At 48.6% G+C, this 70,980-nt stretch overlaps 2 protein-coding genes across 2 annotated transcripts; both read left to right on the top strand.

The window, feature by feature from the left end:
* The first annotated feature begins 1,035 nt into the window (after positions 1–1,035).
* WNT6 (Wnt family member 6) lies at positions 1,036–13,455 on the top strand. Its single transcript, XM_080932812.1, has 4 exons — positions 1,036–1,192; positions 10,792–11,012; positions 11,251–11,585; positions 12,843–13,455. The coding sequence occupies exons 1-4, from the start codon at positions 1,113–1,115 to the stop codon at positions 13,302–13,304; spliced, it is 1,098 nt and encodes a 365-aa protein (XP_080788938.1). The 5' UTR covers positions 1,036–1,112; the 3' UTR covers positions 13,305–13,455.
* Positions 13,456–21,010: 7,555 nt separating this feature from the next.
* WNT10A (Wnt family member 10A) lies at positions 21,011–32,303 on the top strand (the record flags this gene model as incomplete). Its single annotated transcript, XM_080932959.1, has 4 exons — positions 21,011–21,123; positions 22,110–22,372; positions 29,335–29,714; positions 31,806–32,303. 4 exons carry the CDS (start codon positions 21,011–21,013, stop codon positions 32,301–32,303), a joined length of 1,254 nt encoding a protein of 417 aa, XP_080789085.1.
* Between the last annotated feature and the right edge of the window lie 38,677 nt (positions 32,304–70,980).

Consider the following 70,980-nt stretch of genomic DNA (forward strand, 5'->3'; position numbering starts at 1 on the left):
TCCCACCCCTTCTGCCCTGGCCAAGTTGGGGGAGGAACTTGAGCCTCCAGGGACCCACGGACAAGTGAGACCCGGCCACAGCCAGCGCTGACCCCTCTTCTCTTAAAAGTCAGCAACCTCGGCACTCCGCCACCTTTATGAGTAGCGAATGCTGGAGCGCAGGCCCTGGAGAGGTTCCACTTGCTGTCCAATCTCTCCCACACTCCGCCTTCAACACCGGCTGGCCGCGGCCCGGCCCGCAAGGCTAGGGAGCGAGAACCCAGGCCTCGGACTCGTTTCCTTGCTGGGACAGAGGCTGAAGAAGGGGCAAAAGACGCGGGAGTTTGGCTATCCTCAAGGAAGTAACGCCTCCAAAGTGTGTTGGGCCCGCGGTCGGGTTGGACAGTCTTCTACCGAGCATCCTGCGCCCCCGGCCGACTTCCTCCCTGGCCCCCATCTGTATATCCCTGCGTACTGTTCCCTCCCCCCAAACTCCCTCATTCCTGGGAAGTTTTCTCTCTTTACAGTCAACAAACCTGTCAAACGTCTCCCCGCTAGTCCCCCTTTCCCAGTTCCTCTCCCCCCCTTCTCTACCATTCATCCCGCCCCTCTGTGCCCCAGGTTCGGGGATGGCAGGGGACAACCCCGCAAAGGCTAGGAGAGGGGCAGGCGGGCGGGACCCGCACCCAGGAGCGCGCGAGGGCCCCGCCCCAGCACCGGTCTCCCGCCCTCTGCTGCGCTCTGCGCCCGCCGCCCCGGGGCGCACGGCTCCCTCCCAAGAGTCCCGCCGCCTGACTGTCGCAACTGCCATCCCCGTGGCCCCCCTGTCCCCCTCCCCCGCCCACGCTCCGGCCCCGCTCCCCTCCCACCCCCGCCCCCGGCTCTGATTTCTTCTCTCTAGCGAGCTCCGCAGGAGACACAGGCGCTGGCTGCTGGGTCCGCTCTCCGCCTCCGCCGCGCCCTCTTCGCCCGGGATGGGCCCCCCCGCCGCCACCGCCGCCGGAGCTCTAGTCTCTCGGCCGCCGCCTCGGTCGCCGCGTTTGCCCTGAAGCCCGGTGCCCGCGCGCCCCGACTCACCCCGCAGCCTCACTCCCCACCTCCCGCCCCCGCCGGACTGCGGTAGAGCTCTCAGGATGCTGCCGCCGGTGTCCTCCTGCCTCGGACTGCTGCTGCTGCTGCTCTTGTGCCCCGCGCACGTCGGAGGACTGTGGTGGTGAGTGCTGAGTGAGACTGTGTCCCGCGCAGCTCCGAACACCAGAGGGTGGGGACCCAGAGCCAGTCTTGGGACTCGGCCGGTGATTCTGCTGCCTTCAGGCTCTACCCGCTCCAGGATCCCAGCTACCGGGCAGTTGCACCCGGACCCTCGCAGACAGTTCCTTTCGGGTCTCTGCTCCAGCACTTCTGACGTTCTGTACACCTGGATACTCTATTGTGTTTTCTTCCCGAGTAGTCTTCCTTCCCCCAAGGAAAGGTGTCCAATTCGCATCACCAAGGAATTGGCAGATAGGTAGGGAAGAGCTGTCGGACATGCTGGGATCCATAGAGATTGGGTGAGGGCGGGAGAAAGAGCAAGAAGGGCCCTGGAGCTAGACTTGGGGAAGAGACAGGAATAAACTGTAAGACGGAGAGAGTCAAGCAGCTGCCTCTTGCCCACCCCTCGCTGCCTACCTCCTCACCATTGCTGGCTCCTTCAGCATAGGCAGCAGTACAGGAAAAGGAAATGTAAATGGGGAAACTGAGTCAGGACTCTGACGCTCTTCACTGCTTTCCCCCTAACAAGTAAGAAAGACAGGGAGGAGATCCGGGAAGCCTGGCCTTCCAGACGTGGGAAGCAAGGATTTTTTTTTTTTTTTTTTTTTTTTTTTATGTGTAGCGGAGAAGGTGTAGGAACCCTGAGAGCGACCTGATGAAGCCAGTAGGAGCCCGGAGGGATGGGGTACACTCTCAAACCCGAATTCAGAAATACCTAGACTTCGAAAGTTCCCAAAGCTTTGAGCCTTGAAGGGTAGGACAGGGGAGAGGAAGCCGCAGTGGGGGGTTGGGGGCGCAAGGACAACTCAGATCCAAATCTTTAAGACTTTTTTCCTCTTAGTTTCTTAGAGCCACAAACACACGCCCGGAATAGTTCAGTGTTCAGAGAGGAGGGATTTGGGCAAGAGTGCTGAGAGATTAGCCAACCCTAAGAAAGGAAGGCCTTGTAGATTTGCATATGGCCCGGTCATTGGCTGGATTTCTACCCTCTCGGCCCTCTCACCCGTCTTCGCGGCTTTGTACCCAGGGGTGGGGCAGGCCCATCCCTCTCTTGAACAGGAGATTGAGTAGTTGCCCACACAGGAAGCTGCTGGCCGCTCTCCTTCCGCGATGCGGGAAAGACATCCTCGTGGGTGTCAATGAGAGAGAGGGTTAAAACAAGACCCAGGTTCGGTTTAGGAAACATGTGCCTTTAGTTCTTGGTTTAGCTGCAATGCAGTGCTTAGCAATTTTGACTGACCGTATCTCAGTATCTAATCCTAGCTTTAATCTGTGGTCTTATTATTATTATTATTATTATTGGGTGAATAATTTCCCCACCTTGCCCTACAAACTCTCAGTTTTTAAAGAATAATCTCCTTATCTGGCAAGCTTGCCGGGACGACTTGTGAGAAGATCTATAAAATGACCTGACATTAGGAGCCCTCTTCCCAATCCAGCTTCTTTTCTTTTGGGTCTCCTCCGGATGAAAAGTGGGGTTACCTTAAATTCAAAATAAAGAACCTCCCAAAAGTAATGCTTGGCCAAGTGCTCGCCCTCTCTTTCCCTCTCTCTGTCTCTCTGTCTCTGTCTCTCTCCCCCCCATCTACACACCTTTCTTAATTTTGCCCCTTTTCAGTATATAGGACAATGTTGCTCCTTCCATCTCGTTCTCCCTTCCCCATTCGTCTAAATTGTTCTTTCTTACAATTAAAATACTGCTTCTCCCAGGAAGCTGTCATTCCTTGTGCTCCCACTGTGCTCTGAGCACTGGGCGACTGTGCAGTTACTCCATTTAACTGACGATTGTCTTCTCTGGAATGTTCTTGCCCTGTTGCTGGAAGGCAAAGCCTTTGTCTGGAGAGTCTTGGAAGCCCACGATAGTATAGGTGCTGGACACAGGTTTATGGAGTCTTGCTTTGTGGGTTTGTTATCTGTGAAGATTCCTTTGTTCAGGAAGGACTGCTGGGTGGGAGCCCAGCCAATAGGAGAGGGGCCTGGGCCCTCTGGAGACTGACCCTGAGGCTTCGAATCAGGGAGTGGGGGAGGAGGTGAGGAGGGCAGGTGTGGGAGAACACAGGGGCCTTCATGGGCACAGCTGCAGTGAAGAGTGAGAGGCCAGGGTGATAAGGTGGCCAGCGAATGCTTCTCTCAGACGTGTCTTAGAGTGAACCTGCTCCTCCCACCTGCCTTGGCCCCTCTGGGTCTATTTCTGACACTTGATTCCTTTGGTCTGAGCCCAGGCTGACTTTTACATGCATCAAACATAAGCCTCCCAGCTTGGGCTTGTGGGTAGATCTTGTTGGATGGTTAGCTTGGGGTTCTTGACATTTTCTACCCTATCCTCCTCCTCAATAGAGCTGGGTTCTTCAGGGCTGCTGTCTAGGCCCTGCTTTGCTGCCTGCCTCCTTCCCCTTCTTTCTCAGAGGATGATGGCCAGGCTAGAAACTCCATGGGTGGCCAGAAAAGCAGTGTGACCCAATGGCAGTCATTTCTACAATCTGGCCTTGGTCAGGAGAGGGGTTAAAAGGACTCCAGGGTCTCTCTCTGAGTGATTTGACTGTTCAGGTCAGTAGAGAAGAGGATCCTGGAGGAGTGTGACTTAGGGACCAGGCTGCTGGTTCCAAAGAAGTTTTTCTTTCACCTTTCTTTTCCACTCCACCTCCTTCCAGCGCGATGCAAGATTTCTATTTTTAATTTTTCTTGTTTAGTTTTGAGACAGGGTCTTGCTATGTAGCAAATGCCTTCTAAACTCTGCCGCCAGCCTCCGTGTGTCTCTCCAGTGTAACCATATCTTTGTGAATCACAGAATCCCAGATTCCAGGACACTGGCCAGGCCCTCTTGAGGTCATTGTGTCCAGCCCCTGCCTCCAGGCTGCCTAACCTAGGTTCTGTTCTCCCCATGTGATTGATCCCTGTCCAGAGAAAAGAGACTCTAGCTCCCAGATCACTGGATCCTCCCCCCTTCTGCTCCCTGCTCTCCTCTCCACAAAGCTTGGTCCATCTCTGTTTATACCTTTAATCAGTGGATGCAGAAAATAGCACACTCTCCTAGAAAAGCCAAACGGATCATCTCCCTTCTTCTCTCTTCCTTTTCCTCTCGCTGTTTTAGATTTTCTGTGAAATAAACTATCCCCCTCCTTCATCCCCCATCCACTAGGAAGAAGCCACCCAGTCTACCTCTAGCCATTCCACTTTGTTTCCCTCCTTATGGAAAAGAAACCAGAGCTAAAGGTTAAGGACAGCCTAACTGCTGACCTCACAGGGAGACAGGGAAAGGACCAGACCTCTCCCTGACACTCAGGTTTCCTAGTTACCCTCTGCCATACCTTTGTGCGTTCATGTTGTCCTGGTCATTAGGCCATCCTGTCTTGATCTGGGGCCTCTGACCCTTCCTGGTCAATGCTGATGCTGGCTCTCATCAAGCTCCAGAGTAGGGATGGCTTGGGGGTGGGGTAGCTATCCAATCCCTTCCCAGGCCTCAGCCTTGGCAGCTTCCCCTTCAGAGAGACAATGAGGCTGTGAGCAGAAAAGGGCAGGGGCAAAGGAGGCTGGCTTGATCCCGGCCAGAGCATGCCCTGGGCCCACCAGAGTCCTGGCACTGTGACATTTCCTGGGGGGTTGAGGCTCCCTCCTGCCCCATTCTCATCTGAAGCCAGGAGTTGGTGTCTGGAGGTCAGAGGGAGGTCCCATCACCAGGGCCCTGCAAGGGGGATTCCAGAATGTGTACTTTGATGGGGAAGTGCAGCTGTGGAGGGAATGGGGCAGGGCAGCAGCCAGCCCTGGCCAGCCAGCGGGAGGCCTGGAGGGAACCAGATGCCCCGCTTCCCGTGGGCTGGTGAGAGCGCCCCCTAGCCCAGTATTTCTTTCCTGGTCAGCTGGGAGCTTGTGAGAACCTTGGCCAGGGGAAGGCATCTTTGGCTGGTTCGGAGTTTAATCTAGAATTTGATCTAGAAAGGACTGAGACATAACCTAGTCTGTTATGGTCACTGGTGAGTATAGAAGGTTCAGGAACAGGAGGTGACTTGCCCAGTGCTAAGTGCATGTTGGGAGACAGTGGGGCTGTGAGTCCTGCTTCCTTTTCAGTGTGCAGTGAGAATGGGAATCCAAATGAGGACCAGGGCCTGCATAGCTCCATTGCTCTCCATCCCCCCCCCCACCATGGGTGTTCTCCATTTTGCATGCAAGAGCAGAAAGTATGACAGCTGCCCACCAGGCATCCAGTGGACAGCATTGACCCCTCAGAGCTTTGGCCAGAGAGAAGACCTTTTGCCCAGTGAAATCTGTCTGTGAAGAGAAAGCCCTGCCTCTTGACAAAAAAGTGATGGAGACAGGACTGAGAGGGAGGACACAGGAACCAAATTTCTTCCGTGTGGGGAAGGGGAATGGGGGCCACATGTGGGCAGTGGTGAGGCAGGGGTTAATGGAGCTGGGGCATCACTGGCTTTGATGTGGTAGTTGGGATGGGGGTAGGGACTGGGGGAGGGGAGCAGTAATTACCGAGTTAGGAGTTAGACAGAGCAGGACAGGACAGGCGGGCGGGCACAGGCCCGCAGCCGTCAGGCAACATTTTTCTGCCCCCTTTCCACTATCCACCTCCCCCACCCCCACCCACAGCCCCAGGGCTCAGAGCTCCCTCTGCTGGCTCCTAGGAGGTGGGGTCAATTAAAGTATCTTGGGGGCAGGGATAGAGAGGCAGGCAGGCTTGCTGTGAGACTTTCCAAGGAGATGGTGGGTATGTGGACCCTTTGGCCTCAGTGAGCTAGCTGAATAAGGTGAGAGTCCTAGAGGGTGCTCTGGTCCCTCAGTAGGCTGAATTGAGGAGACCTAGATAGATCCTGACTGGACAGGAAAGACGGTGTTGGAGAAAGAACATTCTTGAGACTCCACACATACCACCTGTTTGCTCTGCACCAGCAGGCCTAAGAACACAAGCACTTACTAGCATCCTCTTTCTGTCCAGGCCTTTGTGCCTGAAGGGAGGGTTTTCCGATTTCCATCTCCCTGTTGAAGAACTGGAGTTTAACTTTTATCATCTACCTAACAAATATTAAGTGTGTTTCACGTGCCAGGGCCTCACTACACATCACACAAGCAAATGGCAGACCCCAGATCCATCCCAAGCATGCATCCCTAAAACCCTGAGGGTGCTCCACTGATGATGTGGTGCTCACTTGTGAGATGCCTGTCTTCAGTGAGACATCTACCTAACTGAGGGGACAAGACAGGGGACAAGACAAGCAATCCTGGCAGCAGGACGCAGGACGCACTCAAATGTGACAGCCAAAGGATACTGCTGGGGCCGGGGCTCCTGGGGACACCGTGAGGACACGTGGAGAGATTCCATCTAAGAAGGTCTTGATGACTTACAGTTGCAGAGGACGTGGCCTTGAGTCTAGAAATGTCGAGGTGTGGCCTGGGATGGAGTCAAAGCCCTGACAGCAGAGATGAGCTGTGTGGAACACACTGTGAGAGGCCGCTTGAGGTCTTTCTATGACTCAGGCAGCCATTTTCTTCCAGCCCTGCTTTGGGCTTTCTCATTTGATTTTAACAGTACTGGAGATTGAGCCCAGGCAAGGACCCTATGACCGAACTTCTTATTTTGAGATAGAGTCTTATTAAGTTTCTCAGACAATCTTTGAGCTCACAATCCTCCTACCTCAAACTTCTTGAGCAGTTGCAGATGTGCGCCACCAACTCGGCTCCTGTTGGCACATGTTTGTGGTTGAGACTGGGTCTTACTTTATAGACCTGGCCGGCCTAAAACTTGCGATCGAGACCACAACCTGTATGCAACTATGCTGGGCTCTGCTTAGGCTTTAAAATTACCTAATTTGTTTTGCTGTGAGGACGCTTCCCAGCAAGTGGCCAGTGGCCATCAGCTTCATTCAGGGGGCTCACCTGTGTGACATGAGATGGCTTTGGTGAATGAGTTAGTCTTTTACATTTTCTTCTACTCTCAGAATCCAACCTGAACCAGAATATTGGAGTCTTTGGGGCTCAGGTCTGTAGATATTGTCACTAGGAACGGTCTAGCCTCCGATGTCAACTTAATGGTCCATCAATCATGGTTCTTGAGAGAAAACTCTCAGTGAAAGCCCAGAAAGTTAGAATGGCCTGGTAGGCTTGATCCTTCTTGTCTGTATATTGAGTTCTTTTAGGGCCAGCCATGTTTTCTGTGCCCAGCAGTGCGCTAAGATTGTATTCCAGAGCCTACATAGTATACCTATTCCCTACCACTACATATTCCAGGCTTTAAAAATACAAATTATATGAACCGCCTTAAAAGCGTACGTCTTCTCTGGATTGACCCCAGGTCATACTAATCCAGACTCCCCCAAAGCAGAGATCATTATATAAGGAAACAAAAGGGCAGGAAGCAAAGTAGAAGAGAAGGCATGGGAGAGGAGGGTGGGGGTGGGGCTGTTCTAGAAGGGAAGTCAGTTCTTGCCACTTGGAGGGCGATACTTCTTTCATCAGTTCATCTCTCTCTCTCTCTCTCTCTCTCTCTCTCTCTCTCTCTCTCTCTCTCTCTCTCTCTCCCTGAAGCCCACAGAAGAAACTGACTAGTTTGGAATGGTTCAGCCCACCCAGAACTGACAAAAACCAGGGTCAGAGATAGGGCTGAGTAGTTTGCTCAAGGCCCCTGTCATGTCTTTTCTGGAGTTTTATTTTTCTATGTATTTAGGATGGGAGTGAGGACAGGAGGGCAGGGAACAAACTGGTCCCTTGGGATTCTAGTGTTATCACTGCCCATCCCTCCTCCTGACCAGCTGGTAAATAGGACTATTTCCCAGGAAGTCAGCCAGCCCCTTAACCCTGTGAAGGGCCAGCCCCACCTCCTGGGGGCCCTGCCCAGCATATCCCCATGATTCCTTTCCTATCTAACCCCTGGGAAGTAGACAAGGTCAAGAGGGTTCTGCAGTTCTCCCTTGCAAGCCCCAAACTCTTTCCTGCTTTGCAAAGGGAGGTGGGGGTGGGGCAGAGTGACCTTGGGAAGATAAGTCCAGTAAACCTTGGGAAAGTAGGGAGTGTGCAGAGGGCAAGGATGGGATGGGGGTGGGGCTGGGGAACTTAGCAGTAGGAGATGGGGAAGGCAATTTTCAGAACCCCACACAGACTGGAGGAGTTAAAGCTTGTAGGTGGTAGAAGGGGAATGAATGGCTGCAGAGGTCTGCTTGGCTCCTCTCATCTTAGGTGGAGAAAAAAGGTTTGAGAATATGACACTAGGAGTCAGGAAATGATACCAAGTCAATGGGACCCGGACTCAAAGGGAGGCCTTGTGACTTGTTTATTCAGAAACATAAGTTAAATAACCATTGTTATTACATACATATCTGTATCGATTCATAGAATTCATGACATGCAAATTTTTAGAATAAACACTGCATGGATATGAATTAGGTACCAAGAAAGTTTCCAGGGAAGATGAGGGAGGAGGAGGAAGAAGAGGAGAAGAAGCAAGAAGAGGAGGAGAAAAAGGAGGAAGAAGAGGAGGAATAGGAAGAAGAGGAAGAAGAAGGAGGAAGAGAAGGAGGAGAAGGAAGAAGAAGAAGAAGAAGAAGAAGAAGAAGAAGAAGAAGAAGAAGAAGAAGAAGAGAGTATTTCAACAATGAAGGAGCTCAACATTACGACATTATCCACCTGCACAACTACGCTGGAAGCCACTCTAATCCAAATCCTTTTATAAATAAGGTGGCTAAGTGAACAGATTTATCAGTGAAGATGTGCACAGAAGGATAAGTCTGAATTCTTTCTGCAGGGCAGTTTTCAGTCTAGGCTCTAATAAAGTGGGGACACCACACAGAATGGAAAAGAACCAGTGTCTCGGTTGGGAGTAGGCTAGATAGGGAGGTGGATGAACAGATAGAGATGGATTAGTTCCAAGGTCACTGGGATATTGGACGCCAGTTTGGGCTGTCCTAGCATTGGCTCACTGCTCATTACTCCATCAGTCCCTTCTCTGGGGCTGAGAGAAGGTTGGGGCTAGTGTTGGGCAGGTCCCAAACTCAATACAAGGGAACCTCTGCTGTACAGTTCTGCTGAGAAGGGAAGCTTGATCTCTGAACTATTTAAGTGGGGATAACAGCAACTTAATCCCCCATCCCTTGTGTGTGTGTGTGTGTGTGTGTGTGTGTGTGTGTGTGTGTAGGAGAGGGGGGGGAGAGAGAGAGAGAGAGAGATCTGTAAAAACAAAACACCGAGGCTTCCATATCTTTCTGCAAACACCTCTCTGAACACACCATCTTCAGTGTTGAGTGTTTTACCTTAAGACCTAAATTCCTCTTGCTGCTATTTAAGACCATTGCATCTCAGGACATGCCTGGGCAGCCTGTACTTGTGGAGTAAATGGGGACAGTGGGGCGGATATGGGAGGAAGGAAAACTGAAAAGTAGGCCACCCTGACCTTTCACACTCTTTTGCCAACATTTTCCTCTACATATTATACCCCACTGCTTCCTGTGTGCTTCTGTCTGTCTTTCTCTCCTCTCTGCAGACCAGGTCTGAACAGTCTAATTAACCTCCCTGCCTCTCCCCACACAACCCTGGAGCCCTCAGCTATGTTCACATAGGAGCCATCTGATTCCGGTGGTTCCCCCCCCCCCCCAGGTGTGAATTCCTGGCTGACAATCTATGGAAAGCGAGTGGCAGCTCTCTCTTCAGGTGGAATGAAAGAGGGCAGGATAGAGAGAGGCTGCTGACAGGGTGCAGAACTTTCTCCTCAGGTCTCTACTCACCAAACCAAACATCACCCTCCCCCTTCCATCCCCCAGTTGGTTATGTCACCTCAGCACACAGGGCTTGGCTTGGTGCCATCTCTCTCTCTCTCTGGGAAAGCTACCCTGGAGCAAGAGAAGGGTCAGCACCACCTATTTGCCAACAGTGCTGAGGAGGTGAGTTCCCAGCGCCTTCCAGCTGTCCAGTTCAGGGAAACAGGGGCAGCAGGGTAGAAGAACCCACCTCATCCACCTAAGCTAAACTTTCTCAGTTTATAGAGAAGGTTCAACTAAGAGGGGCATGGCCTTTTTGAGGAGCTGTGTTCCCTAGACATTCTCATGACTGTTTTGTCCTTTAGATAGCCACTGCTTTTGTACTGTGACTGTCCCGGTTGCATCCTTCCTTGATACTGTCTACTTTCCTTTAGAATATTTTCTTTATGAAATGTGCTGTGTGTGTGTGTGTGTGTGTGTGTGTGTGTGTGTGTGTGTGAGACAGCTTTTTTGATCTTTCCTCTGCTAATTTCTTCCTTGTCTCCTTTTCTGGCTAGGCTTGTTGAATATTAACCTTGGCCTCTCTCCCGCCAGCTGCCTTCTCCTCGAGTGAGGTTCCTATAAAGGTGTATTAATTAAGATGTGCACGTAAGGATAAGTCTGGATTCTTGTCAAAATGCAATTTTCAGTCTAGACTTTAGTAAAGAGGGGACACAGGCATGGACTGGAAAGAGAACCAGAGGGACAATACCGGTCTCAGTTGGGAGCAGGGAGACACTTCTGGAGCACTAATGGGCTCTGCACCCCACCCCCACCTTTTGTGTTTTGTGTTTTGGGAGGTACATTTCTGACCTCAAGTTCTGCTTCCCAGGGCCGTGGGCAGCCCCCTGGTCATGGATCCTACCAGCATCTGCAGGAAGGCCAGGCGGCTGGCGGGAAGGCAGGCTGAGCTGTGCCAGGCGGAGCCGGAAGTAGTGGCAGAGCTTGCCCGGGGCGCAAGACTGGGGGTTCGAGAATGTCAGTTCCAGTTCCGTTTCCGACGCTGGAACTGCTCCAGTCACAGCAAGGCCTTTGGGCGCGTCCTGCAGCAGGGTTAGTGCTGGAGAGGCCCCAGAGGGAGGTGCTTTCTTCTTGCTAGGGGAGCAGTTTTGGGGAGGCTGTTTGAACTCCATCTCCTGATTTGCCCCTAGGCACCCTACCCACCTTGCCTCTCCACATCTGCCTGTAGTCTGTCTCCCAGGTGGTCCAGGACAGGCTTGGGAGTGTGTGTCCCAGTTCCCACCCATGGTACTGGACACTCAGTCTTCCGCGCTCCCTTCTCCCTCTGCAGACATTCGAGAGACAGCTTTCGTGTTTGCGATTACTGCAGCCGGTGCCAGCCACGCGGTCACTCAGGCCTGTTCCATGGGAGAGCTCCTACAGTGTGGTTGCCAGGCACCTCGAGGACGGGCACCGCCTAGGCCCTCCGGCCTTCTGGGCACTCCTGGACCTCCAGGGCCAACCGGCTCTCCAGATGCCAGCGCTGCGTGGGAGTGGGGAGGCTGCGGAGATGATGTGGACTTCGGGGATGAGAAGTCACGACTCTTTATGGATGCCCAGCACAAGCGAGGACGCGGAGATATCCGAGCATTGGTGCAACTTCATAACAACGAGGCGGGCAGGCTGGTGCGTATGGGCAGAAGAAGCAGGCGGCATGCAGGAGTGTGGAAGTGTGGGTGTGCAAGAGAGTGTGACTGTGGGTGGCAGCATACTTTTGGTAGCACAAGTAAAGGTGTGAATGTAGGAGTCTGCCGATGTGTGTGGGAGTGAGCAAGACGGCCAGCTTGGGAAGGCTGAGGTGGGCACGTAGATACACGTGGCATGTGAGATGCCCAGTGGGGGCTTGGGGGCCTGACCTAGAGCTGAAAGGAACAGTGAACAGTGTGAGCAATGGACAGTCCTAGAATAGGACCGAGGGCCAATAGAGACCCAAGGTGGGGTGGGCATCTCTTTGATACATGACAAGTTGGGTAACCCTTGGGGCTGGTAGAGGTACTGAGACAGGGGCTAGGGATGGAATTAAGAATGGAGACTATGGGAAGGTCTGGTTGGAGCACACCCTAGGAGAACTGACTTGGAAAGTCAGTATGCAAGTCAGCGGGAAGTCAGTAGTATCGAGGGCAGCCAAGATCCGGCCTCAGTCCAGCAAGCAAAAAAGACTCAGGGATTCTGTTCTCAGCAGTGCAGTCAGGTGGACCCTCCTACACCCTACGTCTCAGTTCTAGAGTAGTTAAGGAACAGCCCTCCATACATTCTGTGTCCTGTAGGGTTCACCCTGAGGCATCAAGGCAGACAGGGAGGAGGGGGCCGGGAGAGGAATGTCCGGACAGGCCCACATACCTGTAGAGAGGATTGGGGAGGGGTGACAGAGACAGACGCCCCGGGCTGCTGGCTGCGTCTGCTCAGCTCAGCCTGGGGCCGCCAGGGGCAGGAATGAGGAGGCTGGGTTGGCAGGAGGGCTAGGCCGCGACAGCTGCCACTTCTCCCGCACTCCAGGGAGAATGGAGAATCTCACCACTGCGTCCATTCTATTCCCTCCCTCTCCCTGGCTTCGGACCCTGGAATCTCTGCTCTGTCTACTGCTCCCACTTTCCACTCTCTTACTCCTCCTTGTCATTCTTCCTTCTTTTTGAGCGGTTCTTTTCTTGATTTTCTTTCTAAACTTGTGCTTACCTGCCCTCCCTCATTCCCTATCTGTCTCCCTCCCTCCCTTCCTCCTTCCCTTTCTTCCTACTTCCTTCCTTCCTTCCTTCCTTCCTTCCTTCCTTCCTTCCTTCCTTCCTTCCTTCCTTCTTTGCTCGTCCCCCTCCTGCTTCCTTGGCTTTCTGTGGGTTCCCTGCCGCTCTCCGCCCCGCGCATCGCCCCGCCCCTCTGCTCCCGCAGGCGGTGCGGAGTCACACGCGCACCGAGTGTAAGTGCCACGGACTTTCGGGTTCCTGCGCTCTGCGCACCTGCTGGCAGAAGCTGCCTCCGTTCCGCGAGGTGGGCGCACGGCTGCTGGAGCGCTTCCACGGCGCCTCGCGCGTCATGGGCACCAACGACGGCAAAGCTCTGTTGCCTGCGGTCCGCACGCTCAAGCCACCCGGTCGAGCCGACCTCCTCTACGCAGCCGATTCACCCGACTTCTGCTCCCCTAACCGGCGCACTGGTTCGCCAGGCACGCGCGGCCGCGCCTGCAACAGCAGTGCCCCAGATCTTAGCGGCTGCGACCTGTTGTGCTGCGGTCGCGGACACCGCCAGGAGAGCGTACAGCTCGAGGAGAACTGCCTGTGCCGCTTCCACTGGTGCTGCGTGGTGCAGTGTCACCGCTGCCGCGTGCGCAAGGAGCTCAGTTTGTGCCTCTGACCCACCGCCTGCCTCGAGAACTGTTTGCAGCCACCTCTAGGCAATCTGCAGGATTACTAGATTCCAGCAGGGGGCGCTGTCTGGGTCCAGCTGCTTCCTAGGAAAAGTACCTATCTAGGCTTTGGGAAATTACAGGGGCCAGCCCAGGAAATTACACCAGCCCACCCCTCTAGCATTTCCCAGAAAGGCCTTCTGCTAGTTTCTGCAGGAGGCTAAGCAGGTTCCCCCTTCCCTTGGCCTCCAAGATGGGAATTAAAAAGCCAGATTCTGGCCTCTGGAAATGGTACTCCTCAGAATTACTGGGGTGGATAGGTGAGTTTAGGATTAATAAAGACATTTAAATCCATGGTTTGAGAGGAGATTGTCCTAGAAGGTCAGGACATGGAAGAAAGGAGATTCTGATAGAGTTAGCAATTCAGTCTGAATCTATCATTCCACCCATCACCAAGGCAGGAAGGAGTGAGGGAAGGCTTGTGGGAAGACAGAGAAGGGGTGAGGAAGGGCTCTCAGAAACCTTGCATCTCTCCTTTTGCCCTTTTTGTTCTTTCTTGACTTGAGAACTTGTGGTTCCATTTTAAAGGGTCACAAAGAGCCCGGAAGTTCCTAGTAGTGTGCTTAGTGGCCAGGCCTTTGTGTTTTTAGGGCATTGTCTGTTTCTGTGACTTCTGAACAAACTAAGGGTCAAAGATTAAAAGCTCATCATAAACTGTAAACTACAACGAAACTACTTGAGAGGAACCTCCTGCTTTTGTTACCATCAAAACTAGCCACCTATCAGTTCTCTTTCTGCAAGAAAGACAGGAATATCACTGGGACTGGCTGGCTAGCCAGCCTAGACAGTTTGATGATGTCACAGGAGTGAAAGACTATCTCAAAAGGGGAAGGGGGTATGCAGATGATTCCGTAGATAGTGTACTGCCCCTAAGCCCCATGGTCTGAACTTGGTCCCCAAAACACAACACAATAGAGGAAGAAACAGACTCTTGATTATATGTGTATGTGTGTATGTGTGTGATATATACATATTCATATGGATAAATAAGTAAGTAAATGTATAATAACTTCAAAGGACAGTATCTAAGTTTGTTTTCTGGCCCCCATATGTACACACACACACACACACACACACACACCATGTAGACTGCTTAATATAGTGTTTTTAGTCACACTCAGAGGAAACAAGTTTGCCCCAGGGTCTTGTTTGGTGTCCACACATTTTTAAAAACCTAGTTCCCCCAGGAAGATGATTGTGAGAAGTTAAAAACCACGTGCGTAGTTCTGGGTTCTCTAGAGCTGAAGTTATGCCCACATCTCCAACCCAAGAGAATAGGGTATACAGCCCAACTGTGGAATAGTCCCCCAGTGCAGATGTTGTATTTGGGGGATGACTCTTCCCCTCCAGCTAAGCAGGAAAAGATAGAAGCTTTTGGTTCAGATAATTGTGTTTGAAACTGGTGTAGTAAAGGCCAGTGCAGCCTGTTTCTCCACCTGTGGGTTTTCAATCTATTCCAATTAGCCGTTACTATTGTAGCTATAGCAACAACCTCAAATTAACTATTCAGTACTATCCTCTGGACAGCTATGCACCAGAACTCATCTCAGTGATTTTGTTCATAGGGGATAGTATGTGCATCTGTGACCTACATTTCAGGTCACTGTTTGTCTACCATCCTCTTCTCTCCCTTTTTACATTTTAGGGAGGGATGTTATGGAGCTGGAGAAATTGCTCAGTGGTTAAGGGCAACTGCGCTCTTCCAGAGGATCCAGTGATACTATGTAACTACTATGTAACAGCAGAATGTCTGGAGTAATTCTGTTAGAAGATGAGCTGGCCTGGGGGGTTCTTAAGGTCTTGTTTCCATGCCTAAGGACTCAGTACTTCTCCAAGATCTCTTCTCCCTGTGGTTGTCATGAGCTTTCTCCCAGCATGGTGGCCTGAAGGCAGAAAAGACTTCAAGAAAAGAGTGTCAAGCCTCCAGGCAGGTTTCTGAAAGTCCAGCCATAGGAAGTTACATAGTGTCACTGTCACTCCCCCTTGGCTGGAACAGATCAGAGTCAGCCAACATTTACAGAGGGGAAGCAGACCGCCTAGCAGCTAGGGAAATGGCAAAGAATTTGTGGCCATCTTGAACCACTCCACACCTTTGGAGAAATGTTTGGAAGATTTCTTTTTCTTGAGATATGAAAAACACTTAGCATGACATTTGACACATAAATTGTGCCAATTTTATGTTTCATGAAGGGCAGTTACTGTGAGAGGAGATAGAGAGCTATTGCTTCACAGGGGTTGGGTAGCTCGGACTGCAAACCGAAGATATTTAACTTACAGACTAGGCTAAAGGGAAGTACAGAATTTAGTCGAATTTGGCCACAGCTGAGTTGAATACAGACTTAACTGGTATCATTACAAGTCTTTTTCTCTCTCCTCCACCTGTCCTGTCCCTCTTCTCGTTCCTTAGTTCCTACACCCTACATCTGTGACCTACAATTCAGGCCACTGTCTACCAGCCTTTTCTCTCCCCTTGTAAATTTTTTCTATATGACAGCTTTGTGCCTATATGCTTAGGACTAAGAAAGGAGGGGTGTTATGGGGCTGGAGAAATTGCTCAATAGTTAAGGGCACTGTTGCTCTTCCAGAGGATCCAGGTTCAATTCCCAGTATCCATGTGGTGAGTCACAACCATCCTTAACTCCAGCTCCAGAGGATCAGGAACCATCTTTTGGCTCTTCAGGCACCAGATTTATGCGAGGTGCTCAAACATTCATCCAGGCAAAATAAGCATGCACATAAAAAATAAATCTACTTTTAAAAGCCTTCTCAGTTGTAGTCCCAAGAAAGATAGTGACATCCCTGAAACAGTAATCCCACCCAAGAAGACATGCTACGATGACAGATTAGCCTAAGACCACAGAGAATGGGGATACAGACTTCTTCAAATAGAATTGAGGAAGGGACCCTCAGGACAGACACTAATGGCCGCTTCTAGTATATTCATCTACTCTGATGGCATCCGTTTAACCACTGGATTATCATGATAGGCATGGGATGTCAGGCTGGGAAGAAGGAAGGGGCTTCTGGTGGTTTCCTTTCTGTCTCTCCTGGCTCTCTTCCATTAAATGTCTGAGCTTCAGGGTACGTATTCTCATGAAGAATCTGAACACACAACCTCCTGACTGAAGTCGACTCTAACATTTCAAGAGAGATTAGAAATGGCCTTAAGGGGCACACAGAGGAGAGGAAAGTTCCGAAGGGTGGAGTTTATAGTCACAAATCTGTCTTCCCCAGAGCTTGGGGGGGGTGCTGTTGTCCTTCCTGTCTCCTCCCTTCCCTTTCCCTCCCCAACCCACTGCAGACCCTAAGCCTAGTGAAAACTGTGCAAGGCACCCAGGAACTAACAAGGCCTGATCAGCCCAGCGCTTTTTCAATCTCTTGTGCTTCTCAAATAGACCACCAGAGGGCGTTCAGGGTCCAACTTCTCTATTGAAAGCCGCTGGAAAAGCAGGGTGTCTGGGGAATTCAAGAGCAGGAAGCCCCAGTGGGGGGACTGAAGGGGAAGTCTAGAGACCCACCGACTGCTTGGGTCAAGCCGCTAGGGTTTCAGGCTGTCTGGGACCTCTAGACTGACCAGATATAGGGCTGGGACTCTATTCTATGCGTTTTTTTTGTCTCTACGACTGCCTGGTCCTTGAAGGGTGTTCTGAGATGAGATGACGTTGAATCCTCTCTGAAGCCAGAAAAGCAGGGGCCAAGGCAAATGATAGGAACAGACATCACTCTAACATCACTTCAAAAAGGAAGGTGACATATAGTATAAGAAAAAAAAAGGCCTTGAGCAAGTCGGCTATAACTAAACTGTTTGCCTCATTCGGTGAGAGTACACTGTTGACTACAGTCTGAGAGGAGGGGTGGAAGGGTGTTAGAAAGAGGGTTTCTCTATCTAGCCCCGGCTGTTCCAGAACTAGTTCTGTAGTCCAAGCTGACCTCAAACTCAGAGATCTGCCTGCCTCTGCTTCCCTGGTACAGCGATTAAAGGTGTGTGCCACCACGCCTGGCTTGCCAGCCGTCTTTAAATTGCTAGTCCCACAATAGCAACCCACCTTCTACTACCAACTGTGGGAACTCCCTAACTTGAGGGGTGATGATCCTGAACAGGAGGCATGGCTGGAGGTCATGAGTCTGTTCCTCTTTAAGCAGGGAGATGGCTCTGTGCCCTTGCACTGCTGACCGAGAACAGAATGAGAGACATAAGGGCCCACTGACCCCCCCCCCAGCTTACCCAGCTGCTCAGCCCCAGGCACAAGCAAGGTCCCCTGCTGGCTGAGGGGTGGGGACATGTGGAACTTGGGCAAAGGGGAAAGAGCACAGAGGCACCCCAGATGTGTGTGTGTCTCTCTCTCTCTCTCTCTCTCTGTGTGTGTGTGTGCATTTGTGTGTGAGTTCCTGTGTGAGTGTGTGTGTGTGTGTGTGTGTGTGAGAGAGAGAGAGAGAGAGAGAGAGAGAGAGAGAGCATCAGGAAAAGGCATCACCAGGCAGATGGGTTAAAAGGCTGAGTGGAAGGCCCAGGATGAGTCTGAGGCCAAGGACTCCCAACTCAACTCTCTTTACCTTTGAATCCTTCACCTTAGGAATCTGGGGATGTGGAAGCAGTCAGCTAGTTCTTCTTACCTTGCTGAGGCAGGGACAACAGAAAGGAGGGTCCCTTATCCATCTAGAGCATCTCCCTTCTTTTCTTCACCAACTTCCTCTCCAGCTGAGCACCAAGACAGAGCAGGACTACACTGGGCCAGGCTGAAGCTCCGAGGGTCCCACCTGTTCTCACCCTGTGCCTCCCCCAGCCCTCCCTCCTGGAGACCTCCCCCAGAGCTGCCACAGCTGGAACCATTCTCCAGCTGCCTTTCATCCTCTTAGCTTCCCACCCCCACCCCCAGTGGCCCCTGTAATTGTGGTCTCTGGCAGGCTGCTGCGGGGGCTGGGGCTGGGCTGAAGGCCAGGACCCAGGGCAGGTCTGAGGTAGAGACTGCAGGCTGCTGGTGCTGGTAGAGGCTTGGCCATGCGATGGGTTATTCAGGTTAGGGCCCCAGATGCACACTTGTCTTTAGGATCCATCTACACATAGGCCAAGATCTGCCACTTACACACTTGGAGCATTGTTAGGCCTCAGGATCTTGGGCCAGACCCAGGATGGGTTGCATAGGCTATAGCCATTTGATATTTGCCTTCTAGACTTTCCAAAGGGAGGGAAAAAACTTTCTCCCCTACACTTTTGTGTTTCATGAATAGTGTGGGTCTTATAACAGAGAGCCTTCCCCAAGAAGGAGGACAAAAGGAGAATCAAACAGCTGCCTCTGTCAAGTCATCAGCAAAGGTAGTGTCCCCTAAACATTTGGGAGATAGCTGGAAGTGCAGACCCCTGATTCAGTGCCTTGGGGCCTAGAGTCGGTGTCCCCACGACAGCCCACCCCAGCATAATATGCTACCAGACACATATGCTGCTTCAATTATGGACAACCTCAAAGTGAACACTGGATGTGGGCAAGGATATCTGCACCTTGTGTAAGGCTTCCATGCTTGAGTTGGGAGGGGGTCTATTTCTAATCTATTCTGGGCCTCAGTTTCCCCAAGAACTGATCAGAACTTGGTTCTCCAGCCAGCAGATGCATATCCTGGGCTTGTGCTTCCTTCCCTTGTGGCCCTACTGTAATGTCTAGTGGTCCCTGTTTCTGCGACACCACCACAGTGGGGGAGTTAGGACTTAGGAGGGGGTTGGCTAGGGTCAAATGAGGCTCTGATGACACAGGCTGCTTCCTGCCCCTGGCTATTTTCCTGCTATCCAGCCAGACTGCTCCCTTATTGTCCCACCCTAACCCCCAGCAGCCCCAAGCTCTTAATTCCTGACAGCTGCCTTCTATGGCTGCCGGCATAGATGGGGGAAGGAGGGAGAGTGTGTCATTAGCCTGCAGTCCTTCAGGCCTCTGCACCACCTGACAGTCTGGGGGCAAAAAAAAAAAAAAAAAAAAAAAAAAAACACCTCCCCTCCAATTCTCCAAGGATGGTCAATTCCTGGAATGGGCCTCTTTTGTCTCTGAGCCCATAGGCTATGGCAGTTCTGTTCTTAAGCCAGAAGGGGGGGCTTTCTTCAGATAGAGGGGGCCACGGGACACAAAGTCTGTCCGTGATATGTCTAATAGGAGACCTGTGCTCATTTCACAGAGGATGATGCTGAGGACACAGCAGGAGTCACACTCACTGTCAAGACCCAGGCTAGAACCAGAACCAGAAGGCGGAGCCTCTGATTCTCAGGCCCTTTCTCTGGTCACAGATACATGCTCTACATTGAGCAAGGGACTAGTATTCAACCAGGAGTGTGAGAAGAAAGGAAGGGTCCCTAGAAGACCAGACAGTCCATGTAAGACCAGTACCAGTGTCAGGTCATGCATGTCCCAAAGCATTTCTGGGCAACAGGAAGCTCCTTTCAGTGTAGGGGACACAGCTGGTGTGGCAAGGGTCAGGACAATGCTTATAGACCTTATGTAAGTCATTACCCTCTCTGGGTCTGTGTTTTTTTTGGGAAGTAAAAGGGGCATGGTGAATAAAATGTCCGGACTTCAAACCTCATTAGAATGTTCTCTAGTCCAGCTCAAGTCACCCCACAGGCACCTAGGTCGCAAAAAGCATTTACTAGAGTCCCGACCCTTTTGCTTTTGGTAGACCACTAACTGGATGAGGTTGGCTCCAGAAAGGAACAGAAGCTGACTCTCAGAGCACCTGTGGAAGGTCACCTTGCTAAGCAGGGGAGAAGCCAGAGGCTGCCAAACCTCTTCTGGGACCTCCATGCACACCTGTCTCTCTAGGCAAGCTGGGGGAAGTCCCTCCTGAAGCAGAAAAGGCAAAACGGAGGGGCAGGCCTCTCCCCTCCATCCCCACAGGTATGTGCTGGGGTGGGTTGGGACACTCCCCTGCAGCTGTCTCAGCTTCAGCACACACAACTCGGGGGTTAACACACAGACCAGAGCCCTACATCTCCCAAAGCCTGGTGCCAATAGCCAAGACGCCAGTACCTCTCCTTCCTTCACCCTCTGCACCCGTTTCCCCTCCCCCTCAACACACACGGCGCGCTAGTCAAAAGCGGACTCAGTGGCCTCGGGGACGGGAGCATGCCACCCTGTCGTGACGTCACTTGGGGTAGAATCCTTAGACACTTCATGGGGGGGGGGGAAGCAGAGCTCCAGGAGCCAGGACAGTCACTCTCCAGGCAGTGGGGCTGGGCTAGACAGTACCGCCCTCACCGCGCCCGCCTCGCACACCCTCGGAAGTGCAGGCTCGCAGCGCGGCGCTTGGGGGGTGCTCCCCAGAACCTCGGCCTCCAGTCCCCAGCCCGCTGTACCTCCTTACCCTCTAGAGGCCCCCCTTTACCCTCTAGAGGCACCAGGAGTTGTCGCTAGGGGCCCTTGGGAAATTCCCTGGACCCCTGTGCCAGGAGGTGCCCGGTTTGCCCGCTCCCCATCCACCCCCCCGAGGGCGGTGCCCGGGGGCGCTGCCCCATGGAGCGGGGAGGCGGGCGCCGTCTGCTGCGGGAGCTGTGACCTGAGTAGGAGCTGTGTGTCGCAGCCGCCCCACCCCTGCCGATCATGCGCCGGCGACCCTGGTTCGCCAGTCCCACTGGGCTGTGAGCCCCCCACTCCTGGCCTGTCACGGCCCGCGCGCCATGGGCAGCGCCCACCCTCGCCCCTGGCTGCGGCTCCCACCAGGGCCCCAGCCGCGGCCTGAGCTCTGGGCGCTCCTGTTCTTCCTACTGCTGCTGGCTGCCGCTGTGCCCAGGTGAGCCCTCACCTCATGCTCCGCCCTCTTGGAGAGCTAGGACCCCCCAGGCCCGCTCCGGTGCTCTTGCTAGGGAAGGGACCCTAGAATGAGAGGGGAGAAAGTCACAGAAAAGTACTGGTGTCCAATCAAAGATAGTGAGCTACCTCCAAGGAAGAGGTTGGATTGGTGACAGGATGTGGGAAGCGCAGGGAGGTAGGGAAGTGCCCAAGTGAATGATGGCAGTTAGGTCGGGAGCTGGGAATTCAGGAATAAGTGCCGGTTAGGAGTTTTTCCCACCTTAGTGCAATGCACCCCTATTCCAAGAATACTGCCTTGTTCCACCTTGCAGATCACCCCTGATGGGAGTGAGAACAGAGGGTTGGAAGGGGGTTTCCACATCTCAGGTGGGGTCAAAGTGAGAGACTGCCACTAAAGGTGTGTGTGTGTGTGTGTGTGTGTGTGTGTGTGTGTGTAAGCTGGGCTGGGTAATCAGCAGTTTGCATAAACACATGTATGCCTATGAGAGTCTATGGGTCAATGTATGTTAGAGCAAGCATGTGTGTGAATGTGCCTGTGGGGGGGTTGTGAGTGTGTGTGTGTGAGTGTGCACACATGTGTATTTATAACTGTCCGAAGAAGTGTGTAAGTGGTAAGTGCTCTGGGTCTCTGCTCCCACCATTATGTGTGCAGGAGCAGGTCTGAAGAAATGACAGTTACTGAAACATAGCTTTGGAGTAGACTCCCGGGGATGGGGCTCCGTTTGAGACATCTATGCCTTGGGATGGACTTCTCAAATCCTGAGCCCATACATTTACCTCCGTGGGTGTGCAGCTGGGTGGGTTGGATTGGAGTGGATGGGGAGAGGCATATTTTCCTGGGCCCGACTGTAAAAACCAGGGGTTGGGGGAGAGTGATTATGGCCTGTGGGGCACAATGTGTATTATTAAACAGGCCCTCACAGTCTCCCACAAAATGCTTATCCACCCCACCCCATTTGCCTGCAGGTCAGCACCCAACGACATCCTGGGCCTCCGCCTACCCCCAGAGCCTGTGCTCAACGCCAACACAGTGTGCCTGACATTGCCCGGCCTGAGCCGGCGGCAGATGGAGGTGTGTGTGCGTCACCCTGACGTGGCCGCCTCTGCCATCCAGGGTATCCAGATCGCCATCCATGAGTGCCAGCATCAGTTCCGGGACCAGCGCTGGAACTGTTCCAGCCTGGAGACTCGGAACAAAGTCCCCTACGAGAGTCCCATCTTCAGCAGAGGTAGCTGCTCCTCATTCCAAACTCCTGCCCTTCCAGCATAGGACCTGGACCCCTCTCGAACTTGCTAGCTATCCCTGATGAACTCTCAGGATAGTATCTCTATGGCCCCTGTATCTGCCGGCCATGTTGCTTTCTGGTCTCAGAAAAGTAACCAGAGTGGGCAGAAACATGGCCAGAAGCACCTCTAATTGAGGGGGACAGGTTCCAGGCTGTACCTCATGCTTCAGACTCAGAAAATATCCTTATGGTCTTCCTCAACTTATCTTTTATTTAGAAAGTGGCTTTAAAGTTGGAGAGCCAGCGAGGGGAGGAGTGTAGAGAAAGGGGGGGGGGTGAGACCTTCCTGTCAGGCAAGGCAAGTAGGGAGGCCTGGGCAGGTGGGAGAGCATGAACTCCTGCAGAAGCTCTGTGTGCTGTGGCAGGGTCCTCCTCACCGAACCCCCCCACCCCTTCTGAATCAGAGTACTGGGTGTGTTTCTGCTTGTGAGCAGGGGGCTCCTGCCCCGGCGAGCCCAACAGCCTCCCTCATTAAGCCCCCCCCCCCCAACCTCCAGTGCTCTGAGGAGTTTTGTCCTCTTTCTCCAATTTGATGGCCCTCCTGGACAGTCCTTAGAATGGCCAAGTGGGTGACAGGTAGTTTTGTCCTTTGCTCTAACTCCCACTCACTTCCTAGCTGAGGCCTTAAATCAGGTCTCTGGGGGCAAGATGGGTATCAGTTCCTTCTCTCAGCTGCTCGTCGGGACAGCGTGGGGACCTGGTAGCCCTGGCTCCTTAAGGGCAGAGAAATTCTAGTTAGAGGTGGAGGAGGGGCAGAGCCTTAGCTTCTCGGACTTCTGCGGGGAGCCAGCCTTTAATGTATCCAAACTTCAGAAAGAACCTAATCAAGTTCTCTTTCCCTTTCAGTAAGACCCGTGCTTGAACCCCTTGGGCCCCCAAGTCAGGGGCCACCTTAGCCTCCCCCTGCTCAACTCCAGGCCGCTGCTGCCCCGCCCCTGCGCGCTCCCTCCTGCCTCCCCCGCGCGCCTCGGGCGCTGTTTCTACCCGGCCGAGCCCAGCCCGACGCGTGTGGCGGCTTGCAGCCGCGAACTAATCCCCGCGGGCTTCGGCAGACTGCTCTGCGCCGCTCTCTGAGAACACTCCCCTTCCTTCTTACCCCGCGCTAGCGTCCCTCCCGCCCCGCACAGTGATATCATTCTCTTCTTGCCAGCTGGGGGCTACGGCAAACGATCCCCTATCCACAGGCCTGCTCCACTCCGTCTGCAGGACATCACCCACCCCCACCACCCACCCCTTACCACCCGCGCTGTCTGACACCCAGTGGCAGACAGGCCTCAGCATCTTCCAGGCTCCGGCTGGGCTAGGCCGGTGCTCACCACTTCCAAACCACCCTCTGCCACCCTCGGGTTGCTAGGTCACCTACGCTCCCCACAGCTACATTTCTTCCCGGGGCTTCAGCTTCAGCTTCTGCGCATGGAAGGGCTCCAGCAGGCTTTGAGGGTCTTTCCCTTGCCACAGCCAGAGAGACGAGCCAGAGCTAACTCTTCAGTCCCCTCCTTGACCTCAGAGTGCCTCCCCCCCTCACTAATCCTGCTAATCTCTCTAGCACGAATCCAGCCATCCTGATGGGGACCCCAATCAGGCCACTGCTACTTGGTGAAGATGCTAGGGTCTTTGAAGGTTAGGGGCAAGTTTGGAGGGATGGAGCCGCGCGGGTTTGGCGTGGGGCCAGGTGCTCTGGGTTCACCTGCAGTTTAATAAGCGGGAGGTGAGCTGGGGGGACGGTGGGGCGAGGGGGAGAGAGGTTAGGGGTGGAGGGGGAGACTTGCCAGGGCTAGCCAGGGCGGGGTGGCACCCAGCACTGAGGGGGGCGGGACTTAGGCTCCTGGACTCAGCCAGCCAGTGGGGCTGGGTTTCTTCCCTAGGCCTAGGAACCCCGCCCTACCTCAGTGGCTTCTACCCCCCCCCCACCCCATACGTTGCAACACCTCATTTCTACCTCTCTTTCCTTAGTGAGGAAGGCTGAGGGCTTTTGGAAAGACAATTGCCATTCCCCTCCTCCCTCCCCCCATTTCCCTCACCACTGTCACTGAGCCTGCCTTCATCTCTAGCTAGGTCCATCCTCCTTCTGGTTCATTTCCTAGTCCATATTTTATCCTTTTCTTCAGGACCAATTAAAATTAGAATCCCACCAGCCATTTCTTGGTGGAGACCAGCCCTTGGCTATCTGGTTCTTCCCTCTATCTCATCCAGATCACTGTGGAACCTATTGACCTTGACACACACACACACACACACACACACACACACACACACACACACACACCAGTGTTGCAGTGTTGTGCTATCAGGGGCTGACCCCTCTGATCCAGGCTGTGAAGGGGGTTCTTTAAAAATCCATCCTGTTGGTATCAATTTTAGGGACTTCTGAGAGTGAGTGTGTGCGTGGGGGGTTCCTTAGGCTTTTCTATGGCACTGGTGTCACTGGCACTGCCACAATATCCTCCCAGAAACTTCCCAAAGAGAGGTTGAACCGGACAGATGTGTCTGAGGAAGAAAGGTGGGTAAAGGGTACTGAGGGGGACAAACCCGGGAATATAACCAGACCAAAGAGAGGTGCTGTGGACCAGAGAGGACTGTGGGGGACAGGCACAGGCAGGACTCTCCAAAAGACTTGACAGAGGGGGGAAAAGGTGTGAGAGGGCCCTAAAATGATGCTAGCTTCTTTGTCCATCCCCTGAAGCCAACAATGACCTGGTGTTGAGGTCACTGATACTCTCAGCATCTTGTACTCTGAACCCAGATCAGACAGGGGATGAACAGAGAACACCCCCCTCCCCGTCCCTCTGGAGGCTGGACAAGGAGATTTGAGGAAGGTTCAGGGGGATGGGCTTAAATCCTGGTGTGGCTTTATGAGAGGACTGAGAGATAAGATTGGGAGGGGGAGAGTGTGCTAGACTCACAAAGCTTGTTCAGGGAGCTGCCACTGTTAGGTGCTGCTGGCCCTAAGTCCCCTCCCCCTCCCCCACCACATTCAGAATGTATGGAAAGAAGGGGCCTGTGATCTTCCAGGCTCCTGGCCCAGGAAGAACTAGCAGTTTAAGTAGCCAAAGTCTACAGTGTCCTGCTCTTTCTTTCCCATTGTTTTAGAGACTTGGTTTTTGTCTGGTTTGAGACCTAGGTTTTAATAAGAGCAGGCATCCAGGGTTTAGGGAATGCAGTGGCATTCAGATTGGAAAACTAAGGCATTGATATCTGATATCTCAGGGTCCTCTAAAGCCTTTGTATTCTGATGATATCTCAATAAATTAGCAAACTGTATTAAGCATGTAGTTTGTGTTGGGAATTGTACTAAGACATGGCATTCATGTTTTGGGGTCTTCAAATGACCCCCACTTTGTAGGTACTATTACTATCTTTGTAAATAAAGTGAAAAGAGGTTGGATAACTTGTCATTAGTCATACAGGTTATAAATGAGCAGGAGAGCCAGGACTCCATGCAGTTCACCTATGCTGCCTTCCAAACTACATGCCACTATGAGTGTCACTGTGTATCTAGGGGTAGCTTGGAGCATGTGTGCTCCAAGTACTCCAAGAAGTGAAGTCCACATACCTATGTTTGTGTGAACAAACTCTGAATCTTGCCTAAATGTTCTCACATACACACAGCACTCTTTCTCTGTGTCTGTCTCTATTTGTCTCTGTCTGTCTCTGTCTCTCTTTCTGTCTCTCCCTCTCTCTTTCCTATCCTTTCTCTTACTCTCCCAAGGAGCACACATAGATTATTTGTAAGGAGTGAATGGCAACCAGACCTCTATTCTTTACCCCTCCTTCTTTGACTTGAATGGGTAGAGCTTAAACTGCTCTGGCCAGTCCTTGTTCCCACTGGCCCTTAAATCATCTTCCCTTCATAGTCCCCTGTCTTCCAAGCTTACTCCCCGCCCCCTTCCTGGCTGTTGGCTGGCTGTGGCCTATAGCAGCAGCTGACTCCACTTAGATGCTGGCAGTCTCTGTCCCAGATCAAAGGCAGGGCGGCTAATTGTGCATCTTAACAAGCCCTCCCTCCTTGCTCTGGGCAGCCCAGCTGGCCATGGCCCCACCCTTTCCCCCTCCAGCTGGCCAGATGGCACTGTGCCTGCATCTGCCCCAGACAGTTGGGGCCAAGACCGAAACTGGGGCCCTGAATGGGAGCTGGGGCAGACCCAATGGGCAGGACTTCTCTGAGCATAGATACTTAGAGCAAAGAGTGACCAAGCATGCCTTGGTCACCTGTACATGTGGCTGTGACAGCTCTCAGAAACTTGGAGTGCTGTAGGGAAGGCATCTTGAGCTGCATGGGGTATAGAGTCCTCCAAGGTGTTGGGAATTACATTTTTCCAGATTCTTCTACACCTGTCTTAAATGATAACCAAAACCTTTAAGATGCAGTTGCCCCTAATACTGATCTAAACTTGGTGCCAAGTATATACAGAGTCATGGGAACTAGAAGATGGGATATCTGGGTTTCCTTCTCAGCAGGAGGATTCTTCTGTTGGAGCCAGTGTTCATCAGCAGAAAGTTGCTGGCCCAGGGAGCTAGGAGAGCTAAGTGGGGTCTCAGTTCCAAAACCCCTGTGACCTTGGGGTTTCCCAGTTTGGTATGTGTGTGTGTGTGTGTGTGTGTGTGTGTGTGTGTGTGTGTGAGTGGGTGGGTGTTTGTGTGTGTGTTTAGCCTGAGGTCTAGGCTGTATCTGGAGTTCTGAGTATTGCCACGTGTCCTAAAGCAGACAGGCTGGTGGCTGCCAGCAACAGGAGACATGCTTAGAGCGCTAAAGATAAAAGGCAGGGGATAAATGCAGGGTGCATGTCCTGGAGTTTTGGGTCTACCCTTTAGCCTTAGGCTCCACCAGCTCACAGCACTTTCTGCTTCCCTGAAGCTTGTGCCAAGTTCCAGCATCCTCTTTGAAGGCTACAGATCAATCTTTATCCCCTCCTGTCTGGTCCTAGTGAGGCTCCTGTTACCAGGATGTCATGAGCTAGAAAGAGAAGATGAAGAGGGAGAATCTGCTTCATAGGCTTCCGCTAGCTAATCCAAATGATTTGTTTTAGACATGGGTCATGAGCTGCTAGCCTTTGTCTTTGATCAGGGTGAAACAAAAAAAAATAATGATGTAAAAAGAAAATGTGGCAGATTGGCTGAGATCAGACAGCAAGAACAACTTCTCAATAACAGCAGTGTTTATGGAGCGCTTATCAACAATAAGACGGCATTTCAAGTGCTTTGCATTTAATAACTCTCCCAATTCTTGAAACAACAATTGGTTAGATAATGATAACACTTGTTTGCAGAGAAGGAAACTGAGGTACAAAGAGATTAATCCTCTTGGTCAAGGTCATATAGTTATTCACAGCTGGCCAATAGACAAATCAAGATCTGAAACACTGGCAATGATTGCAGTAATCAGATCTTACCTGCTAGAGAGCCCAGGGGGATCATTACTATAATTTGTCAGGGCAAGAAGGGGAGAATTTGCCTTGTGATGCAGCTGGGTCACGTTAGAGCAGGAAGGGCTAGGGGTTTGGCTTTATCCAGGCCCAGACAGATAGTTCTCTAGAGCCTGTAAGGCCTCTGAGAACATGTCCTCCTAATCTTTGATGCTAGGGTGGGACGATCCCCCGAATCTCTGATATTCTCCAAGGACCCTCCTGCCATAGGAGTCCATGACACAAGTAGATTCTTTCCTTTGGGTATGTTGGGGCAGGGGGAGGGGCTGTTCTTTCTGGCTCCTCTCAGTGCCTATCCAGAGTCCGGAGACTTGTTCTAAAACCTGCTTCGAGCTAGTTCTTTCTCACTAGAGAATTAGCAAGGGGTAGCCTGCAGGTCCGAGATCTGGACCACCTCTTTGAGTAGGCCTATCCTGGTACAGGTCCAGGGCCCTCTTAGGAGAAGGCTCAGACTGCTGTACCCAAAAGGAAAGCAGTATAAACAGGCACTGGGCCAGGCTAGCACAGCCCAGAGCCCTGCGTGTCTCAATCAGAGAGAGCTCCTTTGCCCTCTAAGCCACTAATGAAAAGCAGACTGTCTTCCTACTCAGTTTGCAGCCCTGCTACATGGCAGATGCCACTTAGGACACTGGGTTCACCTGCACCACCCTTCAGGTGTTTCCAGCAGGCGGAGACATGACACAGGCAGGGTGGCCGGGGTAGGAGAGGGTATTCACCTCTGCTTTCAGCCATGTCCTGTGGACCTCTATAAAAACCTTCAGGGAGGGAGGGTTCCAGGCTATGCTTAAAGTGAGTATACAGCAGACCATTTTGTGGAGAAGGGTACAGTAAGGGCAGGTGATCTGGCCTTATCCCCCTGCCCACTGGCATCTCCTGCGGTCTGGAATTCCATCACTTGTAAATTATTCTTTGGGTTAAACTTCACTCTCTTTCTCCAGGCTATTTTTAAATTGCAGATATCACCCTGGGAAGGTAATAGATTAAGTGCTTGATCTGAAAAAGAATGTGTTTGCCCCGCACTTTCTGCCCTGGAGGAGAGATCTAGACATACAAATTCCAAACTTGCTAAGGAGGTGTTAATGAAAAGGGGAAGGGGGTGTAATTCCTCCCTCCTCTGTCCACCCCCTTCCTGCCCCAGGGACTCAGTCTCATAGCAGGCTAGTAAGCCATCTACTGGACAACTATATCCTCAGCCTACTGTAATGACCCCATTCCCCACCCCCACCCCGTGTCTTGCCACAGCCTTTTTTTTTTCCTTAATGACTATTCTCTTTATTTTATGTACACTGGTAGTTTGCTCGCATGTATGTCTGTGTGAGGGTGTCAGTTCCCGGGGAACTAGAGTTCAGACAGTTAGTTACACGCTGCACAGGTGTGAGCTGCCATGTGGGTGTCAGGAATTGAACGCCGGACTTTAGAAGAGCAGCCAGTGCTCTTAGCTCATAACCACCGCTGAGCCATCTCTCCAACTCCTTGCCACAGGTTTTAGAGAGAGTGCTTTTGCCTACGCCATAGCAGCTGCCGGGGTGGTGCACGCAGTGTCCAATGCGTGCGCCCTGGGTAAACTGAAGGCTTGCGGTTGCGACGCCTCCAGGCGTGGGGACGAAGAGGCCTTCCGTCGGAAGCTGCACCGCTTGCAGCTGGACGCGCTGCAGCGTGGAAAAGGCTTGAGCCACGGGGTTCCAGAGCATCCTGCCATACCCCCTGCCAGCCCAGGCCTGCAGGACTCCTGGGAATGGGGTGGCTGCAGTCCGGATGTGGGCTTCGGAGAACGCTTCTCCAAGGACTTTCTGGACTCCCGAGAGCCTCACAGAGACATCCACGCACGCATGAGACTCCACAACAACCGTGTGGGCAGGCAGGTGAGAGTGACAGTCAGACTACACCCCCCCCCCTTCCACGCTGCAAAGCGGGCTCAGCATTCATTCGGGTAGCTCCCTCTTCTAGGAATCACTCTATTTCCCCAGCCCAGTAACCTCACAGTCATTCAGCTTGCAGGAACGCTGTGGGGAGCTACTACTGTATGCTGAGCACCGCAGTGGGCCTGGGAAAAACGAGGTTAAAACAGACTTTGCCTTAGAGGGCACACCCCACTGGAACTACTTGCTTCTCTATTTTCTCTGATGACCAACAGAGAAAGGAGTAGGCTGGCAGTCAGGACCAGGGGTAACACAGTCTCCTTCCCCGTGGAGCCAGAACTTTGAACAAGATCATTCATCATGCACTCCAGCTCTAAGGTTTCATGACCCTAGGAGCCAGATCACCCTCGTAGGCTTTCCGTTCAGTCTCCCAGGAGGGGATTCTCACAGACCGAGGAACAATATTATAGTTTTCTATCTTCTTTCTCCTTTTTCTGGACCACTCATACTGCCTCCAAGTGTAAAAGAAACACCACTAATAACACACACACACACACACACACACACACACAGAGGCAGGAAAGAGATAACTGGCTGAATTTATCAAACCTTACTGTTAAGGCATTTGTCCTGAGCTGTCGGTCTACTTATGTATACCTGCAACGTCAACACTCCTAATAACCACGTTGCCCAGAGGTGGAAACCAAGGCTAAGAACCTTGCTTGAGTTGGGAAGGTGGCAGAGAGGCAGGCTCCATTCCCAGCCAGTGGAGTTTTATCTCAGCACTTTCCTGGCAGTTCCTACTCATTCCTCCTCTGGTCCTCCCCTGTCTGCAGCCCAGTTCCTGGCAGGCTGTGCTCCCTTTGGCCTCCTAGCCCACTCCAGTTCTCTGAGTTGACTCAGCAGTTCCCATCTTGACTTAGCTCGAGGGAGACTCGAGGCACTGGCTTACCCTCTGGGTCCTATCCAGCTCCCACCCAGTCATGCCCTGTGCATGGGGCTCCTTTCCCAAGCTCCTGATACCACCCCAGCCCAGACCAAAAGTGCCTCCTCCTTGTCCTTGTTAAACTGGTTAATTAATGGCTGCAGCCTGTGGGAAGCAGATGTTCTGAGGCTGTTGGCCCAGGGAAGCTTTGGTGTGTGTGTGTGGGGGGGGTGGAGGGTGGAATGGGGGTTCCCACGTGGTGCTGACACCACAGGCCACACATGCAGGCTTTGCAGCCCCCTAAGACCCAGCACAGTGGGATCCCTCACTTCAGACCTTCTTAACTAGTTCTGAAGGCCCCAGAGTCTTGCTTTCCTTAAGAGTGTTTGAAATGGGTGATGGTGGTGGTGGTTAGAGAGTATGAACAGAGTCCAGTGGGGCGGTAGTGCCTGGTGAGGGTAACCCTAAGGGGTTCTATGAAGGAGATCCTTACAGAACAAGCTGAATACTGGGTGAGTGGCAAACAAGCTTCCCTTAGAGACCTGGGAACTCACCTGTTCCCAGAGAGCTGACAACTTGGCTGTCTGGGCTCTGGTCTGTACCGGGAATCCCTGGCACCTGCTGTCACTGGGTATAAACAGAGTAAGCTGGAGATGGTATGATGGGAGGGGAGTGTCTTAGTCCCTGTCCTTTTCCCCCTCTCAACTCCCTGCAAAGACCTGCAGGGCAAAGCTGGGGGGGGGGTAACGGTGGAGGGGGGCCTTTCTTGCTCACTGCCTGGAGGGACGCCAAAGGCTTTGGGGTTGGGATGTAGGGGAGCAGGCACCTCCTTGCTCCAGGGAATGAAGAGGGAATTTCCCTGAAGATTTAGGACCCTGATGCTCAGGAAGCTCTAAGAATCCCGAGACCCAAGGGCCCCCATGCAGATAGTTGCCAGAAAGGCTGGCAAGGAAGGAAAGAGCTGGAAGGAGGGAATTTCCCCCGGGGCCTAGCCGGATAGGAAATGGTGAGTGGGAGGGCTGCAGAGGAGCGGGAAGAAGTTCTGAGCCTCAGCTTCGGACCTCGGTGTTTGCTTCTGTACAATGGGAGCAGGTTTCCAGCCTCTGTGGCCAGAGGAAGACTGGAACACTGGACGCCCTCCTCATCCCTCTCGGTGCCTCCCTCTGCAGGCGGTGATGGAGAACATGCGGCGAAAGTGCAAGTGCCACGGCACCTCAGGCAGCTGTCAGCTCAAGACCTGCTGGCAGGTGACGCCCGAGTTCCGCACAGTGGGGGCGCTGCTGCGCAACCGCTTCCACCGCGCCACGCTCATCCGGCCGCACAACCGCAACGGTGGCCAGCTGGAGCCCGGCCTCGCGGGAGCACCCTCGCCAGCACCGGGCACCCCAGGGCTGCGCCGCAGGGCCAGTCACTCCGACCTGGTTTACTTTGAGAAATCGCCCGACTTCTGTGAGCGTGAGCCGCGCCTGGACTCGGCAGGCACTGTGGGGCGCCTGTGCAATAAGAGTAGCACGGGTCCAGACAGCTGCGGCAGCATGTGCTGTGGCCGCGGCCACAACATTCTGCGCCAGACGCGCAGCGAGCGCTGCCACTGCCGTTTCCACTGGTGCTGCTTTGTGGTCTGCGAAGAATGCCGCATCACGGAGTGGGTCAGCGTCTGCAAGTGAGCAGGGCCCAAGCTCCTCTGGGTCTCAAGAAAGGTTCTCTCCTCTCGGTGCCTGGCTTCTGCCGCTAAGCGATCTGGGCCAGGCAGCGGCAGCCTTGTCTCCTGAGAGAGGTGGTTGGCTCTTAACAGCCCCGAGGGTCTGTAATCGCCAGCCAGTCAAGATCTGACTGACATCTCTCTGCTCACATCTGTGGGTTCTCCTCTTTCTGTTCCTAGCTCAGACAGGTGGGGGGAGATAATGGAGACTGCCCCACACCCAAGAACGTGTCACCAAAGCAGCCCAGCCTGCTTTGCCTCCTGTCATCTCTTCTCCCCTTCCCCAGGAGTAGCAGGCAATGCACTGAAGCTGGTGGGCACGGGGAAGAAACAGCAGAAATGGGCGTCATCAGGCTGAAGTGACCGTAAGGGTTCCAGATCCCCTCCTCCAAGCCTTCGGCTCCTGTCAGTCACTAACGGATATTTATTTTGCACCCTCTTTGTGACACTCTCTGAGGAAAAAGAAGCCTCCGGAGTTTACAGGCTGATTAAAGGACATGGACACGGACAATAAACCAGTAAACACACAAACAAGGTTATTCCAGGCAGTGTCATGTGTTACGGGGGAAAATTCATTCAGGGCTGGTGTATACACTGATTTGTGGGAAATAGAGCCCCTTATGCTAAAACTGTCAGCCAGGGAGATGTCTGAATTGTGATAGATAAGGTGTGACCTGCAAGGTGAGAGAGAGTTGTAAGAAGGTGTGGAAGGGCTTTCCAGACAGGCTACAGGAACCCTAAGCTCTGAGGGGTTGGAGAGTAGAAATCAAGGGCTGATGGGACAGAGCAGAGGATGGGGGTAGCCTTGAGAACAGGGTTTTATTGAAGAGGAATCTGCAGAGAACCTTAAGGAGACACTGCTTGTGCTCTGGTTCCCACATGCACGTGGGTCTGGCTGAAATGGAGAAAAGATGGCCAGACAGGATGTTATAGGAACCACGACTAATACCCAGCTGAGGCCCCAGTTTGGATGACAGCGGTAGGGATGTTTAGAAGGACCCAGGGACCCAGAGCACTCAGTGCCAGGATTCTAACCGCCCACTTTGTACCCGAGCCCTTTGCCACAAGCCAGGACGAGTGGCTGTGCCCAGCAGCAACCGATGGCAGAGACAGGAGACACTCTGAGAGAAGTAATCCTGGGCAAGACCCAGCTCAACCCAGCCACCGCCCCAGGGAGCAGGTGGGGCCAGGAGGTGCGGCTGGGAATAGGGTGGTGGCAGACTCACCGTCTGGAGTCTGAGCAGGAAAGCTAGGGGTGCATAGGAAGTCATCCTGAGCCCCTCGTTCCCACAGAGCCACAGCTGAAGGTGCCAGTTAGTGAAAACTTGCCCCTGATCTTATGTTACCACCAGGACACCGCTGAGCTGGAAATTGGATCCATGCTTGTATTTATTGTGGATCAACACTGATGACTTCCTAGAACAGACCCCAGAATCTGGTTTACACAGGTTTATCTACCTCATCCAGATACTTCCCTCGGTGGATGCCTCCATTTATCATCTAATGGCATCCGTCTTGACAAACCAAGCACAGACAAAGTCTTGTTCCAAAGGCCAATTTGCACCAAGACCCCACCCCACCCGATGTTTCCTTGCTCCTATCCCTTGAGGGGGTGACTCTGAAACCAAACATCTCTGTTGGCTCTCCAACTAACTTGCTGACTGCTCCATTTCAGCAGCCCCTAGGTATGCCTAAGGCATTGGACCCTCCCCAGTGCCTCAGTAGAGACTTGGGGTTCTCTCCCCACCCCACCCCCAAACAGTTCTACAGGCAGGTGGGTGAGAGTCTCTGAGGGAGGAGGGGTAGGCAGGAACAGACAGACACACCTGCCTCATTCCTTTCCTCTTGTTCATCCTGGAGAGAACTCTAGGGGCTGGGTTCCCCCTTTCTTCCCTCCCATCCTAGGGAGGAAGAGAGATGTGCAGGGGAACTGGAGGGTAAAGGGATGGTCCCACCCCTAGCAGCATTCACCACAGCATTAACTTTGACCTTGTCCTCTGCCTTTCAGAACTTGGTGAAGTGAGTTACAGGATGGAGTTTGGGAATAAGGAGGAGGTTGCACATTGAAGATCATGCTGCCTGGAGAGAGGGTAGGGCAGAGTGGGGGCAGGGGACTGGACATGGAGCCTCAAGGGACTCCAGTGGTAGGAATCAGTGGTCTAATGTATGCTAGTGTGCCCTGTAAAGTCGGAAAAGGGACAAAGTTACTGTTTCCCCAAGCCACCAACACACAGCCTCCCAGGTCTAGACCACAAGCCTGGGCCCATAATAACAGTGGCCTATGGGACACCTTAAAGGGAGGTGTGGGGGCGATGCAGGTGGGAGGGCGGGTGCTGTGCTCATGCACGTTGGCTGGAGCACCAGTGGGGAATAACATACTGGTTGGAAACAAGTGGAAATGGGATTCTGTAGTTAATGCAAGCTTAGGGTGAAGGTGGGCTGGAGAACTCGGGAACCACCCCCTGTGAACTTTGGAATGGGAACAGAAAGTGGCCAGGGATCCTTCCAAGGAAGAAAAGACCTCCCGCGTTCCCGTGCACTTTCGACACGAGGGACATTAGATTATTTTTTTCCGAAGGCAGAACTGAGGTCTAATATCGGGAAAGGAGGGAGGTAGGGATCCAGCTAACAGCAAATGACGCTGGTGCACCGATGGACACAGTGCTGGGGTGAGAAGTCAGGGAGAAACTGCCCGCTGGAGTAGGATAAGGACCCAGGCATCTGGTCTTTCCGCCGCCAGGAATCCTAAAGTGGAAGGGCATTCAACATAGACATGCCATCTGTAGAGTCCTGGGTTGAGAAGCAAGGTCAAGGCCATCATTTAGGAGCTCCGTCAACCTTTCTCTGAATTAATGCTCCCCCAGCTCGCCTCTGGCAGGGGGCCTTCCATCCTGGAGAGTGGCCAGGCTCCAGTCGCAGCCCCCCTCCCCCCCATGTGGTTGCCGGCAGCTGCCTGCGGTCGCCCCATCCCTTGTGCTCAAGGCACGGGGACTTTCCAACAGGGGAAAAAATGACTTAATGAGAGTGGGAGCCGGGGGCGGGAGGGACAGGTCCCTGTAATCACAGCTCCACTGTGGGGCCTGCGTACCTCCCGGTCCTTCCCAGCTTCCTGCTGGCAGTGCCCGCCATGGGTTCTGCTGGGGGAGGGGGCAGGCTGGCGACAGGGAGATCCCTGTTCAGGTGCTAGGTTCTCTGGGACCCTTGTGCTGCCGTTTCTTTCTGAAAAGGCTTGACTTGCTTGAAGATAGAACCTGGGGCACCCCAGAACCTCCTTCTGGATCCTGTCCAGAGTCAATTAGAAGAGTAAGGGGTACCAAAGAGAACCCTTTGCTGTTTCGAGACTGCGCACTTCGCAACGCAGTTGCTGTGGCAACCAGGGCGGCCGAGGTGTGTCCGCGGGCCTGGGAGATGCGCTCCCCCCCCCCACGCCGCCTGCAGGGCCAGGCCCCGCTGCTGTGGTGCGCGGGGGTGGGGGGGTGTGCCGTTACCATGGCAAGGGTGAGCTAGAAGGGCACATTCTTCCCCAGGGTGGGAGCGCCCTGGGGATACGAGAAGGGGGGTGACGGGGGCGGCAGAAAGGGGAGCAGAGGATGGTCAGAACAAGGGAGGAGTCTCGGACAAGATGAACCAGGGTTTCTGAGGTTGGGGTGGGGCGTTTGGAATCTGTCCTTTCCCCTACTCCAGCTTTTCTGAGGTGTTCTCCTCCTGCTTCTGAACCCTTCTTGGGGTTCAAAGCCCCAAGGCCTCCATTTCCAATACTTGACCAAACCCCTTTTGCCTATTCCTTGTCGGGCCTGTGGAGCTAAGAGGCCTGTTCCACTCCACTCCCAGTAGCGCTGAAGCCCAGACTTTTAGCCAATGCCCTGCAATTAAGCCCCTTGCCCTCCTCTGTGCCACCCCCCACCCCGACCTCTGCCTGGCCCAGTCCGCTGCCAATTACAGCTTTGCACAGCAGGATTATCTTGGAGACCCCAGGAAGGCTGGGGGTGGGGGCAGCAGGCACATCAAGAGAATGAGATTCTGAGGGTGTCCTTGACCTTAGGTTTCTCATCTGAAACTTCAGGCTGCAGCAGTGTGTGTGTGTGTGTGTGTGTGTGTGTGTGTGTGTGTGTGTGTGTTGCAACGTCTGGGATTCAAGGCTGTGTGTACTCAAAAAGTTCAAGGCCCCTGCAGCCTAGTCTCTTTTCCACCGCAGGCTGCCGCGTGGGTCTCTCCTGGCCCCACGCCCTGACCGATGGACCCAGCTTGGTTTTGCTGAGCCAACCACAGGGCAGCCGCCAGCAAGTAACGATGTTTTGTGAAAGTCACAAAACGGCGCCCTCTTTGGGCATAAGAATTCCCCTTGTCTGTTCAGCAAAGGAAAACAATCAGGGAGTCTGCACAGAATCCATTGGAGCGTTCTGCCACCACCCTGTCCCCTGCCGTTCTTTCTCCCTCTATCCTGCGGGCCAGTCTGCAGGGGCTCCAGTAAAGCTTCGAGCCTCCCGCAGTCCAGCTACTCACATCTGGTTGGCAGCTGGGGAACCGCCCACCACAAACTACTGAGGACATGGCGCCCTCTGTTGGTGAGGACTGGAGAAGCATCAGCTTTCGGGCCTGTGCTGTGCACCTCTGCTGCAGAGCGGTCCAGGATGGATGCATGGGTCACACTCGTTTCTTTGCCTGTGGGAAACCACACACACTCTGACTTGCGCCGCTCCAAAAACCCTACCATGCAGGCTTTTTGCTTTCTGCCCGACACGATCTTGCTGACTTTCTGTTCTGCATGCATGAGTGCCTAAAACCCAGCCTAGTGATCTAGCTTCTCCGAACCTCTCACAAGGTCGCAAGCTCTGACTTCAGGATGTGCGGCCTGTCATTCCACGCCCCACGATCACTTCCCACCCCCAGCCTTCCTGAGCTTAATGTAAAAGTCCTAAATTAGAAACATGGTTACACAAATAACGACATATTCGTTCAATGGAATTTCTTGTTCTGTCCTTTAAATGAAGTGGTTGAAGTAAATTTAGCGGCTGATTTAGTGATTTAGTATTTGCTCTACACTGGGAAAAGGTAGATTAACATAAAAATAGCATAAGACAGGGTCTCCCTTTAATGTAAGGAAATCGGATAGGCATCTAAGAACCTATTATTTCGGCTGAGGGATTATAGGTGGTTAAAAATTTGTTCACTGTTTATTAGTATTTTTCATTTGTTTAAAACGAGTCTGTTTTACTTGGTCATGGTAATGATTCCAAATATTCAATATTTTGGTCCACAAGTGAGCATCACACTATATTTTTGAAAGGGTTTAAAACACTCTGGAGGAGGCAGTTAGATTTCTATGAGTTTGAGGCTAGCCTAGTCTAAATATCTAGATCTAGCCAGTCAGGGCTACACAGAGAACCTTGGCCTTTTTTAAACGGAGGTGTATCACAACAGCAGTATGTGCAGTGGCTCACAGCGGCCAGAAGAGGGCTTCACTTCCCTGAAACACAGTAACATGAGTGCTGGCCCCAAACCCAGGTCGTTTGAAGAGTAGTTCTTGCTCCCAACCACTGAGCTGTCTCTGCAGCTCCACACTGTGTTATTACTTCTGGTCAGCCCTAAAACATATTACATACATGCAACACTCAATGGACTCAGTTTTATATATATATTTATCCTCACCCCTGCCCCTCTGTGTCTCTGCCTATGTCTGTCTGTCTGTCTGTCTCTGTCTCTGTCTTTGTCTCTCTCTCCCTCCTCCTTCTCTCCCTCCCTTCCCCTCTCTCCTCCCCCTATAGATCTGAATATAGAACTCTCAGCTACCTCTCCAGCACCATGTCTTCCTGCCTGCTGCCATGGACTAAACTTCTGAAATGTAATCCAGCCCCAATCTCATGGCTTCCTTTATAAAAGTTGCTGTAGTCATGGTTCCTCTTCACAGGAATTAAACCCTAAATACGACAGTCGTTGAGCCTTTAATTCTCCCACAAACCACGGTTTTCACTTTCTCTCTTTTTCCTTTTTCTTTTTTCTTTCTCTCTTCTTGCCACCACCACTTGATCTACTCCCCTTGCAGGTGTTATCGTCCTCCGCGCTGGGCTTCCCAACCTCTGCTGCTCTTCCACAGCTCCTTTTGCCTCCAGCAGGAATGCTGCACATCATTTGGATCTACCTACGTCATGAGGGCTTTTTTTCTCTTTATTTTAGATTTATTTATTTGTTTTAGGTAAATACATCACCACAGTCTTCAGAAGAGGGCATCAGATCCTGTTACATATGGTTGTGAGCACACCATGTGATTGCTGGGATTTGAACTCTGGACCTCTGGAGGAGCAGTCAGTGCTCTTAACTGCTGAGATGCTCCAGCCCCAAGTCATGACTTTTGAATTAAATGGGGCAAAGGCTGGAAGGATTCCATCCCCCTTCGGAGCTTTAGGGAAATTCCTGAATCCTTTCCATTTGGGAAGTGACATCCGTTCTTCCAGATCTTTGCATTGAAAACCCTGGAGTCACAAAGGTCTGCAATTCACATCAAGTCCCCCACTGGGGTTTATTGTGTTCCTCTTCTCTCTATGCCAAAAACTCAAAAGCTCAGACTCTCTTTTGCTGTGTGTGTGTATACATGTGTGGATGTATGTGTGTAGGTTCTGAGTTTCTTTTCTTTTTTTAATGAATTAAGTTATTTTAATTTAATTTTTATTTATGTGAGTACACTGCAGCTGTCTTCAGACACACCACAAGGGGGCATCAGATCCCATTACAGATGGTTGTGAGCCACCATGTAGTTGCTGGGATTTGAACTCAGGACCTCTAGAAGAGCAGTCAGTGCTCTTAACCACTGAGTCATCTCTCCAGCCCTAGCTCTGTGTTTGTGATACAATGAATGGAATTGAGTAGTAGATGCTCAATAAATACAGTTGAATGAATGAATAAATGAACATCTACAAAAATGACTGCTAATCTCTGTCTTTGGCCCAGCTGTCCTTCCTAAGATCTTTTCTGAAATTCTACCCTCCAGCTAGATGTGTTTTGATGGGTGTATAGCACTCCAAAGTGAGCTTTATTAATGCAGATTCATTATTTAGCTACGCATTTGCTCATCAAAGAACTGAGTCCTTTTTTTCCCCATAGCTATTCTTTTGGATGCCTCTCATTCCCTGGTATACAACAGACACTTATTATTTGCTGAGTCAATGAAGGCCTGTCCCCTTTAAGCCAGTTTTCTGTAAATGACTTTTTTCCTCTTGTAACATCATTTTCTCACCACCCAGTGTCACACTTGCTGTCACATCAACAGGCATCTGTTCCATGGTCTCTGTACCTTTCAGGCATTACAACGGCCTCGTTCTCTTCTCCCTCTTCAACCCATAACCATAGAACCTTCTGTTTTCCTCTTCCATAACACGCATGCCATTTCCTCCCACTAAAGCTTTCAATGGGTCTTTGTGCTAATTAAGGCTCTTAATTGCAGACAGCAGGAATGGAGTTTGATTCACTTGCAAGGAAGAAGAATTTCCTAAATGATATTGAGTAACTCCCAGAGTTGATGGGAAGCCTCAGGAATCAGGTTTGTGGCTGAGAGTTGTAATTCAGTTGGTAGAGTGCTTGCGCAGCAGACCTGAAGCCTGGGTTTGATTCCTAGCGCCATGTAAAACTACATGTAATGGTGCATGTCTATAATACTAGGACCTGAGAGGCTGAGAAGTTCAAGGTCATCCTGAGCCAGCCTGGGGTAGATGAGAATGTCTTTTTTTATTAATTGATTTATTTTTTAATTTTACATGCATTGGTATTTTGACTGCATGTATGAGGGTGTTGGATTCCCTAGAACTGGAATTACAGACAGTTGTAATGTACTATGTGGGTGTTGAGTGTTGAACCCAGGTCCTCTGGAAGATAAGCTAGTGCTCTTAACCATTGATTTATCTCACCAGCCTCAAGAACGTCTTTCAAACAAACAAATAAACCTACGTCAATCTTCAGAAGGGGGTATGAGCTAAAAAAAAAATCAGGCACCTAAAATTTCAACCAAGCCCACTCTCAGGAGGAGACAGGGTAGCAGGCAGCAGTGGCCCAAGTCCTCAAACAGATCCAGCTCCACCTACTGCTACTCCTCAGACCCCTACCTCAGTCCCAACACAGCCCTTTGCTGTTTCTGCAGTGATAAAGCCGGATGACTCTAGGAGTCACTTTGTAAAGATCCAGGGTCCTGAGTGGGAGCATCGGTTTAGACTGTGATCTTCCTGCTAAGGGCCCGGGGAGCAATGTCCCCTAAGGAATTTCCACTAAGAGAATTCTCTTATCACAGAATGGGTGAACCCTCCCCTTTCCCACCCATGCACCCATACAGCCTTTGGGCATGCTTCTGGGGTCCTCCACCATCTCCCACACTCTTTCATTCTCTCCTTTGCAGAGTTCCTCTGAAGCACAGGTGTCCCTTCCTGCCTCAGCTTCTTCAGCAGCTGGGCTCCTCTGAACCATGCCTCCTGCCTCTGTGTTGCCTCCTCTGTTTGGATCCAGGCTGATCCTAGGCTCTGTGGTCTGCCTATGGAGTGGTTAGGTTGGACTCATTCTATTTCTCATTACCCTCATGGCCTGGGACAAAAGAACTTTTCTGGACCCCCAGTGTGCCTCTGCTGTATGCAAATAAAAGTACCCATCTCCCAGAATTATTAACAATATTCTTAAAGAATTATTTATTTTATGTATATGAGTATACTGTAGCTGTCTTCAGACACATCAGAAGAGGGTGTTGGATCCCAGATCTCTCCAGCCCCTCAATAATAATTTTTATTTTCTCTCTCTTTCTTCCTCTCTCTGTGTATGTGTGTGTGTGTGTGTGTGTGTGTGTGTGTGTGTGTGTGTGTGTGTTTGTATGTGTGTATGTGTGTGTGGAGGTTAGAAAACAACCTTGTGGAGTTGATTCTTTCAACTTTTGGGTAGGTTCTGGGTTCAAACTCAGGTCATCAGACTTGTAGCATTAGCCAATCACTTTTACCTGCTGAGTCATCTTACCAGTCCCCCTCTGCCCCTAGATTTTTTTTAAATTAAAAAGACTTTATATAGATATATGTGTATGTGTGTGTATATGTATGTGCTTGTGTATATGTTTGTGTGTTTGTGTGTGTGTGTGTGTGTGTGTATTTGCCTCCTTTTATGTCTATGTATCACTTGAGTTCCTGGTTCCAGTATAGGTCTGAAGGGGGCACAAGATCCCCTGGAACTGGAGTTACAGACATTGCAAGTCATAATGTGGGTGCTGGGATTGAACCTGGGTGCTCTGCTAGAGCAGCTAGTGCTCTGAACTTACAAGCCACCTTTTCATCCTGCCCACTCCTCCCAGAATTAAAGGCAAGGTCACTGTGTATTCCAGGATGGCAGAAACTCTAATTCTCCCACCTGTGTTTTCTGGGACCTGGAATTACAAGAGTAAGCCATCATATTTAGCTTCCAATTGCTCTGAATATATTATGCCAAAAGGTCTTCATTCGTTTCCTGAATGGTCATATTCAGACATTCAGGTTTGTGTTGAGTGGGACTCCTAAGGACTCCACATCTGTGAAGAAGGAGACTTACATAGGTACATTTCTGGGAGCCCTGCTTTTAATCAGTGTCACATGCATTTTAATGGTATCTATGGAAAGGGACTTCTTGACAGAGCTACTGTGTTTTGTCAGGCCACACTGCCTCCTCCTGGTGGGACTTTCGGATTCTTGAGCCATGCGCTTTAAGCTAGGAATCTTTTGAATGTCTATATTTAGGGTCTGAGATTGAGTAGCCAAGTATAGTGGGGTGGGAGATTGTGGTGAACACCAGACTGCTGGCAGGAACAGCACCCCCTCCCCAGCTACCTTCCCAGCTAATTAACAGGAGAGTGGGGCCTTGCTGTGGGAGGGCAGGACACCAGACATAGAAGATGGGAGCCCACACCCCTAGTGGATGCATTGAAAATGTTTAAAATGCTTTCTCACCTCCAATGGAGAGGACTGGGCAGCAGGAGGGGAACAGAGAACACAAGCCCACCTCAGAGAGGCAGAAGGAGACACTGACTGAGGTGGGTAGCGGGCCTGTCAATGTGAAAAGCGACTCCCTGGGGCCACTTCCTCATGAAGGCAGGACACACAAGGAGATCTTGGAGGTTATAGCAGAGAGTAAACCATAGGATTCAGTTAAATCCTACAAAAGCAGGCAGAACAAATTCATATTAGAAGGCACCACAGTCATTACCCTTGCAGGGGAGGACTGGCTAGAAGGAAACATGACACTAGGAACTGGTATTAATCTACATAGTGTGTTTATCAGGCACTTTTAAGATGTGCACACTTTTCTGTATGTAATTTTAGCAACCCTAATCCATAATGTTTGGGGAAAAGAAGACAGTCATGTCTCTCTTCAAGCCCTTTGGAGTGACACCAGATCTGAGAGAAAACAGCTGAGTGATGACTAGCTGGCGTCTGGCCAGATTTATTTGATTTCTTCCTCCTGTTCGTTCACTTGTGGCTTCAGCACCTCCCACACAAAGCACAACATATGAGAGGCCAAAGAGGAATTAATACCTCTAGTTCCCATTTACTGAGGGTGTACTATGGACTGAACGGGGGTGTTCCTCTAACCCAATATACCTATGATAAATTACTATTATTCCCTGTACTGGCTGAAGAAGGAATCTCAGAATGGTTAAGTAAGTTGTTCACAGCTACACAGCAAAAACAAACAAATAAACAAACAAAACCCAATGAATTTTCATGTGCTCCTGAGGCTGCAGAGGACCCAAATCTGAGCAAAGGCATCCCCTAGAAATCCAAGAAGTGGAGAGACCCGTTGACGTTTGCTGTGCTATAGAAACGAGGTCTTAAAGCTGAGGTGGGACCAAGTTTTAAGTTTTGTCAGCGATCGACCGGCCTTGGCAGGTTCCTTCGTTCCTGGAAGCCTTAAATTTGCTGAGTTCTATAAGAGTCGGGGAGGACAAAGCACGCGTTTCTGTAGGAGTTAGTGTGAGGACTAGATTACATGGATAGAGACCAGTGTGATGCACCCAAAATGCAAGGGTGACCCGACTTCTCAGGTCACACTGCCTCCTGGTCCGAATCCTTAGAGCTAGTTGTTTAAAAAGAACCAACGGCTTTAGTAACCTTGTTCGTGCTAACGCAAACAGTCCATGGGAAAAGCTGCGACCCCAGGAACCAACACAAGCAGCAGACAGTAGGGGGAGTGGGGGGGGGGGGAGCGCTGACCCCAGTTGACCCCAGCGGGGCGAGAACCTCGCTATCGCGAGATCTTGCGAAATCTCCGCCTCCCAGTGCGGAAGTGAGAGGCGAGTCGGCGGAGCCAGTGCCTTTTAAGCTGCTGGACAGCCGCGCTGGTCGGCGGAAGTCTGGTATACCTCTGGAGTGGAGTTGGGTCTGCGGAGACCCGGGCGTGGGGTTGGGCTCCTGCAGCTCTCGTGGTCCTCCTGCCCATAGAGTTCCCGAAGAGCCCGTGCAGGGTTGCAGGTGGTGGCCTTCTGGACTCTCCTTCACCCAGGTTCCTTAAGTGGCCATGCAAGAAGTCTTAGCCACACTCTCAAACGGTCATATTTGTATACAATTAGTAAAATGTAGATAGTCTGATGTTGCAACCGCTGAATTTGGAATTTGGGGACATTGAAGTGCCTACGGGCATTTCGAAGAAGGGAATACTCTGAATTTGAGTTTAGTAGGATGTATTAATGTAACATGTATGCATGGACATTATTACTAGTGTTTCCAGGGAGGAAATGGCCCAGAGGGACAGCCTCTCGTCCACACTGCTCTGAATTATAAACCTGGAATGATTGTGCCCAGAGGTCCTTTGTACCTAGGCGCTCAGCATCAGAATCGGGAAATTGAGAAGATACTGCACAAAATAATATGAAAATCCTTGACATCATAGATCATAAAGAAAAGAAGCTTGAAAAGAATTTCCCCCAAATCATCAACTGTTCTGAAATAATAATTCAAACTAGCAATTCTATAAATTCCAACATCTTTACTGTTTTGGATACTAAGGGAGACTGTGGTCCAAAACTTAGGAAATTGCAGAAATAATTTATCGTTTAGAAATTTGTTTTAATTCTTTGATACCTTTATACATGCACTATTTGGTTTTTATTTAACTTGACACAAGCTAGAATCATTTTGGAAGAGGGAACCTCAATTGAGAAGATGTCCCCACTGGGGCTTATGGTGCATTTTCTGGATTGTTGATCGATGTGTAAAAGTCCAGCTTATGGGCTTCCTGGTTCTAGGTGCTGTAAGAAACTAGACTGAGCAAGCCACAGGAACAAACTTAAATAGCAACTCCTCCATTGCCTCTACTTCAGTACCTGTCTTCAGGTTCTTATCTCGACTTTCCCTGATGATGAGTTCCTCTCCAAGGTACTCTTGTCTTGGTTGTTTAATCACAGCAATAGAAGTAATTAACAATCATTAATGTAACATATTTTTATAACCCACACCCTATCCTTAAGTAGGTGTGGCTTTGTTGAAGTGGGTGTGGCTTTGCTGAAAGAAGTGTATCATTGGTGATGGGCTTTGAGGTCTCAGATGCTCAAGCCAGGCCCTGTGCCTCTGTCTCTGTCTCTGTCTCTCTGTCTGTCTGTCTGTCTCTCTGTCTCTGTCTCTCTCTCTCTCTCTCTCTCTGCTGCTTGTGAATCCAGATGTAAAACTCTCAGCTCCTTCTCCAGTACCATGTCTGCCTGAATGCTCCATACTTCCCACCGTGATGGCAATGGATTAAACTTCTGAACTGTAAGCCAGGTCTGGTTAAATGTTTCCTTATAAGAGTTGTCACAGTCATGGTGTGTCTTCACAGCCATAGAAATTCTAACTAAGACAGTGATCATTAACAACTTTAAAATACAAAGACATGGTTGCTGTTTTCTGGAACAGACAGTACAGAACCCTTTGTAGTTAAGGTTACAGATGGGGTACAGCCTGTTCTTGAGAAACAGGTTTAGTCAAACAAGAATGAGCCCACCTTTGTCTTTACTGTCAGCTGGCTTTAAAGCCTAAGGTGGAGGCTGGTTGATCACTGCATACTCACACCCCAAGAAAAATGACCCCCACCCCACCCCTGGTAGCCATCAACTGCAGGTAGCTCCTCAGGAGTGTGGGGGCTTGTGTGTTTCTCCTCCATGTGTGCTGGAGTGTTGCTGGGCCCCACTGTGTGCAGGTGGCCACAGCTGTGACTTCATGAAGTTACAGAATGGGACAAGTCCAGAAGCCGGCACCTCCTAGCTCTCCTCCCGTTGATGGGTATAACATTCTCCCAGCATCCTCTACTGCAGTGTGCTCTAAGTCTTCAGGGGTGGTAATGCAGATGTCTTCTTTAGCACGTAACAACCTCTTCTTCTCAGGGTTCTGAGCAGTTGTGAGTCTTGGCATTAGCTGCCCACTGTAGAAGGAACCATTTGTGATCAAGGCTGAAAGCAGTACTAACTGATGGTGTGCTGGGTAGTTTGCTATCAGCTTGACACAAGCTAGAGTCACCAGACAGCATGAGTCTCAACTGAGGAAATGCCCATGAGGCCCAGCTGTAAGGCATCTTCTTAATGAGTGATTGATGAGAGAGGACCCGGCCCACTGTAAGTTGGCGGATGGCCCTGGGTTCTATAAGAAAGCAGGCTGAATAAGCCACAAGGAGCAAGCTAAGTAGGACCCTTCCATGGCTTCTGCATCAGCTCCTACCTCCAGGTTTCTGCTCTATTGTGACTCTCTTCAGTGATGAACAGAGATATAGACACATAAACTAAATAAATCCTTTCCTCCCCAAGCTTTGGTCATGGTGTCTCATCACAGCATAAGAAAACACTTAAAAGGTAGTTTGGCACATCTTTCCCACAAAACAGTAATAGTGTCCCCTCTAGGGGCTGTGACTACCTAGCCATGGGCTTAACCAGGTTTATGGTACCAAGCATAAATTTCCCCTGTGGAGAGAGCCTCATATCCAACTGGGCAGTAGTTAACGATCCCATAATGCCCCTGTCACTAATACATCAGTAGGAAATCCATAGGTTTATGGTTGGTTGGTTGGTGTTTTGAGGCAGGGTTTATTTGTGTAGCCTTGGCTGTCCTGGAACTTGTTTTGTAGATCAGGCCTCTAACTCCCAGAGATCTGCCTGCCTCTGCTGGGATCCATGGCATGTCCCACCACCTGGCTTGGAAATCTATAAACTCTTACTAGTTTTCTAGTTTTGTTATTAGTTGTTAGTATCTTGCTGATGTTACTAATCTGTTGGCTAGGATTTTTTTTTTTTTATTCTACCCAGATAGAAATTATAGTTAAAAATCTGTGGTGGCACATGCCTTTAATTCCAGTACTTGGGAGGTAGAGGCAGGATGATTAAAGGCTACAAAGTGATTTGAGGTCAGCCTGGGCTACATGATACTTAGCTTTGGAAGGGAAGAAGAGGAGGAGGAAGAGGAGAAAAGAAAATACAAGAATAAATTGTGAGTCAGTGAGGAAACATTAGCTGGCAGTCTTGGCCTTTAAGCACTCAAGGTCTACGGGCTGGACTCCATTAAGCCCTGAGAGGGGCCTATGCTTCAGAATTAGAATCCAGAAATTTATGGCCACATCTTGAAGGCTTAATGTTCTGGCTTTTAAACCCTGGTATTTGGCAGCGTTGAGAACTGTTGACTTGAGCAGCACCAAGAGGCAGTAATGGGCAACAGAGAGCAGTCGGAGGCAGTGGCTTCTGTCCTTGAACAGGCCTTACACTGCCACCCCTCAGCTCTCCAGGAACAATTGCTACATCTCTGGACCTAGGGGGTTGAGACCCTTGACCCTTAAAACTTGGCTTCTCCCTAGTGACTAGGGCCTGCAACTTCTTACACTGGTTTGGTTTGCTGTGCCTCGATATTCTTTGCTAATGACACGCATGTGTTGGTTCACCTTACATAGCGATTTTGAACTCAACTGGTGGTAATGACACCAGTGAGAAAAACTCGCCCAAGAACTGCTTGTGAGGCTCCTTCAGCAGCTTGTGGCTTCCACGGCCTCTCCTCAGGCTGGTTAGTGTCCCTGTTTGGTGTCCACTTGCTGAGGGGACTGGACTGTAGCTGTCAGTTCGTGTGTGGTGTCTACTGCCTAGAGAACTGGTCTATGCTGGATATGCTGAGTCATATCTGGTGTTTGCTACGGGACTGAACTGCTAAGAAAGACCAAGCTCGCCCCCAAAGAACTCTTGCTGAAGTGAAGGTCTACTTCCCACATCCTAATAACTTTTCTCTTTCACTACCTACTGAGTGGTGGCTTGGAGGAGAGGTTGGACCCTTATTAAAAGTAGGCTGCAAAACATGTATGCCTACAATCCAGTGCCCTCTTCCGGCTTTCACGGTGTCTGCACACATGTTCCTTATACTAACCCAGATATACACACACATAAATAAAAATAAATATAAAAAAAGATTAAAGAATGTGCACCCCCAATACAGTGGAGTGTATCTGTTTGCCCAGCTGCTTGAAAAGCCTGAGAGTTGAGGCCTGAGTAACAGACATCCAGATCCTGTTTTAAACAAAGATTGTGTGGTGTTTTCTGTATTTGTTAACTCTCAGGTCTGGGCTTTGGGTGTAATTTTTTACTTTTATAAGTAAATGTTCAGATTTGTATCTACTTTTGTATTTGTGTGCTTATACCCTTCCTGTGCCTCCCTCTCCCACCCCAAGGTAGTTTTTCCTTGTTGCCCTGGATTTCCTGGAACTTGCTTTGTTCCAGGCTGGCATCCTACTCAGAGATCCTTTGGTCTCTGGGGTACAGGCATGCGCAACGCTGCCTAGCTGTGTTCATAGTCTTTTCCTTAAGGAGCTCATTGAAATTCTGTGCATTCTGGCCTCACAAAATCTAGACCTCTTCTTGCATGTCCGTCCCCTCCTGACATCTCTCAGTAAGGCAGGGCATGCGTTTCTTCTCCTCATATCACGATGGACACCCAGAGAAGTGCTTGCCCATGGTTTTGCCTGTGGTTAGGGAAAACTCAACTAGAAAGCTATCTTTTCAGTTCTGAGGTCAGACATTTAGCCGCATCAGTGGTGAGCACCCTTATTCCAGAACTTCCTACTGTCAGCGTGTCCTGGGTCAGATTCTAGGTTATGGAGTCCGAACGATAGGCCTGGTAATACTACAAGGAAACACTTTGTGTTTCCCGTAACTGCAGCCTCTCTTTGTCCTCCTTTCTCCTCCAGTGATGGCAGGCCTCTGGTGGGAGCTGAGAGCTATGAATCTTCCCTCTGTCAGGGCAAGCAATTCTTGAACAGACTCAGAATGGACCGGTGAGCAGTGAGCCGGCTGTGTGTGAATATGCATAGGAACATGTCTTTGTTACTTTTTAAGCCAAGTGTATTTTGGGCCTGTTTCCCTGGAGACATAGGAGAGGCCTTGCTGAGAGTGGTGTCGTTTGCAGACACTTGCTTTCCAGCCCCCTCCAGTCAGTCTCAGGCTCCACCTGCACTGAGTTTTCCAAGGTCACTAACTTTTCTTTGTTGCAGAGTCCAACTTTTTAAGCCCTAATCTTTCCAGGCTTTCTCCAGCTGTCAGCGTTCTTTTCAAATGTAAATCTGATCCACCTTCCTTTAAAACCCTTCTGTGGCTCCTCACAGCTTCATAGCAGATGGAACAATTGGTTGCAGACTCCCGGTGTCTTTCCAGTGCACACTGAGAGCTTTCTTTTCTCTGATGAACCTATGAACTGTGCTCTTCCCAGCCACGGGGCTTTTGCAAGCATTCCTTAGTCACTATTTAATTTTACTTACCATTCGTGAGACTTGGTTTGGTGTTGGAGTTACAACAGCTGATAGAGCAATCAACTGCTGGTAAGAATCCCAGGGAAGGATGTTTGCAACCACACCGGATGATCGGAACATGGTGGAAGGAATGAACTGATTCTCAGGCACATGCATGCATGCATATGTACGTACATACATACATACATGTAAGGGAAAAAAGGCAAAAGCTTTATCATTTTGGAACTTTCTATCAAAAGTGTTTGGTTTTCTAAAATGTTCTTCCTTTTATTTCTGTAAATGTGTGTGTGTGTGTGTGTGTGTGTGTGTGTGTTGTTTAGGTTAAGGAGTCTGGTCTCACCTTCTACCATGTGGGTTCTGGGGAACACTATTAAGCTTGACATGGAGGCTTTTACCCACTGAACCATTTTGAGGTTCATATCCTTTTATCTTTGTTTTCTTTAGTTTTGTTTGATTCTGGCCTGGAACTCACTCTGTAAACTAGGCTGGTCTCAGACTCAGAGATTTGCCCTCCTCTGTTCCCCAGTGCTAGGATTTGAACATCAGTAAATTCCAAACTTCTTACCATTAAAACAAAAACAAACAAAACCCAGCTAGGCTGATGTCTAAATAATAACTTTATTGACATAATCCCCATACTTTGAAACTTACATATAACATATACAATTCAATTTAGACCATTCAATTTTGCAGATGTCACGTTTGAGAATGTTGTTACCCCCAGAAACTTTGTAGTCATTTATAGTGTTCTACTGCTGTTAGAGACACCGTGATCATGGCAACTCTCATTCTAGAGAGCATTTAATTAGGGCTCGCTTACAGCTTCAGAGGTCTACTCCATTACTTCCACTGGTTAAGACTGGTGTGTTGTTCCTGCACAGAACCCTAATATGGTGCTTGGCATGTACACAGATACTCAAGACATTGTAATTCCAGTTCCTGGGATCTCACACCCTCTCTGGCCTCCACAGGCATGATTCACACGTGGGAAACACTCATACACATAAGTTAAAAACAAATAAATCTTAAGAGAAAAACTTGACCTGGATCATGAATATTTAGCATGAACCGAATCTACTTGTTTTGAAGAATTTAGAGAATTGGTCCTATTTCTTCTTTTAAATGTCAGAGGCCATCTGAGCTTAGGGTCTCCCCAATGGGAAGGTTTTAGCTACACATTCAGTTTCTCTAACAGTTGTTGGACTCTGGTTTCTGTTGCTGAGAGAGTGTTGGGGATTTTTAGAATCTGTTGGGGGCGATTCATCTTTTATTTCTAATATCAGTAATATGAGTCTCCTGTCCATTTCTCCTGACTAGTGTGCTGTGCTAGTTAGTTTTCTGTCAATGTGACACATGCCAGGGTCATCTGGAAAGAGGAAACTTTAATTGAGGAAATAACTTCAAACCATTGGCCTGAAATTTTTTGATCAATGGTTGATATAGGAAGGCCCAGCCTGTTGTGGGTGGTGTCACTCCTGTGCAGGTAGGCCTGGGAGGTGTAAGCAAGCAGATTGAGCAAGCCATGGGGAGCAAGCCAGGAAGCAGCACCCTCCATGAGCTCTGCTTCAGCTCCTGCTTCTAAGTTCCTGCCTTGACTTCTTTTCATAAGACATTGTAATCCAGATTTGTAAACCAAATAAATCCTTTGCTCCCCAAGTTGCTTTTGGTCATTGAGTTTTATCACATCAACAGAAAGCATGCTAGGATATTTTGTGAGAAGTTTGTCAGTTTAACGATATTTTTCAGAAGGAAAAAAAATCTCTTCAATTTGATATTTAGCTATTATTTAAAATTTCTTTCTGTGATGCAGACACCCAGAGAACCCTAAACCACAAGATATCAAAGAGACAAAAGCAGCCAGCTCACCAGCTGAGAATTCATCTGCTCCTGAGGCTGAGCAGGGCGGGGCTGAGTAAATGCTGGTTTACCATCTCTACCATCATCCGGTTTGGTCATCCAACAAGAAGAATGAATATGAAATTCCAGCAATAAGAAATGAACAAAGATTGGAGCTGAAGACCTTAAGTGCTTGTTTTTTGCCCATTGACCAGATACACTAGAACTATCTGCATTATCTATGCAGCATGGGGTTTTAATTATTTTTACCTAAAGATGCCTCTTATTGATAATGGCAAACAACTTTTTTAGGAAAAAAAAAAAAAAGGCCTGGTTTTTCTAAATACACCTTTAACGGTTTTTAAATTGTTTTATATCTGGCCAAGTTGAGACTTTTAAGAACTTCACTTTTAATTTGTAATAAAGTTTACAATTTGATTAAAAAAAAAAAAGTCAACAGGGCTGGAGAGATGGTTCAGCAGTTAAGAGCACCGACTGCTTTCCAGAGGTCCTGAGTTCGAATTCCAGCACCACATGGTGGCTCACAACCATCTGTAATGAAATCTGACACCCTCTCTGGTGTGTCTGACAGCTACAGTGTATTCATATAAATAAAATAAGTAAATCTTTTTAAAAAGTCAACAAACTGCAAACAACTGTTAATAAAGGTCTTAAATGATAAAAGAAATTTCTTCCTGTTAAACTTAGGAATGATTGAACCTGTTCTAAATACTATACATCTATATTGTGAGTTTATCTTTTCTATCACATTATCATGATCATGATCATCATCCTCATCTTTAGGAGTATTAGTTTTTCTCAAGACAGGGTCTCACTGAGTAGCTCTGACTGTCCTGGCCTTTAACTCACTCTGTAGCCCAGGCTGGCCTTTAACTCTCAGAGCCGTCTGCCTCTGCCCCCAAGTGCTGGGATTAAAGCCCAGGCTGCTATTATGACTTGCACTTTCCTAGTTTATTGAATCTTACCCTTCTAGTCTCCATTTTCTTTCCTTTTTACTTCTACTTTTACATCGTGTTATGTGGCTCTTTATTTATTTATTTTTTTAAGATTTATTTATTGTATTTGAGCACACTGTAGCTGTCTTCAGACACACCAGAAGAGGGCAGTAGATCCCACTACAGATGGTTGTGAGCCACCATGTGGTTGCTGGGAATTGAACTCAGGACCTCTGGAAGAGCAGTCAGTACTCCTAACCACTGAGCTATCTCTCCAGCCCGTGGCTTTTCATCTTATGATGAAAGTTAGCATTGATTTGAAACCTTCGAGAAGTTCTAACATAGGTGTTAGAGCTGAGTGAGGTATAGCTGGCTTGGTAGAAAGCTCGTCTCCCATCCATGGGGCTCTGCTATTAACTGACAGCACTATAAAACCAGCTGTGGTGGCACAGGCTGTGCCAACACTCAGGAAGTAGACAAGAGAATAAGAAGTTCAAGGCTACCCTTGGCTACACAGTGAGTTAAAGGATAGCCTGGACTACATGAAACCCTGTCTCAACGAACAAATAAACAAGCAACAACAACAAGGCAGTTCTAAGTATTATGCATTTAGCAATGGCTCACATAATTTTAAGATGTCATGTTTTCTTCATATTTTGTTTGTTTATTTCTGAGACAGAGTCTCACTGGCCTCGAACTCAGTCCTTGAACTTCATAACCCTCTTGAGAGCTATGATTACCCTGTGTGCCAAATGCCTAGTTCATGTTTCCATTTTCTTCCAACTCAAAATACTTTATAATTTTCCTTTCAAGTTCTTATTTTACTCACAAACTATTTATAAATATGCTATTGCTAATTAATTTCCAAATATTTGGAAGTTTTCTAGAGAGCTTTTTGTAAATGGTATCTAATAAGATTCCAGTGTGATTAGAGACTATGCACTTGTATGACTTGAATAATTTTAATAACACTTTACATTGCTTTATGCTCGAAATATGATCTGCTTTGGTAACGGTCCATGTGCTCTTAGGAAGAGTGTGTGTGCTGCAGGTTTTGAGTGGCCTGTGACTGTCAATCAGGTTGAGCGAGTTGGTCGTGTTTTCCTAGAGTTCTGTGAGTTCCTGCCTGCTTGTTCAATCAGTGATTGAGAGATAGGGAAATAGCTGAAGAGAGCTAGCTGTACCTGTGTCTATTTCTCCTTGTGGACCTATCACTTTCGGGATCAAGCATTTAAAACCACTGTTAGATACATAAACAGTTGGGCCATTATGTCCACTTGATGAGTGGATGACTCTAAACCGGTCTTCTTTGTTCTTGGTTACATTCCCCTCTCAAGTCTATTTTAACTGGTGTTAGCACAGCCACAGTTTCCTTTATGTGTTAGCATGGTATCCTTTTAGTTTCAACTTGTTTCCTTGGTCTTTTCTCTTTTAATCTTAAATTACATGTGTTCGCACCAGAGGACAAGTCTGGGGGGGCCAGGGGACGCCCTTTCACCTTGTGGGTCCTGGGGTAGTCAGGCTTTGTGGCAGGTGCCTTTTCTTTCACCACTGAGTAATCTTACCAGCCTCATTTTTTTACATATAAAATGTGTTTCTGGCCCACAGACATCAACTAAGCAGGGTTCATAGGGGCTCACAGACACAAGTGGCAGTCACGGAGCCTGCGTGGGTCTAACCGAGGTCCTTATGATTGTCAACTTGGTGTTCTTGTGGGAATCCTAACAGTGGGAGTGGGGGTGTCTCTGCTCTTCTGTCTGCTCTTGTGACCCTTTTCTTCCTACTGGCTTGCCTCTCGCAGCATCCTTGATATGAGGTATGTGCCTGATCTTACTATGCCATGATCAGTGGATGTCCCTGGGAGACCTTCCCTTTCGGCAGAGAAATGGAGGAGGAATGGACCTGGATGGGAGGGAAGGGAAGGAGAGTAAGAGGAGTTGAGGGAGGAAAAACTTTGGTCAGGATGTATTGAAAAAAAAAAAAAAAAAAAACAAACCTTTTGAAAACTCAGGTGAAGAAATCCCAGGTCTCTGTCATTAGTAGCTGGTAAAGTAGAATATACTATTATGAGTATTTATAAGTTTTATATGAGAATTTATATATTCCAAAAAGTTTGAAGTAGTTGGCATTTGTAGTAAGCAAATATATTGCATGCATTTTACTAATATAGTCATCTAGAAGAATGTTAGAAAGACAAGCATTTAACCAAAAGAATGAGACCTATGACTCTTAAGAGAACCCATAAGTTAAAAAAAAATCAATAAAATTGTTTTTTTATAATTCAAAAATATAAACAATAAGTAAAATGTGCTTCTTTTAGAAATATGTAGTTGAGTCTTGGATCCAAACTGAAAGTTTCTATCATTTGATAAGTTAATTACATTTAATGTGATTTTACAGAAATGTTTGGTTTTATCATTACTGTACTGTGTTTCTGTTTGCCCTGTCTGTTCTCTGTTCCCCCTTCCTCTTTTTTCACTGGCTCATTAGGTGTAGAGTTTTGGTGGGGGAGTGTACTTGCTTGTTTGTTGCAAACATCTTGCCTTGTGGCAGTGGCCTGCCTTGCCTTAAACTCACCACGGTTCCTCCGCCTCCGCCTCCCGAGTGCTGGGATTATTGGTGTACCACCGTGCCTTCTGTATTATTTACTTTCCTAAGACTGTGAAAAATACCTGACAAACTCGACTTAAGGGAAAAGGGCTTATTTCAGCTCACGGCTTGAGGGTACAGTCTGTGACAGTCGTGGCAGCAGGAGTGTGAGGCAGGATGTCACACACACACACAGGAAGCAGAGAGCGCCTGGTGCTCAGCTCACCGCCTTCTCTTTTTATCTTATCTGGGATGATAGCCGGTGGCTGGTACAGCTCACATTAGGGTGGGGCTTCCTTCCTCAATTACCCAATCTAGATAATCCTTCCTGGATAACGAATATGCTTAGATCTGTGTCCCCCATCCCCCATATATCAATAAATAAATTACGTAGAATTGTCACTTGAGAATCCAAATCTTGGAGCTAGCACACAGGAGTAATTCCTAGATATCTGTCCCCGCTTTTTTTCAGAGAATGTTTAGGGAGCACCTGCTGCCCACCAGATACCATGATAGGCTTTGAGGAATTTTTTTTTTTTACCAGAGAAGATTCTGGGAGAAGAAATGCCACAGATACAGACAGTAATCAACATCTGAAAGTATCATATTTCTGGCCCACTTGGAAAGGAAAAAAGAACTGACTACCGGCAGGCACTGTTAGGATTCTGTAAATCCCACCCCTCAGTTACCTAGCAACAGCCAGGTATACCCCACCCCTCAATTACCCAGCAGTGGCCAGGTATGCTCCGCCCCAGTGACCTGACACTATAAAAGGAGCTGCTTGACCCCTCCTCTCTCTTGCTCTTGTGCTCTTGCAGCCTTGTTCTCCCACCCCTGCCCCTCTTCTTCCCTTCCCTTCCCCCCTCTCCCACGTGCTCATGGCCAGCCTCTACGACTCTACTTCTCTCTCTCTCTCTCTCTCTCTCTCTCAATCTCTCTCTCTCTCTCTCTCTCTCTCTCTCTCAATATCTCTCTCTCTCTCTCTCTCTCTCTCTCTCTCTCTCTCTCTCAATATCTCTCTCTCTCTCTCTCTCTCTCTCTCTCTCTGCCTCTACCACCCTCTTAACTCTCCCATGATCTGAATAAACTCTATTGTGTACTATACTGTTGTGTGGCTGGTCCCTCAGGGAGAAGGGATTCCCAACATGAACCCCCCAAAGGCATCTCCCTTGCCCCCAGGCCTTGCCGCACCTCCATGGGCCATATGCCCCCCACTCTCTTTATCTTTCCCCTAACATTGGTGCTGTGACTCGGATCGTTATCTTTTCACAACATTGGTGCCCTGTGACTTTTCCTTTCAGTGACTTTTCCTTTCATTGGTGCCCCGTCATCTTTTCCTTACAGGCACCACACAACTGTACTCTTACCACACTCCGAAGCAAACTTCCTGCGAAGGGGATGTGCCACGATGTGCAGAGACACCTTCCAAAGAGGAAGAAGAGGCGTCTATCCTCTAGCACAGTGTGGGAGACAAGCATGTGGGTGGATGCGGCAGAGTTCTCTAGAGGAACAGAACAGACAGAACGTATATGCATTATAAAACTGGAGGTACTTACAGTGGCTTTCAGGAATGGGACTGTAACTCAAGGGTATCCTAGGAATGGGAATCTGCCTGTCACTGAGTCAGAAGACACTGCAGTCCTGATGTGGTGCAGAAGGTCTGGAAGGTCCTGAGAGCTGCCTGTGCTTCATTAGAAGGTCAAAGAAGATGGGCTTGATTTCATTGGAGTACAGTGGCAGCACATGCTAGCAAGAAGCAAAGGTCCTCAGGTGATACTGCTGTATTGTCTGAGCTCATTCTGTCCAATGAGCTCATTTCCTTGGAAAGTGCCGCCCACCGTGAGGGAGGGTCTTACCCCACTCAGCGAATTAGCTTTGGAAACTCCTTCACAGGCTGGCCCAGAGGTGTGCCTTTTAGCCCATCAAACTGACCATTAAGGTTTACCATGCCAGTGGGTGGTTATGTTCCTAGCTGCTGGTACCATGAGGTGAGAACTCTTCCTGGGAGTGTCATGATACTGTTAAATGGGGGAAGGGCACTTCATTCAGGGGAGGGAGGATAGATTAACAGGGGGGAGATGGAGGATATAAGACACACAGAGTGGACGGTTTGTGGACAGGACAACCAAGCTGCAGAAATAATGTAAACTCTGAATTTGGGGTTGTACAAGGATACTGGCAATCTCAGACAATGGCAAGGGTTGGTGAGGTCGACTGGGTTTCAGGATTGGAGGCTCATGTTGGAACCAGTTCTCATATTTGGGTTAATAGACTCCTGATTTGTTTGCCTTTTTTTCATTTTAAAGATTAATAAAACTGCTGGACATGGAGGTGCAGGCCTTTAATCCCCACACTTGGGAGGCAGAGGCAGGAGCATCTCTGTGAGTTAAAGGCCAGCCTTGTCTACATAGTGAATTCCAGGACATCTAGACTACATAGTGAGGCTCTCTCCCTCCCTCCCTCCCTCCCTCCCTCCCTCCCTCCCTTCCTCTCTCTCTCTCTCTCTCTCTCTCTCTCTCACACACACACACACACCTTTTGTTTATTTTAGGTTTTATGTAAATGTGTGTGTATGTACACTAGAGCATGTGTGCTTGTCTGTCTGTCTGTTTATCTGTCTGTCTGTGTGTCTGTGTGGAGATTTGTGCATTTGAGTGTGGGGGCCAGAAGAGGACATCAAATCCTTGGAGCTGGAGTCACAGGCAGTTGGCAGCTGCATAACATGGATCCTGTGCAACAATATTGTGTGCTTTTACAACTGAGCCACCTACCAGACCTTCATCTTTGCTTCCTGATGCAGAAACCCTGGAAGCACCACCACCGTTTCTGTGTTCTGTTTAAGGTGTCAAAGAAGAGTGAAGTACATTTGGGGAATGGGGCTGCACATTGATTGATACAACCTGTATAGAAAACATAGTGCACATAAACCAGCAATTTTACTTGCAGAAATTTATCTTCAGCCCCATGCACTCATGTGCAATGTCATGTGTGCGAATACCCATCACATCATTGTTCATCACAGTAAATACTGTACAGCAAGTGTTCGTCATGGGAGAACCAGCTGCATACATTACACTATGTCTCCTAAATGGAATAGTGTTCTGTATAGAAAAAACAAACAAGACTAACACGACTCTGGGTTGGGATTGGTTTTCTGAGGAAGAGTGCTTGCTCAGCACATCCAGAATCCCGGGCTTCAGCCCCAAGACCAAACAAACTGAGCGTGGTGGCCACACCTCTGATCCCAGCATTCTGGGTAGGAAATTCAAAGTTATCCTGGATTACAGAGAGTTTGAAGGCAGCCTTTCCTGGATACTCTGTCTGATTTTTTTATCCAGAATAAATTATTAAAGAAAAGAAAGGCGGAGACTTTATTTATTTATTTATTTACTTACTTACTTACTTACTTACTTTAAATGAGCTCCTATAGGGAGATCGGAGGCAGAGACAGGAAAGTTGATCCAAAGCATATGCAGCACAGTAGCAGAATTAACGAGATTCTACCTCAAAAATGAGGTGGAAAGAAAAAACCAATTCTTCAAAACTTGTTCTCTGACCCCTATCTGAGCAGCACTGCCCCAAATAAATAAAAATAAACACAACATACTAAAAAAAGAAAGGAAAGAATAAAGGAAAAAAAGGAAGAGAGAAAGAATTAAGGATAGAAAGAACTTGGTCCTGTGTTGAGTTGAAATTTTAGAACCCTGGGCTGTCACCTAGGGATCCACCCCATATGCAGGCAGCCACCAAACTCAAGCACTATTGCTGATGCCAAGAAGTGCTTACTGGAAGGAGCCAGATATGGATGCCCCTGTGGAGGCTCTACCAGAGTCATACAGATACAATTGAGGATGCTTGCAGCTAAACATTGGACTGAACATGGGGGCTCCAATGAAGGAGCTAGAGAAAGGACTGAGGTAGCTGAAAGGGTTTGCAACCCCATGGGAAGAACATTATCAACCAACCAAAGCTCCCAGGGACTAAAACACCAACCAATGAGCACACATGGAAGGACCCATGGCCCCAGGTGCATATGTAGCAGAGGATAGCATTGTCTGGCATCAATGGGAGAAGAGGCCTTGGGTCCAGTGAAGGCCCGTTTTCTCAGTGTAGGGGAATGCCAAGGCACTGAGGTAGGAGAGGGTGGTTGAGAGAGGGAGCACCTTCATGGAAACAAGGGGAGGGGAAGGGAGATGGGAGTAGGGGAAAAAGGAATAACATTTGAAATGTAATACAGAGAATATCCAATAAAAAAGAAGTCTGGGCTGCTTGACCTCCAAGACTCCTTATGATATCTGACAAGAATTTCATTGATTCATTGTAGGTCTAAGATCTGAGGAGACCTCTGAATTAGTTCTAGAGTGATTTGGAAGAGTATGAAGCCTTTGACTTACAGACATTCTCCTGTCTGCCCCGTGTGGGCACATCCCAGCTGCAGAGCATCCAGCCAGTCATAAATTGCAGATGTGGGGGTATCTGCAGAGATGCAAATTCTTGCCAGCTGCACTCTTCTAGGTGTTGGGGGGGGGTAAAATAGAGAACAGAGGCTTAATGATTCGCAGTCAACAGGAGAGATGAAGATTAGTTCAGTGAGTGCTAAGTAGGTGTACACTTGCAACTGAGCTGAGCGTCTTAGTTACCTGTCTACTATTATGACTAAACGCCATGATTATGACAACGTATACAAGAAAGTTTAATTGGCCTTTTGATTGCAGAAGGATAGAGTTTATCCTGGTGTAGCAAAGGCATAGCAGCAGGCAGCCGGGGCTGCAGCTGAGAGCTCACATCTTGATCTACAAGCAGGAGGCAGAGAGTGTATTAGAGGTGGCAGAGAGCTTTGGAAACCTCCCCTAGGTGATATACCTCCTCCTGAAAGGCCACTTCTCCTAATCCTTCCTAAGCAGTGGTGAGCTGGAGATGAAGTGTTTAGATACAGAAACTTGTGGGGGACATGTCAATCAAACCAGCACAGTATTATAGGAGAGGTGTGTGGTGGATAAGAGATGCTAAGAAAACTATCTGTTTTTGAGTAGGGACAAGAGAAGACCTGTCCACGGAGAAACCCATATGCAGGATGAGCAGGAGTTAACTAGATGAGATAGAGAAACAGCATTGCAGGCAGAAGAAGGAACCATTTGTGCAAAGACCTAGGAACTAGACTCCTAGTCTGTGGACACTTGGCATGTACGTGGTGCACATACCTACATGCATGAATGTACACTCATACACACAAAATAAAAAGAAGTACATTTTAAAAGGGTTATTGTCTAAAGCCACTGTGTTTTGAACTGATTTTTGTCCTATGTAGCAATAGACAACTAAGGTAATTGGCATCAAAGTAAGTTCTCATGGGGAGTTACTTAGAATATCCTAGCTAAGTGCATCCTGACATATGTCTCTTGTAGTGAATATGCATGCACTTCTGTGGGTGGTACACTTGGGAGGAAAATGCTGGGTCACAGGATGTGCACATGAATAGCTTTGGTGAACACTCCGAGAGTGTCCCCAGTGTCAGCTTACACTCACCTGCAGTGCACTGTCCCTAGAGTGGCTATGTACTGTTTTTGTCCTACCCATTTTAATAGATAACAGTGGAATCTCGTCATGGTTTAAATTTAGATTTTTTTTTCTTAATGTTTAGTGAAATCCAGTACCTTTTCAAAAGCTTAATGTCCATTTAGACATCAGCATTTGTAAAATGTTGAATTTAGTCAAGTCTTTTATTCCATTATAAAAGCTGGGTTGGGTTTTCCTAATTTTGTATTTTTAATGACAGGATCTCACTATGTAGAACATACTACATAGATCAGACTGGCCTCAAACTTGAGGACTGAGATTAAAGGTATGTTCCATTATGCTCAGCCGTCCAGATTTATTTTTTTTTGTGTGTGTGTGTGTGTGTGTGTGTGTGTGTGTGTGTGTGCTTGCATGTGTGGTGGAAACACATATATGCATTTATTTGCATGCATTGAAGTTCAGTTCATGTGCACATGCAGCCAAGAGTGATGTTGGGCATCTCATTCTATTGTTTTCCACCCTATTTTTCAATTTATGCATATAAACGTTTTGCCTACATGTATGCGCACCATATGTATTCCTATTCAGAAGAGGAAACCGGATCCCCTGGAACGGGAGTTGTGGGTATTGTGAGCCACCATGCCGGTACTGTGAATTGACCCTGAGTCCTCTGTAAGAGCAGCAAGTGCTCTAAATCACCATGCCATCTCTCTGGCCTACTCCTTATTTATTTTCGAAAGTACCTCTCTCATTGTACCCGGAGGTCACTGATGGCTAGTCTAGCTGAAGAGCAAGTTCCAGGGATCCATCCTCCTGTTTCCACCTTCCCATTGCTAGGATTACGGATACACCACCACACTCTGATCTCTACTTAAGTGTCAGGATCTGAACTCAGGCCTGTGCTTGTGTGGTATTTTACTGATTGGACCATCTCTCTAGCCCCTGGGTATTATTTTAATAATTCTAAAGTAGGACTCATTTCAGGAGTTCCGAGGATTGAACTTGGGGCCTCACGGGTCAGGCAAGCTCTCCTCTATTCGGCTGTATCTCCACCTGTGTCTTGTGACAAATGGACGGTATGTAGCCCAACGTAGCAATCACATATAGCTAATGATTTTATATCGTTTAGGAAGTCTTCATCTCCTCCAAGTCATGAGAATATCTCCCTGTGTTATTTTCTAGAAGTTTCACTCAGGTGGAGCTCAGTGATGAACATGTGCTTAGGAAGTCTTGGAGAGCAGGGAGCTTTATTCTATGATCCACTTATTTTGCCTGTGGTATGCAGAAGAAATCAAATTTGTAATTGCTCCAGCAGCATCCATCGCAAAACAAACTAAATTAAACAGTAATTTATTGTTGTTGGAATAAAATGCTGGAATAGCATATTTAAAACTTTTTTGTTACATGTATTTATTTACCTGGGGGAGGTGCTGTGACATCTGCACCTGCAAGTCAGAGATTGCCTCGAAAGAGTCATTTCTCTTCTTCCACCATGTGGGTTCTGGTGACAAAACTCAGGTGACCAGGCTTGGTGGCAAGTGCTTTACCAGCTGAGCTTTCTCCCCGGCTCTTCATTTTTTCCAAAACAGTTCTCACTGTATGACTTTGAACTTACAACCCCCTCTGCCTCAGTCTCCCAAGTGTTACAGGTATTTATCACATACCAAGCAATAAAACAAATATCCATAAATCTGGAAATCTGTTCCTAGACCCTCCACTTTATTATATTAATATCCCTTGCACTAATATTATATTTCATTATTGATTTATAAGTAGATAAACCATTCCTCTCTCCCTCTTCCTCTTTCCTTTCTCATCTTCCCTCCATCCCTCCTTCCCTCCCTCTTCTTTCCCTCCCCCCTTCTCCCTCCCTCTTTTCTTCCTTTTAGTTTTGGTGGGTCTTGCTATGTAGTTGGCCTGAGCTTGCAAGCATTTTTTACTGTATCCAGCCTCCTGTTCTTCAATATCATCTTTGCAACTCAGTTCTAATCTCTAGAAAATTTTAGAATCAGCCACTTTCCCTTGAAAGAACCCCTGAGATTTTTATTTGGCATTGCATTTAATCTACTGATAAATTTGGGAAAAATTAATACTGGGGTCTTATTGTCTATTAGCACTTTTTTCGTCTATTTAGGCTGCTTTGATTATTATATTTTTGACAGCATTTCTGTGTATTTTGCTAGATTTATTTCTAGGTTCATCTTTTTTGTTAAGGTAAGAGAATTGACTTAGAGCCTCACACTTGCTAGTGGAACACTCTAGCACTAAAGTGCATCCCGTCTACCCCTCTCCTTATTTTGTATGTATGTGTGTGTGTGGGTGTGTGTGTGTCTTGAAAAAGAGTCGTACTAAATCACTTCAGTTGGCCTTGAACTTTCACCCTCCCATCACCCACCTCGGTTTCCCAAGCAGCTGTGATTATAGATGCACAGCATCTGCCCTGGCTGGTATTGCATATTTTGATGCTATATAAGTGATATTATTAAAATATTAAGTCATCTTATTATAGTATATATAAACAGAGTATAAAAAATATTGACCTTGCATCTAGTGATCTTGCTGTACTCATTTATTGATTTTCTCCAGTCATCTTTTTAAATGTTCTTTAAACAAAATCATGAAGTCTCTGAATAAGAACACATTTCCTGTATTCCACCTTAATGTCTGTTATTTTTAGTGCTGATCTCAGTGTAATGTTCATTAGAAATAAAGATAGCAGCGTTCTTTTCTTGGTCCTAATTACTGTAAGAAAAGCTTACAAAGGTTTCCTATTGTTAAAATACTCAATGTTGGGATGGAGATCCATGGGGTCTGAGTGTGGGTAAAGGCAGCATCCTCATAGCAGGGCGTACATCTAGCCTGGTGTAGGAAGGAGTCCGAATCAGGTGCAGAGTGCATCCTCTTGACAGTGTCTAGTACAGGATTTCAGGGCACAGGAATGAATATTGGCATGTGTAGATGAGGGGCCCTCTATGGCATGAAGTTCCCACCTCCTTGAGAACATAGGAGAGTTTCCCCATTGTGCATGGGCCAGCACAGGGGTGTCAGAGACCCAGAAAACAACTTCCTTTAGGCTGCATGAGGGTAGGGGTCATGGTTGATCATGGTGAATCATGGGCTAGTCACATAGCACATGACTGATCTTTTTAATTGATGAGTAACTCTGTTGGGTCTATAGAGCATGTATGCATAGAACATGTGGACTCTTTATTAGCCCAGTCTCAATGTATTAAAAATAACCAGTCTCAACAGATATTACTCAGTCTCCAACTACTTCCCTCTATGAGACCCATCAAAGGCTCCTAGACAAGGCAGCATGGTAATATAATATTCCCTCCACACAGGCCCCTCCCACTCCTGAGAGTACAATCTCACCCTCCTTTAATAAGTCTGCAGTCACTCTTCTTTTTGTCCAAGTTTCCTAATTCTTTTTGAGACAACTAAGTCAGAGGCCATTGGATTCAGGTGGATTTGGTGACCACTGGTTGGCTCCCTGACCCTCCAGAGTTTAAACCTACCAAAAGCTGAGAAAGGTTTTATTCTTTCAAAGAATCTATACCATCAGAATCCAAATGGAAAGGTTGGGGAAGAAGACAACTGGGGATAGCACAAGACAGGGAACATAGAAGGAATTGATGTAGTGGGCAAACATACCTAGGAAAATGGGGGCCATGTTCTTACTGCTGGAGAAAGAAGTCATAGAACAGACAAGAGTAATGCTCAGGTGCTGGTTAGGATTTGAGGTGTTGAATGGTGGTACATGCCTCTAATCCCAGCACTTGGGAGGCAGAGGGAGGTGGATCTCTGTAACTTTGAGGCCAACCTGGTCTCCAGAGAGAGTTCCAGGTCAGCCAAGGCTACACAGTAAAACCATGTCTTAGAAAAAAAAAAGTGTTAGTGGAAACATAAAGTTTCCAATGTGCCTGTATTGATATAGAGAGGTGCACTCCCTCCCTCCCTCTCCCCCCTCACACACACACACACACACACACACACACACACACACAGACACACACACACAGAGAGACAGAGACAGAGAGACAGAGAGGCAGAGAGACAGAGAGGAAGGGAGGGAAGGAAGGAGAGGAGAGGAGAGAGAGAGAGAGAGAGAGAGAGAGAGAGAGAGAGAGAGAGAGAGAGAGAGAGAGAGGAGGGGGAGAGAGAAAATGGAGATGCATGGGTAGTTTCTAGCCTTGTCACTTAGAGGGCTTGAAGTCTCGGCACTGCCATATGCCATGGGCACACATAATACCTAAATCTTTGTTTTTCAATCTCTTCCCTTTTCCTCTCTCCTAGCAGAAACCAGCCTTCTTCAAAGAAATGGTTGGTTCCGGATCTAAGACAGGGAAATTATAAGATAAGCCTAAAATATCTTAAAGTGTTCAAAGAATTATATCTATTCTATCAAAGGAGCATAGAAACAAGCTGGAAAGAGCTCCCATTGGTTAAATCTGGGACAATTTGAAAATGGCAATAAAGATAGTAACAGAGTATAACACACTGCCTAAAGCAGGAACCTATAAATTCAATGACATAAATAAATTAATTAATTCAAACATATTATGAGAAATGGAATACAGTCTAAAAGGGGGGCATGAAAAAGGAGTAACTTTACAATGGAGAAGCTAGCAGAGACCACCTTTATCAAACAGTGAGGTTAAGACCATCAGGGAGAGACACACACTAAATGCAATGTGGATTCCATATTGGTTCCCAGGTGTGGGGAGAGGTGTTGCTGGGATGACAGGAGAAACTGGAGAAATATAAAGATATCTTGTAAGTTACTGAGATGTAACATGTCAACGTTAATCTTCTTTGAAATGTATTTGTTTTTTATGTCCTCCCTGTGATGTATACATTAACATCTTGATCACCAAGTCAGTTGTGTCAAGAGGCAGTATCTCTGGGAAGTCATTAGGTCTTGAGGTAGGGCCCTCACAAGTAAGATTAGTGCCCTTATAAACGATGTCTTTAAAATCTTCTTCTCTTCCTTTGTGTAAGGAACTGTGGAAAGATACTTGTCTATGAGGAAGACACAGAGTCCACCAGGACCATGAGGCTCCCCAGCCTCTAGAACCTGGGTTGTGCATAAACCACCTGGCTTCTTGTATCCTGTTATAGTACCTGAAAGGGATTAAGACAGTAAGAAAATTCAGAGAACAGTGTTATAAGGTGTCACATTGCCAATTTACTCTCAACAGGTTAAGTACTAAAGTTCTTTGTAGTCACCCAAAGGGTCCATGTCCACATATCACAGAAACATTTGCAAATCAATGTTTAACCTCAGCACTAGGGACAAATGTAAGTTATGGGACCAACGTAGCAGAGTAATGGATAAGAAAAATGCGACATGCAAACCCAACGGAATCTTTTCAGCCCTAAAGAAAATCAGAGATACATGTCATTGAGAGGAGAACTGGAGAGAATCACATGAAACAAATTAGGCCAGTCTCAGAAAGAAAAACATCATAGATTTTTCTAGATTCCTATAGATACATAAAGCCATGTATGTATGTATGTATATATGTATGGACATATGTATGACATGAAAATAGAAACAAAACTGTGTAGGAGAACAAAAGGAACCTCGATGGTGGAGGAGCAGAGAGAAAGTGGGGCATAGTGGGCTTTGGGCAGACACTCAGTGCAATACGATGGATAACTAACTGTATGAAAACATCTTTATGGAGCCAAGTGCCATGCACAATGCATACATACAAAGAAAGAATTAATGGAAAACAACAGTCTTAACAGGACAAGAGGAGCAGACGTGAGATCAAGATGAAAGAAAACAAATTATTTGAGAAAATTCAGAGAAGATCTACATCCCAACACAGTACTGATCAAAGTGGTTTGCTGTGCTCTTCCTTAAAAACCAATATGGACCATACCATACATCGACACTCTGGAACATGCATATCCTTTTATTTAACGACTTTTTTCCTTTTTTCTTTTATTGAATTTTAAATTTACATTTCAAATATTATCCCCTCTGGAAACCTCTTATTCCCTTCCCCTCCCCCTGCTTCTACGAGGGTGTTCCCCTACCCATCCACTGATGACTTTTAATACCCCAGATTCGGTTGAGTCCCACTATCAGTTGGATACAGAGATCATTCTTCATTAGCTCTTTGAGAACTTTGGACAATATTTTTTGATCTTATTCATTCATCCCTTCCCTGTCCACCCAATTTTTGTGTCATTGTCCCATCACCCTTCCTGTCCCTTCCATCAAGTTCAATTTGTGCTGCCTATATATGCTTGGATGTGTGGCCATCCACTACAGTTTGGTCAATGGATCAGAGACTGCACTACCCCCCCCCCAAAACCCTCAGGACTGAGCATGCATGTTGCTTGCACATGCTGTGATGCCCAGTGTGAGTCCATCTGTGTAGTTGCCCTACTGTGGTTGGTGGACTCTGCAGTCCTCCACCACCTCTGGTTCTCACACTCTTCCCAACCCTCCTCTTCTGCAATGATCCCTGAGCCTTGGGAGGCCGGGGTGTGATGTAGATATCCCACTTAGGTCTGAGCATTCCACTGTCTCTATTGTCTATTCTTTGACCAGTTGTGGGTCTCTGTGTTCATCTACTGCAAATAGAAGCTTTTTCTCAGGTCCTTCAGGAAGAATGATAAGTGCTCTTAACCACCAAGCCATTTCTCCAGCTCCCGCCTCTGTCTTATTAGGACAAGGATTCGTTTTAAGGAACCTGAATGTTGTACAACCTCAAGAACCTTTCTTTAAAAAGAGATTAGCAGGGAGTTGGGGGTAAGATAACTAAATTAAGGATTATGATAAATCTTTATGTAAACCCATTACTTTGTAAGTTAATTTAAAAATATAATTAAAAAAAAAAAAAGGTTGAGCTACCCGATTGGGTGGACAACGCTTCCCCTTAGAAGACACAGGTTAGTAAACGAGGATGCCAGAACCAGGTATTGGATATCTTCCTATTACATATTGGTTAGGGAAACCACAGAGGAACCTCAAAACAACAGGGGTTGACATTGCTTTCAGTTGCTCACCATCATTAGATGGTAAGACCCTGTTGCTGATGATATGATGTGCTTTGATTGCAGAACAGAGAATCAAGTAGGAACTGACCTGGAATCGTTTTCTCTGCTGGTTACATTTCATAGTGCTGAAAGCTGTTATGCGGGCTGGTGGGAGGAAAGCCATCTGTGGACTTGTCCAGCCATGGCCCTTCCATGCAGCAATACTGATCTTCCGGGAAAGATGTGTCCATGGTGCAGTATTGGGATGACCAACCGCTTTCTGATTGGGTCTGAGGCCTGCTCATCACGCCTTGAACCGTAAAACCGGTCAAAGCCCATGGCTGGATAGGACACAGAGGACCTAATGGGGAGTCTGCTACTGATGTTCTACTAGACAGACATATTGTCAGGTGTGCTGTAAAATGCCATTTTCTACAGGTGACATGGCCGTTTCACTCATGAGCACGCACAAGTAGCTGCACAAGAGAAAGTCATGAATTCTGGAGTGGATGGGACAAGGCCTTGTGAGACCCCGCCCCTAACTGAGGCACTGCTGGCAGGCTGCTGCAGGAAGAGTTTTTTTTCCTTCATGGGTGTGGCCATTGGTGGGTTGCTCATGCTTTTGCAGGCAGCACTAGTTGGACTCAGTGGTTTATAAAAAGAAAGAGAAAAAGAGGCCATGAGTGTGGGAGGGGCAGGTGTTAGGGGAGTCTGGGAGAGTGGGAGAGAAGAGTTGGGGGAAGAGACAATCAAGACACATTAAATAAGTGTGCAAAATAAGTAAAAAAATATTTCTTAGAGAAAGATTACAAAATTGTGAGTATAAAATTAGGCCAAAAAGTTAATATTTAGGAGAGAAAAGGAATCGTAATGAATGATGAATTTAAAAAAAAAAAAAAAAAAAAAAAAAAGACCTGGATAAATACCGCAAACATAAAACCAGAAAAAAATAACCTTTCAAATCTGTTTTTATTTTTTGACAGTTCCATGCATCTATAATGCATCTTCGTTCCACCTCAGTTCCTCTCTGGCTCTCAGAACCTCTCTCCTTTCAGCAGTACCTCTATGAGTGGGGAACAGTGACCAGAGCACGGGCCACTTACATGAGGTGACACCTCGGATTAAAAAGACTCCTCTTCCTCGACCTCCAACAACTTCCACCCACTCCTCAGGGAAGATCGGGGCCTCAAACTTTCCACACTTTACCTTCCCTGTGGCAATCCCGACTTCGGGGAAAGCTGGTGATTCAGATGTCAGCTCTAGACGGCCTCTTGGCCTGTCTTTTGGGAAGGCTTAACTTCATGGGAGAAGACTGTCACGGAAAAACTGCAAGGGTTTTGAAGACTGACAGACTGAGGCTCTGACCAGAGGTGATGTGCACCACTCCCAGGAGAGGGTGGAGGTCTAGTTCCTACTGAGGCATCGGAGAGTAATGCTCTGCCCTGGGAAGATGAGAGTACAAATCCTAGCTAGAGCCTTAGCCACATGTAACTTGCTGGGCTTTCCAATCCTAGCAAAGATTTTAATATTCATTAAATAGGCCAGTGTGAGAATAAAGAGCTTGGATTCATGACCAGGTGGCATTGTCCAGTCAATAAGTGAGTTTCAGGTTCAGTAAGAGACCAACAATAAGATGCAGGGCTAGCAAAAATGGTTCAGTGGATTAAGCTGCCTGCTGGGAAGCTCAGGGCAGGATGGAAGCATGGAAGTTCTACTGAGAACCTCTTCCTGGCCAGCAGACAGTCAGCCATTTCTTCTCATTGTGTTCCAACATGGTGGTAGGGGCTCTGAGCTCTCTTCTGATAAGGACACTAATTTCCAGCAAGAGGACCTCAACCCCATCTACCTCTCAAAGTCCCCAGGTCCAAGCACCATCACTTTGGGAATTAGGCCTTAACATATAAATATCGGGGGCACAATTCAGTTCAGGGAAGGCTGGCCAGAGAGCCTGACCTAGCTTCAACTCCAGGGGATCAGATGCCCTCTTCTGGCCTGTGGCATCACCTTCACACATACCCATAAATATACACAGAAGTCAAACAAAAATAAATCTCTAAGGTGATGACCTTTAGGGCTCTGGACATGGCTTGTTGCCGGGGGAGGGTGGGGAGGCACTTGTGAGCTTGAGGGAGAAAAAGACAGACAAACAAAGACAAAAAGACAGAGTGACAGAGATACAGAGAGAGGGAGAAAGAGAGACAGAAGAGAGGGAGAAAGAGTTCCCCATACCATCAGGACCAGTTTTGAGTTACTAAATGAACACTTCTTAAACACCCAAACTGTACTAACTGAGAACCTGGAAAATATGAATGGATGCTTGTGCTACCCAAATTTCTGCTGATGCAACCAGGATGAGATAATCAGCTGGTAAGATACGAAATACTCATTTGATCAGAGTTTTAAGGCTTCTCTCCATGACAGTTTTGGTCTGGTTTGGGGTTGTTTGTTTTGTTTTACTTGTGGTGACACACCATGGCTATAGCAAAACCATTTATGTCACTTTATGGTAGAAAACAAAAAAACCCCCCTAAAAACCAAAAAAAACGAAAGGAAAGACTGGAGTCCAATATTGCCTGTGGAAGTATGTCCCCAATGAGTTAAGATATCCCACTAATTTCTACTAATTAACATTCCCATCACTTTCTAACACTACTGTTCTGTGGATCAAGCTTTTAACACATCAGATTTATGGGAACAATCGCTATTCACGCTGTAGCAGTGCCTGACTTCCCACAGACTCCCAGAGATCGGATAGGAGGTTGTTGGCCTCTGGTAGGCCACTTTACAAGATATATCAGAGCAAACGACTGTGGGGTTTTAAGTAGAAGAAAGACAGTAGAGGTGGCCCACAATGAAAACAGGCAGCCGTGGGTTGATGGAAACTCTAAGGTACTCCCCAGATGGAAACCGGACAAGAAGTCCTGCAGTCTTGGATGAGAACTCTGGAGTAGCTTCCAGCTCAAGTTCACCCCCATATCCTACCCTCAGAGGCCCTGTGCTAATAGCCTTGATAACAACAAGCGGTTCTCTGTGACCACAGCCTGCTCTTATGCTGGCTGGCAGATACATGGGATTCAGAAGCATGATCCAGAGGGAGGCTTCAAATTACTTACTTGAACAGGAAGCAGACACCTCTGGCATGAAACCTGGCAACAGCCCAGAAGGAAAAGTTGGCACAGTGGCTTTCTGTACCAAAGCTTTTACGGTGAGGAAGGGTCACTGGGACCCAGGGAAGACTCCGAACAACAGATACACTGCCGGACAGTACCCTGAACCATTAAGATGACCATAGGAGGTGGCCTGGTCCTGGGTGGGACCTTTGGGGTTCTGATGGGGTTAGTTTTATGTAAATCACATGGGTTGAGAGTATGCAAGAAGTGGCTTCTGAAGGCAATTTAGGATGTGCAGACCATGAGGTGGGCAGCAGAGGCAGTAGTGACATCCTTCAGAGAGACAGGTGGGACACAGGCATCTTCTCCCAACCTTTTTGTACAGTGGTTTCATTTTTGAGCCCACCTAAACAAACAATGCTTCTCTAGTTCAGAGGTAAAGCTTGAAGATTATATGTTTACAAACCTCCCTCAGTGGGTTTTTCTGAGTAGAGTAGTTTAAAAGCCTCAGCTCAATACCAGTGGTTCTCAACCTGTGGGCTGAGACCCCTTTGACAAACCTCTGTCTCCAAAAATATTTACATTACTAATCATTACCTTAGCAAGATTTCAGTTATGAAGTGGCAACAAAAATAGCTTTATAGTTGAGGGGTTACCATAACAGGAGGAAGTGAATTAAAGGGTTGCAGTGCTAGGAAAGATGAGAACCACTAATAGTCTTCTCTGTCCTCTCTGTTCCTAGTCAACATCAAAAGTGATTGTATATAAGATTCCATGTGATCCTGGATCTTATCATCATATATCAAAATAAAAATAAAAAAATAATAAATAGTCCTTAACAAAATGAGGCGGTGTGCTGGCTAGTTTTGTCAGCTTAACACACACTAGAGTCATCTGAGAGGAGAAAACC

This window comes from Micromys minutus (genome assembly GCF_963924665.1).
Source record: "Micromys minutus genome assembly, chromosome: 19".
Classification (NCBI taxonomy): Eukaryota; Metazoa; Chordata; class Mammalia; order Rodentia; family Muridae; genus Micromys; species Micromys minutus.

Bases quoted from the DNA above. Each gene is read 5' to 3' on its own strand.
- WNT6 (XM_080932812.1), top strand. From the start codon at position 1,113: ATGCTGCCGCCGGTGTCCTCCTGCCTCGGACTGCTGCTGCTGCTGCTC. The intron at 1,193-10,791 runs GTGAGTGCTGAG...TCTGCTTCCCAG, and splicing joins CACGTCGGAGGACTGTGGTG to GGCCGTGGGCAGCCCCCTGG. The intron at 11,586-12,842 runs GTGCGTATGGGC...CTGCTCCCGCAG, and splicing joins ACAACGAGGCGGGCAGGCTG to GCGGTGCGGAGTCACACGCG.